Source organism: Sinohyriopsis cumingii, unplaced genomic scaffold (assembly GCF_028554795.1).
Source record: "Sinohyriopsis cumingii isolate HCF-2022 unplaced genomic scaffold, ASM2855479v2 utg001887l, whole genome shotgun sequence".
NCBI classification, from domain to species: Eukaryota; Metazoa; Mollusca; class Bivalvia; order Unionida; family Unionidae; genus Sinohyriopsis; species Sinohyriopsis cumingii.
The window spans coordinates 22,899-92,500 of NW_028316078.1; the positions used below are offsets into that span (position 1 = coordinate 22,899).

Sequence of the window (69,602 nt, forward strand, 5' to 3'; positions counted from 1 at the left end):
AGAGCACAGTATGGCCTGATGGCAGAATTTCATATGATGGTACCCATAGATTGGTCTGTATGGTTAATTACCATTTAACACATGCAATAATTCCCCAAAATGGGGTGGGGTGGGGTAGATTTTATATGTAAGCCACTTATGTCACAATCACTTATGTATCAGTACTGATCATTTAACTTTAGAGACACACTCAGCAGATCATAGCAGAGAACATTGTAAAAATAAGGACTGTGCACAAAACTGCACCTGCTGCATTGCCTCAACCTGTAAATTGAATTATTATATGTCGAGTCACATTGAATATCAATTATACCGGTCTTATTTCTTATCCTAGAATTAAACTCCTTGACACCTATTCTATGTTCAGCATGTTTCTCATATTGGTACATTACATTTTTGGGCAAACAGTATTGGAACTTTTCTGCATTCCTTTTGTTGAGGGAGCAGGGAGGGACATTTTCACTTAAAATAATAGTTTTCAACCCTTCATTCCCAATATAAGTCTGCAAAAGTCCTATCTGTATTGCATTCTTTACACAGGCAGTTTTTCTTCCCCAACCTCCCTTCATACAGTTGAAACATTCTTGATGTATAACTGCATGGTGAACATACTGCTCTCTCCCACCAAACCAGATCTCTTTATTCTTCATGTACCAAGTCCCATGATAGAAAACCTTTATACTCAGGGTGTTGCAACTTGTGGTCTCAGAACACATTATTCCAAATCTCAGCATTTGATTATTGCGTGCACTAAGTGATATGGGTTTTGTTCACCATATATGTTGTTGTGAATAAATGAAAACAAGCTTCATGTCAGAAATATGGTTTCATATTTGAAACAAAAGCTATTTATTAAACCTACATTGCTCTGTTCTTACCATCAAGTAATAGTAAGGAATCATTTAGCTGTAAATTAGAGCTTGCTATTTGGTTTGCCAAATCAAGGTGTATTACCTCCCCTTTGACTGTAATTGAGTGATTGCAATGTTTGCTTTGTTTCTCTTTTGTTCAATAATGTATGCATTTTTTCAGCTTTATATTAAAAAGTAAGTAATTTAACACTGCTTATAGTGGAAAGTAGCCACAGTAATGATTTTGAGACTTTTTCTTAACTTTTTATGAGCTTTGGGTAAATGTAGGTATATATTTATGTATTAGACAACTTCAATATGCAATTCAATTCTATTACTTAAATTTAACAAGTAGTGTATTCAGTGACAATTTTTATCAGTGTCTGCATATTGCATAGAGACATGAACTTGTCTTGGCATAGCAAAGTTTTTCACACATTTCTCCACCTCCAGCATACTTAATAGCTTGAGTCATAACAGTTTGTGCATACACTTTCTGTCTCCAACATCAATGTCAGCATTATAGGAACTTTGGATAGCTTTTTCAAATTTGTCTCTTGCTGTCCTTATGTAACATACCTCATGCTGATGTGTTATTTGGGTTGATACACATTCCCCCACCCCCCACCCCCGTTGTGGGGAACATTACCAGGTTTGAAGAAATTACTCTGTCTATTCTTTGCTTATTCACCCTTCCCCATAGTTTTATACTAAAAAGTAGCACTATGTTATTTAATTATTCAGTATAATAAAGCTTATGGAACTCTTCCTTGGCTTTTATACCTTTTTATTAACATTTGGGGGTCATGAATCACATGTGATGATAGTTTAAATAAGTTTGGAATGTCAGCATCTCTTGATGCTTCATGGGTGTGTGTATTTGTTTTAGTCACAAAAGGGCAACGGCCTCTTATCATTTTGACCTGTCATGTGGCACACTTATTTGTTTTGTTTGATTGATGTGAATAGGGATGCACTGTATCTTATTTCTGTGAGAGTCAGCAAGAAAAGAATTGCAATTTTAAAATTTAAAACATTTAAAACTTGTCTTATAGCCAGTGAGAGATGAAAATACAATGCGTCATGTAATTTGATACCCTGTGATGTCATACTTGCTGATGTCAGCATGCTTGTGTTTCTTTTGTGTAGCATGCATGCCATAGAAAGATAACATGAAGATACAAAGGCAGAAAACAATTATTTTAATAACAAGAATAAGCCATTAATAAGTACAATACAACACAGCAACATGTGATGCGGATGCAATTTAACTATAGATATTGGTATCACATAAAAAGCTATTGCACTATTATCCATGCACAAGCATGGCCAATTCTTTCTTACAATTATGCTCTAATATCAAGGAGTAAAATACAACTTTTTCAAAAAAAATTAAATCTGGTTATAGGACACACGGTACTAATTATACGGAAGAACTGTGAACCAGTCTAGAAATGGGTGAAGAAATGATAGAGCATTTACAGGTTTGGTGGTCCATAATTGGTTAATAATGAAAATTAAAATTTTAGGAAAAATATCTTTTGAGAGCTTGTCCTATATGTAATGTAAAAAAAATATTGACAAATTTCTACTGATACAATTTTGTCATTTTTACAGGCTTGACTCAGGAGTACTCAATACTGAAAGTAGCACCTGATTCATTTGGTGCAGAATCAATAACACGTGTTTCATGCACATGTATGTAAACAAATTGCCGCGGGTCATATGGTGTTCTCCACACATAAGCTTGCACCAAGGTTAGATGTGCACGAAAAATTATAGGTGTCATTATCATCACCCATAAATTTTAAGTTATTGAATTTTGAATATGACAGTGTTTCCATATGTTTACCATTGGAGTGGAATTAGTACCGTGAGTCCTATATGCGACCTATACCATAATAGGAGCTTGTTGTTTCCATGGTTACCACGTGCATCCAGGGTATCAATTTGGTGGTTTTTACACATGACAATGATAATGGAGTCTTTTTATCATGGTTTGCATGTGATTTTGGAGAAAAATTCTATACAAAAGACAGATGGGGATGGTTTTATACACTGGAGAGTGGAAGTAGATAGCTCAGGCCATAGGGAAAAGAGCACAGTATGGCCTGATGGCAGAATTTCATATGATGGTACCCATAGATTGGTCTGTATGGTTAATTACCATTTAACACATGCAATAATTCCCCAAAATGGGGTGGGGTGGGGTAGATTTTATATGTAAGCCACTTATGTCACAATCACTTATGTATCAGTACTGATCATTTAACTTTAGAGACACACTCAGCAGATCATAGCAGAGAACATTGTAAAAATAAGGACTGTGCACAAAACTGCACCTGCTGCATTGCCTCAACCTGTAAATTGAATTATTATATGTCGAGTCACATTGAATATCAATTATACCGGTCTTATTTCTTATCCTAGAATTAAACTCCTTGACACCTATTCTATGTTCAGCATGTTTCTCATATTGGTACATTACATTTTTGGGCAAACAGTATTGGAACTTTTCTGCATTCCTTTTGTTGAGGGAGCAGGGAGGGACATTTTCACTTAAAATAATAGTTTTCAACCCTTCATTCCCAATATAAGTCTGCAAAAGTCCTATCTGTATTGCATTCTTTACACAGGCAGTTTTTCTTCCCCAACCTCCCTTCATACAGTTGAAACATTCTTGATGTATAACTGCATGGTGAACATACTGCTCTCTCCCACCAAACCAGATCTCTTTATTCTTCATGTACCAAGTCCCATGATAGAAAACCTTTATACTCAGGGTGTTGCAACTTGTGGTCTCAGAACACATTATTCCAAATCTCAGCATTTGATTATTGCGTGCACTAAGTGATATGGGTTTTGTTCACCATATATGTTGTTGTGAATAAATGAAAACAAGCTTCATGTCAGAAATATGGTTTCATATTTGAAACAAAAGCTATTTATTAAACCTACATTGCTCTGTTCTTACCATCAAGTAATAGTAAGGAATCATTTAGCTGTAAATTAGAGCTTGCTATTTGGTTTGCCAAATCAAGGTGTATTACCTCCCCTTTGACTGTAATTGAGTGATTGCAATGTTTGCTTTGTTTCTCTTTTGTTCAATAATGTATGCATTTTTTCAGCTTTATATTAAAAAGTAAGTAATTTAACACTGCTTATAGTGGAAAGTAGCCACAGTAATGATTTTGAGACTTTTTCTTAACTTTTTATGAGCTTTGGGTAAATGTAGGTATATATTTATGTATTAGACAACTTCAATATGCAATTCAATTCTATTACTTAAATTTAACAAGTAGTGTATTCAGTGACAATTTTTATCAGTGTCTGCATATTGCATAGAGACATGAACTTGTCTTGGCATAGCAAAGTTTTTCACACATTTCTCCACCTCCAGCATACTTAATAGCTTGAGTCATAACAGTTTGTGCATACACTTTCTGTCTCCAACATCAATGTCAGCATTATAGGAACTTTGGATAGCTTTTTCAAATTTGTCTCTTGCTGTCCTTATGTAACATACCTCATGCTGATGTGTTATTTGGGTTGATACACATTCCCCCACCCCCCACCCCCGTTGTGGGGAACATTACCAGGTTTGAAGAAATTACTCTGTCTATTCTTTGCTTATTCACCCTTCCCCATAGTTTTATACTAAAAAGTAGCACTATGTTATTTAATTATTCAGTATAATAAAGCTTATGGAACTCTTCCTTGGCTTTTATACCTTTTTATTAACATTTGGGGGTCATGAATCACATGTGATGATAGTTTAAATAAGTTTGGAATGTCAGCATCTCTTGATGCTTCATGGGTGTGTGTATTTGTTTTAGTCACAAAAGGGCAACGGCCTCTTATCATTTTGACCTGTCATGTGGCACACTTATTTGTTTTGTTTGATTGATGTGAATAGGGATGCACTGTATCTTATTTCTGTGAGAGTCAGCAAGAAAAGAATTGCAATTTTAAAATTTAAAACATTTAAAACTTGTCTTATAGCCAGTGAGAGATGAAAATACAATGCGTCATGTAATTTGATACCCTGTGATGTCATACTTGCTGATGTCAGCATGCTTGTGTTTCTTTTGTGTAGCATGCATGCCATAGAAAGATAACATGAAGATACAAAGGCAGAAAACAATTATTTTAATAACAAGAATAAGCCATTAATAAGTACAATACAACACAGCAACATGTGATGCGGATGCAATTTAACTATAGATATTGGTATCACATAAAAAGCTATTGCACTATTATCCATGCACAAGCATGGCCAATTCTTTCTTACAATTATGCTCTAATATCAAGGAGTAAAATACAACTTTTTCAAAAAAAATTAAATCTGGTTATAGGACACACGGTACTAATTATACGGAAGAACTGTGAACCAGTCTAGAAATGGGTGAAGAAATGATAGAGCATTTACAGGTTTGGTGGTCCATAATTGGTTAATAATGAAAATTAAAATTTTAGGAAAAATATCTTTTGAGAGCTTGTCCTATATGTAATGTAAAAAAAATATTGACAAATTTCTACTGATACAATTTTGTCATTTTTACAGGCTTGACTCAGGAGTACTCAATACTGAAAGTAGCACCTGATTCATTTGGTGCAGAATCAATAACACGTGTTTCATGCACATGTATGTAAACAAATTGCCGCGGGTCATATGGTGTTCTCCACACATAAGCTTGCACCAAGGTTAGATGTGCACGAAAAATTATAGGTGTCATTATCATCACCCATAAATTTTAAGTTATTGAATTTTGAATATGACAGTGTTTCCATATGTTTACCATTGGAGTGGAATTAGTACCGTGAGTCCTATATGCGACCTATACCATAATAGGAGCTTGTTGTTTCCATGGTTACCACGTGCATCCAGGGTATCAATTTGGTGGTTTTTACACATGACAATGATAATGGAGTCTTTTTATCATGGTTTGCATGTGATTTTGGAGAAAAATTCTATACAAAAGACAGATGGGGATGGTTTTATACACTGGAGAGTGGAAGTAGATAGCTCAGGCCATAGGGAAAAGAGCACAGTATGGCCTGATGGCAGAATTTCATATGATGGTACCCATAGATTGGTCTGTATGGTTAATTACCATTTAACACATGCAATAATTCCCCAAAATGGGGTGGGGTGGGGTAGATTTTATATGTAAGCCACTTATGTCACAATCACTTATGTATCAGTACTGATCATTTAACTTTAGAGACACACTCAGCAGATCATAGCAGAGAACATTGTAAAAATAAGGACTGTGCACAAAACTGCACCTGCTGCATTGCCTCAACCTGTAAATTGAATTATTATATGTCGAGTCACATTGAATATCAATTATACCGGTCTTATTTCTTATCCTAGAATTAAACTCCTTGACACCTATTCTATGTTCAGCATGTTTCTCATATTGGTACATTACATTTTTGGGCAAACAGTATTGGAACTTTTCTGCATTCCTTTTGTTGAGGGAGCAGGGAGGGACATTTTCACTTAAAATAATAGTTTTCAACCCTTCATTCCCAATATAAGTCTGCAAAAGTCCTATCTGTATTGCATTCTTTACACAGGCAGTTTTTCTTCCCCAACCTCCCTTCATACAGTTGAAACATTCTTGATGTATAACTGCATGGTGAACATACTGCTCTCTCCCACCAAACCAGATCTCTTTATTCTTCATGTACCAAGTCCCATGATAGAAAACCTTTATACTCAGGGTGTTGCAACTTGTGGTCTCAGAACACATTATTCCAAATCTCAGCATTTGATTATTGCGTGCACTAAGTGATATGGGTTTTGTTCACCATATATGTTGTTGTGAATAAATGAAAACAAGCTTCATGTCAGAAATATGGTTTCATATTTGAAACAAAAGCTATTTATTAAACCTACATTGCTCTGTTCTTACCATCAAGTAATAGTAAGGAATCATTTAGCTGTAAATTAGAGCTTGCTATTTGGTTTGCCAAATCAAGGTGTATTACCTCCCCTTTGACTGTAATTGAGTGATTGCAATGTTTGCTTTGTTTCTCTTTTGTTCAATAATGTATGCATTTTTTCAGCTTTATATTAAAAAGTAAGTAATTTAACACTGCTTATAGTGGAAAGTAGCCACAGTAATGATTTTGAGACTTTTTCTTAACTTTTTATGAGCTTTGGGTAAATGTAGGTATATATTTATGTATTAGACAACTTCAATATGCAATTCAATTCTATTACTTAAATTTAACAAGTAGTGTATTCAGTGACAATTTTTATCAGTGTCTGCATATTGCATAGAGACATGAACTTGTCTTGGCATAGCAAAGTTTTTCACACATTTCTCCACCTCCAGCATACTTAATAGCTTGAGTCATAACAGTTTGTGCATACACTTTCTGTCTCCAACATCAATGTCAGCATTATAGGAACTTTGGATAGCTTTTTCAAATTTGTCTCTTGCTGTCCTTATGTAACATACCTCATGCTGATGTGTTATTTGGGTTGATACACATTCCCCCACCCCCCACCCCCGTTGTGGGGAACATTACCAGGTTTGAAGAAATTACTCTGTCTATTCTTTGCTTATTCACCCTTCCCCATAGTTTTATACTAAAAAGTAGCACTATGTTATTTAATTATTCAGTATAATAAAGCTTATGGAACTCTTCCTTGGCTTTTATACCTTTTTATTAACATTTGGGGGTCATGAATCACATGTGATGATAGTTTAAATAAGTTTGGAATGTCAGCATCTCTTGATGCTTCATGGGTGTGTGTATTTGTTTTAGTCACAAAAGGGCAACGGCCTCTTATCATTTTGACCTGTCATGTGGCACACTTATTTGTTTTGTTTGATTGATGTGAATAGGGATGCACTGTATCTTATTTCTGTGAGAGTCAGCAAGAAAAGAATTGCAATTTTAAAATTTAAAACATTTAAAACTTGTCTTATAGCCAGTGAGAGATGAAAATACAATGCGTCATGTAATTTGATACCCTGTGATGTCATACTTGCTGATGTCAGCATGCTTGTGTTTCTTTTGTGTAGCATGCATGCCATAGAAAGATAACATGAAGATACAAAGGCAGAAAACAATTATTTTAATAACAAGAATAAGCCATTAATAAGTACAATACAACACAGCAACATGTGATGCGGATGCAATTTAACTATAGATATTGGTATCACATAAAAAGCTATTGCACTATTATCCATGCACAAGCATGGCCAATTCTTTCTTACAATTATGCTCTAATATCAAGGAGTAAAATACAACTTTTTCAAAAAAAATTAAATCTGGTTATAGGACACACGGTACTAATTATACGGAAGAACTGTGAACCAGTCTAGAAATGGGTGAAGAAATGATAGAGCATTTACAGGTTTGGTGGTCCATAATTGGTTAATAATGAAAATTAAAATTTTAGGAAAAATATCTTTTGAGAGCTTGTCCTATATGTAATGTAAAAAAAATATTGACAAATTTCTACTGATACAATTTTGTCATTTTTACAGGCTTGACTCAGGAGTACTCAATACTGAAAGTAGCACCTGATTCATTTGGTGCAGAATCAATAACACGTGTTTCATGCACATGTATGTAAACAAATTGCCGCGGGTCATATGGTGTTCTCCACACATAAGCTTGCACCAAGGTTAGATGTGCACGAAAAATTATAGGTGTCATTATCATCACCCATAAATTTTAAGTTATTGAATTTTGAATATGACAGTGTTTCCATATGTTTACCATTGGAGTGGAATTAGTACCGTGAGTCCTATATGCGACCTATACCATAATAGGAGCTTGTTGTTTCCATGGTTACCACGTGCATCCAGGGTATCAATTTGGTGGTTTTTACACATGACAATGATAATGGAGTCTTTTTATCATGGTTTGCATGTGATTTTGGAGAAAAATTCTATACAAAAGACAGATGGGGATGGTTTTATACACTGGAGAGTGGAAGTAGATAGCTCAGGCCATAGGGAAAAGAGCACAGTATGGCCTGATGGCAGAATTTCATATGATGGTACCCATAGATTGGTCTGTATGGTTAATTACCATTTAACACATGCAATAATTCCCCAAAATGGGGTGGGGTGGGGTAGATTTTATATGTAAGCCACTTATGTCACAATCACTTATGTATCAGTACTGATCATTTAACTTTAGAGACACACTCAGCAGATCATAGCAGAGAACATTGTAAAAATAAGGACTGTGCACAAAACTGCACCTGCTGCATTGCCTCAACCTGTAAATTGAATTATTATATGTCGAGTCACATTGAATATCAATTATACCGGTCTTATTTCTTATCCTAGAATTAAACTCCTTGACACCTATTCTATGTTCAGCATGTTTCTCATATTGGTACATTACATTTTTGGGCAAACAGTATTGGAACTTTTCTGCATTCCTTTTGTTGAGGGAGCAGGGAGGGACATTTTCACTTAAAATAATAGTTTTCAACCCTTCATTCCCAATATAAGTCTGCAAAAGTCCTATCTGTATTGCATTCTTTACACAGGCAGTTTTTCTTCCCCAACCTCCCTTCATACAGTTGAAACATTCTTGATGTATAACTGCATGGTGAACATACTGCTCTCTCCCACCAAACCAGATCTCTTTATTCTTCATGTACCAAGTCCCATGATAGAAAACCTTTATACTCAGGGTGTTGCAACTTGTGGTCTCAGAACACATTATTCCAAATCTCAGCATTTGATTATTGCGTGCACTAAGTGATATGGGTTTTGTTCACCATATATGTTGTTGTGAATAAATGAAAACAAGCTTCATGTCAGAAATATGGTTTCATATTTGAAACAAAAGCTATTTATTAAACCTACATTGCTCTGTTCTTACCATCAAGTAATAGTAAGGAATCATTTAGCTGTAAATTAGAGCTTGCTATTTGGTTTGCCAAATCAAGGTGTATTACCTCCCCTTTGACTGTAATTGAGTGATTGCAATGTTTGCTTTGTTTCTCTTTTGTTCAATAATGTATGCATTTTTTCAGCTTTATATTAAAAAGTAAGTAATTTAACACTGCTTATAGTGGAAAGTAGCCACAGTAATGATTTTGAGACTTTTTCTTAACTTTTTATGAGCTTTGGGTAAATGTAGGTATATATTTATGTATTAGACAACTTCAATATGCAATTCAATTCTATTACTTAAATTTAACAAGTAGTGTATTCAGTGACAATTTTTATCAGTGTCTGCATATTGCATAGAGACATGAACTTGTCTTGGCATAGCAAAGTTTTTCACACATTTCTCCACCTCCAGCATACTTAATAGCTTGAGTCATAACAGTTTGTGCATACACTTTCTGTCTCCAACATCAATGTCAGCATTATAGGAACTTTGGATAGCTTTTTCAAATTTGTCTCTTGCTGTCCTTATGTAACATACCTCATGCTGATGTGTTATTTGGGTTGATACACATTCCCCCACCCCCCACCCCCGTTGTGGGGAACATTACCAGGTTTGAAGAAATTACTCTGTCTATTCTTTGCTTATTCACCCTTCCCCATAGTTTTATACTAAAAAGTAGCACTATGTTATTTAATTATTCAGTATAATAAAGCTTATGGAACTCTTCCTTGGCTTTTATACCTTTTTATTAACATTTGGGGGTCATGAATCACATGTGATGATAGTTTAAATAAGTTTGGAATGTCAGCATCTCTTGATGCTTCATGGGTGTGTGTATTTGTTTTAGTCACAAAAGGGCAACGGCCTCTTATCATTTTGACCTGTCATGTGGCACACTTATTTGTTTTGTTTGATTGATGTGAATAGGGATGCACTGTATCTTATTTCTGTGAGAGTCAGCAAGAAAAGAATTGCAATTTTAAAATTTAAAACATTTAAAACTTGTCTTATAGCCAGTGAGAGATGAAAATACAATGCGTCATGTAATTTGATACCCTGTGATGTCATACTTGCTGATGTCAGCATGCTTGTGTTTCTTTTGTGTAGCATGCATGCCATAGAAAGATAACATGAAGATACAAAGGCAGAAAACAATTATTTTAATAACAAGAATAAGCCATTAATAAGTACAATACAACACAGCAACATGTGATGCGGATGCAATTTAACTATAGATATTGGTATCACATAAAAAGCTATTGCACTATTATCCATGCACAAGCATGGCCAATTCTTTCTTACAATTATGCTCTAATATCAAGGAGTAAAATACAACTTTTTCAAAAAAAATTAAATCTGGTTATAGGACACACGGTACTAATTATACGGAAGAACTGTGAACCAGTCTAGAAATGGGTGAAGAAATGATAGAGCATTTACAGGTTTGGTGGTCCATAATTGGTTAATAATGAAAATTAAAATTTTAGGAAAAATATCTTTTGAGAGCTTGTCCTATATGTAATGTAAAAAAAATATTGACAAATTTCTACTGATACAATTTTGTCATTTTTACAGGCTTGACTCAGGAGTACTCAATACTGAAAGTAGCACCTGATTCATTTGGTGCAGAATCAATAACACGTGTTTCATGCACATGTATGTAAACAAATTGCCGCGGGTCATATGGTGTTCTCCACACATAAGCTTGCACCAAGGTTAGATGTGCACGAAAAATTATAGGTGTCATTATCATCACCCATAAATTTTAAGTTATTGAATTTTGAATATGACAGTGTTTCCATATGTTTACCATTGGAGTGGAATTAGTACCGTGAGTCCTAAAGCGCTCACCGTTACGGACCACTGCCATCTCACCTCTGTCAGCGTGGGTTCGAGTCTCGGATTCGGCCAATGTGGGTATGTGAGAAAGCTTGCCAGTATCTTCTCGTGGGTCAATGGTTCTTCCTGGGGTTTTCCCGGGTTTTTCCTCCACCATTAATGCTGGCCGCCATGTATAGCCTTTATTGAGCTGAAAAATGGCGTTAAATCCTACAACAACAACAACATTCTTTCTATGTGGAAAATAATTCCCAAGTTCATGCAAAAAAATTCACTAGGCACGGTCCAAGATCTTCCACAAAAATGTATAAAATTCTAACGTAAATCCGTAAGACCCTGTTTTTTTTTCTTCATAAGGTATCTTCCGTAGAACATTTGCAACTTATGTCTGTGATATAGGACGATGGAACAATTCAATTAAATAGTAAGTATGACTATTACTTTAAAACTTGAGCAACTATGTCAACCGCCAGTTCCTCTCCCTGATAAGCAACGTAACCAATCATTGATAGCCTCATTTTGATTTTTAATGAGGAACTGCAACTCTTCATACACGCATATGGGTTTGTTCTGATAATACATTGGAGTGAAAAACAAGTATTTTCGTTGCCCGTCGGTAACATTGTAGCCAAGAAAACTGAGCTGTATTTAGACCAATGCGTAGTGTAGTGGTAAGTATTGCAACCTAGCATACAAACGAACCAATTTGCATATACATTTGTTTCTTTTTTATGTTCTGTTTTGCCTCGAGTTAGGGAGGAAAATTGTGTTACTACTGATATTTTCTGTGAGGATAGACACAAAAGGCAGCAAAATAAAAACAGTAAACCTCTGAGATTATCGAGGGGACACAGGAATACATGTGCTAATTCAGTCTTCCATACATATTGCTAGTCAGTAACTTTGAGTATAGAATAAAAATATAACTTGCTTGCTTGGTCCAAGTCAATAACATATATGCTTCATCTCATGTGGGAAAAACTTAAATCCACTCGGTGAAATATATTTGCTATTCACTCGTTTCAAGAAAATATCCTCTCCATACGAAATCTTTTCAGTGGACTACTTTGCATGTTATTTTCTGTACAATACATAGGCCTGCCAAGTAATAAAGGTTTCAGATGTGAAAGCAAAAGGGAAAGTTGTGATCTGTAAAATTAGAATATTTGTGATAGTCTAGAAGAAGGTGTTATGTCATCTCTTTTTCACCGCTGGAACAATACATATATATTACTAGTATTAGACAGATTATTTGAATACAAATCATAATTTAAACTACTATATATTGTGTTTTTGTCAATCGTGACATTAGATTGTCAAAGTTTTTTGTTATTGGATTGACCCATTTATCAGCACATGATAGGCGGGTATACAGGTTGGCCTGCATATCTAGTGAAGGATGTATCCGGGAAGAACCACAGACCCACGGGAAGCTACTGGCAAGAGATCTCACATACCCACGATGACAGAGCGCTGTACTCAAACCACTCCGCTACCCGAGGCCACAATCGCCAACGTAATAGTTGTAATAACTGATTTCTTTTTGTACATTCAGGTAGGCTTTGAATTTATGAAATGTAATATTGTTTATTTCTTCTAATTGTAAATTTGTTCCATGTTGGTAGGGGCCAGGTGACAATCGAATGTCTCGCTTGACGAAGAACAATACTACCAGTAAATAATTTGTTCGACACATTGGAGGCCGAATGTCATTGATTGTTCGAACATTGTGGTTTTCGTATTATATGCCAAGTCGAAGTTGTAGGAACGTGTGTATATACAAGATCATTATAACAACGTGTATATACAACATCATTATAACAACGTGTATATACAACATCATTATAACAACGTGTATATACAACATCATTATAAGAACGACGTGCATATGCAGCATCAATATAGGAACGTGTATATACAACATCATTATAACAACGTGTATATGCAGCATCATTATAACAACGGGTATAAACAACATCATAATATAACTGTGTATATACAACATCATTATAACAACATGTATAGGCAGCATCATTATAACAACGTGTATATACAACATCAATATAGGAACGTGTATATGCAGCATCATCATAAGAACGACGTGCATATACAACATCAATATAGGAACGTGTATCTACATCATCAATATAACAACGAGTATATACAACATCAATATAGGAAGGTGTATATACAACATCATTATAACAACGGGTATATACAACATCATTATAACAACGTGTATATACAACATGATAATATAACTGTGTATATACAACATCATTATAACAATTTGTATATGCAGCATCATTATAACAACGGGTATATACAACATCATTATAACAACGTGTATATACAACATCATTATACCAACGTTTGTATACAGCATCATTATATAACTGTGTATATACAACATCATTATGACAACGTGTATATGCAGCATCATTATAACAACGTGTATATACAACATCATTATAACAACGTGTATATGCAGCATCATTATAACAACGTGTATATACAACATCAATATAGGTACGTGTATATGCAGCATCATTATAAGAACGACGTGCATATACAACATCAATATAGGAACGTGTATATACAACATCAATATAGGAACGTGTATATACAATATCATTATAACAACGTGTATATACAACATCATTATAGCAACGTGTATATGCAACATCATTATAAGAACGACGTGCATATACAACATCAATATAGGAACGTGTATATATAACATTATTATAGAAACGTGCATATAAAACATTATTATAGGAATGTGTATATACATCATTATAAGAACGTGTATGTACAACATCAATATAAGAACGTGTATATGCAACATCATTGTAAGAACTTGTACATACAACATCATTATAAAAACGTGTACATACAACATCATTATAAGAACGTGTATATACATCATTATAAGAACGTGTATATACAACATCATTGTAAGAACGTGTATATACAACATCATTATAGGAACGCGTATATACAACATCATTATAAGAACGTGTATGTACGAGATCATAATAAGAATGTTTTGTATACAAGATTAGTATAGTAACGTGTATATTCGACATCAGTATGGGAACGTGTATGTACAATATCAGCATAGGAATATGCAACATCATTATATGTGTACATACAACATCATTATAGGAATGTGTATATACAACATCATTGTAGGAACATCAACAGAGGTTTCCTTTAAATTCACAGAAGAATACACGAGGATGTTATATCTCAAGAAGTCAGTGTTTTAGATATCTAGGAAAATTACTTCCAAGATCATCACTGGTGTTGACTCGATATGTTTTTGCAATTTCACATGGACTACAATTCATCTTACTTTTTTTCAGATAAAAATGAGTATTCTCCCACCTTTGAACACGGCAATTTGGTTTACAACATATCGGAAAACGTGCCTATAGGAACATTTGTGGGTAAAGTTAATGCAACGGACAGGGACGCGGGTCAAGCAGGTAAAATTTAATCATAGTGACAATGCTTGTATGTATGTATGTATGTATGTATGTATGTATGTATGTACGTACGTACGTACGTACGTATGTATGTATGTATGTATGTATGTATGTATGTATGTATGTATATGTGTGTATGCGTGCGTGCGTGCGTGCGTTGCGTTGCGTGAATGCATGCATGTATGTATGTATGTATGTATGCATGCATTTGCTCTAGGATTTATGCATACATACGGACAGATCGATAGCTATCTGAATAGATAGAAAGACAAATTATGACGGACTTCTACACAAAAATCTTATTTTCAGTAGGATACATTTTCATTAGGATACATACGTACATACATACAATTTGATACATGTCTATATATAATGTGGATACGTTTGTTTTTGTCGTACGGATGTAATTGCGTGCAGCTTCATTTTGTCGTTTTTTTTAGCTCACTTTGAAGTCTTTCAGCCCCATGGACTTTAGTCCTTCGTGTTTAGCTCTCATGGTCTTTGAGCCCAACTCACTTCTGTCCTTCGTGTTTAGCTCACCTGGTCATTGAGCACTCTAGATTTCTGGTTTGTCCTTGTCTTTCATGTTTCACTCACTAGGTCTTTGACCTTAATGGACTTAGGATTTGACCTTGACCTTCATGATTAGCTGACATGGCTTTGAGCCACATGGACTTCTGGTTTGAGACTGTCCTTCGTGTTTAGCTTACCTGGTCTTTAAGTTATATGATCTTTTGGTATGACTATGTCCTTCGTACGGTGTGCGTACCTCAAAAATTGCTAGTTATTACATTAGAGCCTTTTATTTCTCAACAGAAACATGGTATCATCAAGACCTTGGACATGTTACATTATGAATAACTATTCTCAGGCTCTGGCCCCACGACCGCAAAAATCATTCAGCTCAAAATTCGAACGCCTGTTTAGCAAATGTCAGATCAGTGATCCGTCAGATGTCAGAACTTTGTCTGTGTCTGAATGTGAGTGTGAGAATTGTTGTAATCTGATGTCAACTTGGTTGACTTTGTTAATACCCCAACAACTATTTCTTTTGAGAAATTGATTACACTTGGTTATATGACCAAATGTCATCATAGCTTTTTAAAAGTCCGGTTTCTAGAAAAAATATATTGTCATTAATAAAGTCATTTGGCGTTTGATCACAAGAGTTTGTTGCCCAATCTAATAAGCTATATTTATGTATAGAGTTTGATTACATGATCTTTGATAACCTTATATCATAACGATACCTGCCATTTTTAGTATTATTCGTATCGGAATGAGGTGATCTAGCTTCAATGTGCAACAACCACAGGGGCTGGATTTAAGAATAAATATGCAATCGATACCAATCCTAATTGATATATGAGGGCCCCACATATTTTATCTTTGACCTTGGACGTATCCACTTACCAACGAGATGGAAATAGAGATCACTCAGTTCCCTACTCTCTTCCTTCAGTACCCTTTATAGTCCCTCTCATCTGTCCTTCAAGAACTTTCCCCTCTGCCTCGCTAGAGATCACCAAAACACCTACATATAGCGTGAGATTTTGTCTCCTTCGAATATGTTCCAATATCACATTGCATTAGGAATATTAGCCTGCTACCTCGCGAATCCAGCCATACTAAAAGACGAAAATCGGCTTGTTGTCTGAACGCTCTGGTGGCCTAGTGGTTATAGCGTCCACTTCGGATGCAGAAGTCGTTGGTTCGATCCCCGGCTGGGTCAAACCAAAGACTTACAAAAAATGGTACCAACAGCTGCCTCGCTTGCCTTGGCGTTCAGCATTAAGAGGTTAGTGTTAGGACTGGTCGGCCTGGTGTCAGGATAATGTGACTGGGTAGAACATCATGCTATATGTCTGCGGCATGATGCCCCAGTGCTAGACATCACGTTAAACCAGGGGTGGGCAAACTATAGCCCGCGGGCCGCATGTGGCCCGTCAAGGGTTTTCATGCGGCCTAGGAACAAGTCATCATTCGCACTGACTCTGTATATGTTAATCATTTTATCAAATAAATGTGCTTCTTTTGAAGTTTAAGTTTAAGTTTTCAAATATTAACAACATACTAACAACTGAAAATTAATTAGATGTTATTTAGAAAAACCGTTTGTTTTTGCTATTTCAAATATTAATTAATTTACTTAATGAACTATGCGGCCCGCGACAAGGTGTAAATTTGTGTATGCGGCACTTGCACTGGAAAGTTTGCCCACCTCTGCTATAAACTGTCACACTGCAGACATCGTAGCGATATGACTGAAAAATTGTTGAGGCTACGTTAAAATTCCAAATCACACACACACACACACACACACACACACACTTATCTTATTGTCTAGTTTTAGATAGACAAACTCTTGGCCAGTATCGTGCTATTTTGTATATTTATTCCACGTATTGTTCTTTTATTTAGTGTAAGATAAACATATATAAAAGAGATTTGGTCTGTTTCTACGGACAGAAAGATAGCATCAAATCATGTATCGCAAAAGAAGTGTCTCTTTATTCCATAAAGTACTTCCTCCATCGTCAAAAGTCTCTTTTCGCTTAAGGGTCCCCTTTGCGCCTTCATTTTGTAAGAAATTCAAGCTGTAGTACTAAATGAAGATATTTTTCTGCATAACCACAATCTCACACAAGCCACATATGCGTCTGTGGGCTGGGTGGTCAGGCATTTAATTGAAACTGCGTTTGTTGCGAAGCTAAAAAACAAAAATCAGATTGTGAAGAGTTTTGTGAAAATAGTAAATAAACAGATAAAAGAAAGCGTTGTACTAGTGTACAAAGTGAGTCAAATAGGTTTTCGCTCCCGCACATGGTGTTTAGTGGTCTATTAACTGCCTTTTCGTTACTATCTTGTCGCTTCCATCTTTAACATGGCTTTTGTTTAGAACCAATAGTTTAAATTATATTGACAAGAGCTAAAAATATCACGATGATTTTAGAAAAGTATTTTAGCGTCAAAACGTTAAATACGTTTGCTTATTTATTTGCTCAAACGTACTTCGGATTAGACCGGTGAGTTTAGTGTTCTTATTTCTGCAATTGTTTAAGCCCGGGTTGTATATCATGGAGAGGCGCTTTTAAGTCCTACTTCAGATATCGAGGAGATAAAGTCATCTTTAAGATATTAAGAAGATCAAGTGATCCAATCAAATGTACAATAATAATTACGTATTGGTATGATCAAATATCAACTAAAACTACACCTGTTATAAATACCAATTTGTGAATTTTACATTCCACCAACAATGAACATTTTGTGTAACGTTCAGTCTAGGACGGTACGCCTCATGTCGCATTCGACTGACGATTTGACATTTATAAGTTGATGTTTTTATATATAGTGAGACAAGTAAACTATTTGTAAATACAAAAATATATATTTATCCTCCATATATACTACAACATAGGTGAACATATTGAAAACACTAATTGTCATGGTTAATCACGAAAAGTTCAATGAATATTGGTTTTGGCCAATTTGAAAGCATAAGCTTTTGATACGTACACCTAAGCTATTCTTTTCATTATTCTTTAGGTGTCATAATCTTTAGCAAACCCCACTGGGATTGGCTGAACTGGTTTCAGATTGATTGCAGGACAGGTGTGATAACGACTCGAAAGACGCTAGACTCGAAAACATATTCGGTTGTGTACTTGCAAATTATGGCCTTCGACGCAGATCCAACCCCGCACTCAGCATCTGTTGTGGTTTCGGTGTTTATTACAAGTATCAAAGACAGCAGTCCTGTTTGTGATTTCAGTGTGTACGAGTACACCGTTCTGGAAAACGTAACAACAGGAACGGTGGTTGGCAACATTTCTTGCTCAGACGCAGATGGAAACAACCTTACCTACAACATGTTATCCGGGAATGAAAGAGGGCTTTTCTATTTAAATGTCCTCAGTAACGGAGTAGAAGTTATGACAGTGGGCGAATTATATAAAGATACGCAATATATTCACCAACTTTATATTCAGGTTTCCGACAATAAAAGTGACGTATATGTGAATGTCACGATCACAGTTGAGGATATCAATAACAGAGCCCCAGATATATTATCAACAGGGAGTCTTCTTGTTGATATTAGCGAAAATACAGACATAGCAGTGAAAGTTTATGAAGTAAATGCAACAGATGCAGATATATCCACTGTTATATTGTATTATTTCATCACATCTGGTAACTCTGAGAATAAATTTTGGATATCTGAAACTACAGGAATCATTCAGCTTCAAAACTATTTGGATCGAGAAAAAACATCGTCTTACAATTTAACAATAGAGGTAACAGACGGAAAGAATTTTGCTTCTTTGACAGGAACAGCTTCATTAATAGTTACAGTGAGCGATTTCAATGACAATTATCCCGTTTGCGACAAAGGAGTTTACATAGTATCTGTTGATGAAAATGCAGCCATGTCCACAATAATTGCCTCACCGTCTTGTTATGATAATGACAGCTCATCCCAAAATCTCCTGTTCGTTATATCTTTTGGTGCCAACGGTATGTTTTCAATTGACAACTCAACTGGAGAAGTAACAGTATCGAATACTCTTGACTATGAAAACACGACCAGCTACCTTTTGACTGTTAGTGTAGATGATCAAGGCTCCCCGCCATTGACATCGACGATTGAAATATCAATATGGATAAATCCAATCAACGATAATAACCCTGTTTTCTCCAGGAATTATACCGTTTATGTGGCGGAAAATGCAAGCTTAGGTAGCGATGTGATACGGGTTACTGCCACAGATGAAGACTTGGGACTCAATCACGGTACTGTCAGGTATTCCATCGCCTCAGGAGATATTCAGTCCCCATTTTTGGTAGATTCTGGTGATGGAACTATCAGGGTCGCCGGTGCGCTAGATCGAGAAGCGATAGCAACCCATATATTGATCGTTGTGGCCAGCGATTGCACATCGGGGTCACCAGATGAACGGTCCTCCAGCACAGTGGTTACTATCCATGTTACTGATATTAACGATAACTACCCGGTATTTAATCCAAGCATCTACAGCACGACACTGCTAGAAGATACAGTTATTGGTACTACCGTAATTCACCTGTCAGCAACAGACATCGACGATGGTTTATCCGGAACGCCAGGTCTTTACTACAATATTGTTGGTGGAAATAGCGAGGGGAAGTTTAATATGTCAGGTAATTACGTCATTTTGCAAAGTGATATTGACCATTCCACAACAGCACAATATCATTTGAAAATTCAAGCCAAAGACCAGGGAAGTAAGCCGATGAGTTCATTTACCTACCTCAACGTGAAAGTTACCGCTGTAAATGAATACAGCCCATTCTTTTATACAACAGTAGATACTATATTTGCCTATGAAAATGCGTCCGTTGGAACAGCAATATACACTTTCTCGGCATCTGACAATGATACCAGCAAATATGGTGAACTGAAATATGCTATTGTCGATGGGAACACGAATTCAGTGTTTTATGTAGACGAAGATAGTGGAGACTTATTAGTATCATCACAGTTAGATTTCGAAAATGATCCAAAGTTATATAATTTGACCATTGAAGTGACGGATAATGGTGGAGAATCCAATAACAACTTTACCAATAGGTTATGGATAGTTGCACAGGTGATGGACTCGAATGATAATACACCCGTGTGTATCAGCGGTGGATTACCAACTAGCAACTATACCATGTACATGGATGAAGATGTTGACTCTGGTTACATCCTAAGGACTGCGATCATGGCATCTGACCGCGATACAGGTATCAATGCAGAAGTGACATTTTCCATCGTTAATGGCAAAAGTTCTGGTTTGTTTTCTATAAATAGCTCCACGGGATTTCTAGCGACCAGTGCATCAAATTTTGATTATGAAATCACGAAAGCATTGACTCTCCTGGTGAAAGTATCTGATAAGGGTTTTCCATCTTTATCGACTGAATGCCGTGTGCAAATAATATTGAATGATGTAAATGACAACGCCCCTGTTTTCCAAGCAATAGATTTTACCATTAGTGTTTCTGAATCATCTGCAATTGGCACTACAATAACCACAGTTACTGCGAGTGATGCTGACAGCAACGTCAACAACAACAATGTGTTCAAATACTTGCTAGAGTCGTTGTATTTCATTATCAACTCTACATCTGGAGTAATAACATGTAATTATACATTGGATAGAGAGATGACGCCAAGGTATCTTTTATTTTATTTAATTTTTCAGTTGCTTACCAGTCTTATAGTAATCGCTCATGTATATATGTGTGTTCAGTACGTAACGATCCAGTTCTTAATGCATGCGAAATATAATACTAAATGCACTAAAAAATACCCCCATTTCAACTCTGGTCCATTGAAAATGCTTTTTAGTAAAGTTTCTGTATTGCAACAAAACGAAAGTTGTATATGTTTTATAATTTTGTCTATATTTATTAATGCACCACACAGGTATTCAAACACGTTTTAGAAAGCATGTTTCTGCAAGAGAGTCAAGAGCAACTAAGATATAATTATATTCCATACATTATTTTGATATATAACACTGGTAAAATGAATCAGTTCCAAATAATATGTGATTATTTCAAAGCATTTTTACAGTTCGTTATCTGCCATTTTGAGTACATCGGTCATCAACCGGACATATGAAATTATGCTCATTGAGTATTGATAACGTTATGTAGCAATTCAAAATTAAAGAATATATGCCACATATATTGTAATACAAGTTTTTGTTAAAAGAAAGATATTTATACCAGATCGCGACAAAGATCTTTCTTGTCGTTGCAGCTATATACTAAAAGTTTATGCCATTGATCAAGGAGCTCCACAGCTGACTGGAACAGCAACAATCACAGTTCAGATTGAGGATATTAATGACAATAACCCCGTCATAAGCGGAACTTACAACACAACAATCTACGAAAATATAGACGTTAATACAGAAGTTTTCAAAATATTAGCAACTGACAATGATATAGGCAAAAACAGTGCATTGACATTTGCTTTTAAGTCCGGGATAAATGATTTTTATTTCAAAATCGACCTAACAACTGGTTCTATTCGGGTGAGAAATGCATTGGACCGCGAAACCATTGATGCGTATTTGTTAGAAATTACAGTATGTGATAACGGAGATGCCCCCAGGACTGCTTCGATAAACGCTACGGTCATAATCCTGGACGTGAATGACAATCCTCCAGTTTTCAGCCAAAGTGTTTGTGAAACATCTGTCATGGAGAACGAGCCAATTGGGATTACTGTACTTCAGGTCCATGCGACAGATGAGGACCTTGGCATCGCGGGAACAGCAGGTCTGATATACAGTATTGTTGGTGGGAACAGTAATGACACTTTTATCATGGCTAGAAATAACATTGTTCTTTCCAAGGACATTGATTATATGACGTCATCCGAATACCTTCTTAAAATAAAAGCTACCGATCAGGGACGTATTCCTTTGATTTCATATGCATATGTGACTATCTCTGTCGTCGCCGTTAATGAATACAGACCAAATTTTAATGTTCGTGAAATCTCGATAGTGATATATGAAAATACTTCTGTTGGAACGACTATTTTTACATTTTCTGCCACAGATGAGGACACAGGTCAGTATGGGAAAGTGAAATTCTGGCTAATCAGCGGTAACACACATGGACAATTTACTATAGATGAAACTTCTGGTGACTTAATGGTAGATTCACCGCTGGACTACGATTCTTTGCCACGGATTTATAATCTAACTGTTGGCGTGCAGGATTTGGGAGATTATGCCAACAACACGTTCACAGACAATACATGGATTACCATTGCTCTGCTAGATGTTAATGACAATTCTCCAATATTCATGTTCAATGGTTCGCGGACAAATACTTACATTGCATCTATTAACGAAGATGCTGTGATCGGATATTTATTTTCCGTGGGAATAAATACTTCTGACATTGATTCGGGATTAAACGCCCAGGTAGTTTATTCCATGGTAGGGGGTGATGGATTATTCCACTTCAGCATAGATGCTTCCACTGGTGTATTGTCAACAACATCTACGTTTGATTATGAAACGAAAACGATATACTCAGTGGTTGTGAGGGCTACTGACAGAGGGTCTCCAGCATCTTCATCCAACAGCCTCGTGAAGATACAGATAAACGATGTCAACGATAACACTCCGTTGTTCCATATTACAGATTGCTCCATACGTATATCTGAATCCTCAGCTATAGGGACGAGCGTTACTGTTGTCATTGCGACAGATGCAGATTCAGAAGTTAATGGTAACAATGTGATAATCTACGCCTTGACTTCTTCATACTTCTCTGTAGACCCATCATCTGGAATCATCAGTACAGTTGCATTATTAGACAGGGAATCGATGGCTATGTGAGTAAAATATTTTGATATGTGCAATATTTTTATAACTGGCCAATATCCATGCCTTTTAATTCCTTACAATAGGCACTGAATTGACGCTTTACAAATTTCATTTTTAAAATAATTTAGTAGTTGAAGCATATGCGAACTATTAGGGATGCAAGGATACTCCCAAAACCTCCTGCGATATATTGCGATATAGCAAACTCATATTATAATACGTATTGCAATAAAGTAACACTTAATGATAATAATTTAAAAAATCACTTTAGCATTTTCTACCTTGCAAGACTTCAAATGGTAATCTAGTAAATTGAACATATAAAAATTAACATAAAAATGAAACAAGCCTACAAAAAACTGAAGGCAATAAAATTATCGGCAAATAAAAATCTCACTGCCGTTTTAGTCTGTATTTTAGTTTAAACTTCACAGGAGCATTATTTAAAATGTCTCAGCACATTTGAACTATCTTTCTCATTTTTTAGCAAGATACTAAATAAATCACTGCACATTTTTCATGAGGTAAATTAACATATCATCAACGTCTAAACTCAGAGCAACCTTCTGTGCGGTAACAATATCTCCTGCTGTACTAAAGACACTCTCCGATGGCACGGAAGTTGAATGAATGCATAACCTTTTCCTGGCAACTTGTGCAAGGAATGGAAACTTGTACTGCTGAAGTTAAAACCATTTCAAAGAATCATCATCCAATATTATTAGGGATTCATTCATGAACAAATCAACCTCTGCTTCTACATTCTTTTACAATCTCGTGGTAAGCGTATATCTAGCAGAAAAAGAAAATGTGGATTTTGAAATAAAATGGAAAAATTTTGAGGAATATACAGATGAAGGCAAGACCGTGAAAAAATCGCGGTACGGAAAATCGTATTGCTGTATGTATTGCCAGATCAGCAAACAGCAAAGCGCAATATACCGGTATACCGATTTATAGTTGCATCACTATGAACTATTATCTGGATATAAATAAAAGTGATGGACTGATTAGCCTAAATCTACATCAAAATACTCTAATGAACGTGCCAAAATTACAATGACCTTTCAAGACATGTGATTGCTTAATGAAAATGTATTACTACGTAACTATATGCAAAAGACCTTGAACAGTTTGAAGTTTAAGAATAGGTGATGACGTAATATAGTTAACCTCAAAATGGTATTTAGAAATATTCACAAAGTGGATTTTCCTAATTCCATGCAATATGGTGAAATAAATGTGTTTTAAAAATGACGACAGTCACTAACTTTGCCTTAACAAGGGAATTTCTCTGATAAATTTAGGTAAATGAAACATTTATTTTATGACCATGCACGGAATATACCAAAATATATGTTCCTCCTTGCTATAAATAGCAATATGGTATATTGTCTGCAGAAGATAGATTGCTTTGTCCCTTGGCTAGCCTGTACTGAGGCAGATAGTTTGGTATGTTCCTTACCTGGCCTGTAATGAGACAGATATGTTGGTCTGTTCCTTTCTTGGCCTGTAATGTCGCAGATAGTTAGGTCAGTCCCTTACCTGGCCTGTAATGGCAAAGAGTTTACTAGTAAACTAGTTTGTTCACCAAAGAAGATTGTAAACGTTCTTGCAAAAGAGATTGTAGATGTCCTTCCATAAAAAGGAGCTTCGTCATGGTAGAAATATTGAAAGAAAAGAAATCCTCAGGGAACCTCACCAAAATCATATGGTCTACGGAGACAAAAAGCTGTTAAGAAAATCGTACCTATTGTGAAAAAGAAATTCTAAATTCATGCTCCACGGGACCGAATTTGCAGTAACGTGCAGACGTGGCATAATCGTCTGGATGTCTTAGATTCAAAGCTACACAAGAGCATTATATTTACAGTTAGTAACATAAAACACCGGTTGTCTTGCTGTGGTAATGGCGCGCTGTACATGGTCTAAGAACTCGTCTGAAGTAGCAACATGTACTACTTCGGAAAGAGAGCATTCTAATTACTGACTGTCCTGGAGAAGAAGTTGTTCTTGTGGGGCTCTAAGTTTTTCTGGGTCCTTTATTGTGTGTGTGTGTGTGTGTGTGTGTTTTAATGTGTGGATGCTTGGGGGGAGAAGGGGGTCCCATTCAAATTGCAGTCATAGGTTTTGATTCTGCAAATGGGTTTGAGGCTGTAGTCAGCTAACTTAGTCAGGGTCTGGTTGTTTTCTGCCAAGAAAAATGTTATTACAATAAATTGTTTTAGAAATGAATGCTTTCATAGTTAAATTAGTTGATCAGGAGAGTTCGTTTGATTGAATAAGGCATAAAAGAAGCATCCACATTTTATTGTTATACGCAAATATACTGGGTGAAGTAAATAAATGCGGAAAATTAAAAATCTTAGGAATTACGAGAAACTTTTTCTAAAAAAAGACAGCAATGATTTCTACCAAAAAGAATTCTGAAGATTTTGTGTTGCATATTAAGCGGGGTCTGTATTTTCTAAAATTAACATAAAAATGGTCAATAACCAATAATGATATCATCAAGATAACATAAACATGTTATTTATCTATAATGTGAAAGACGGTAAATGATAATTGATTATTTTATATAAATATCATATGTGTAAATAATCATATTCTGTTTTCTGTTTATTGTTATGAAAATATAGATTGAATTAGTTACTGATATTATTTCATGCATATACCTTTCTTGTGATACGCGCAATCTCTGTTAGAATGACTTTACATCCACCCATCGATCTGTAATGACGAAAATTAAAAGCTGACATATATAAATGGAACTATACTCTCAATTCTTAAATAACTGTATAATGACCTCTCTATTTTAGACACAATCTGACAATCCTAGCCATAGATCAGGGGTCTCCACAACTTACCGGGACAGTAAATATGATCATACTGCTGGAGGACGCCAACGACAATGCCCCTGTGATAAGCGGAACTTACGATACATCCATCGCTGAAGATTTGGCAGTTGGTAATATAGTTTTAATCATTACAGCAACAGACAGCGATATTGACGAAAATGCAGAACTAGTATTCACCATATCTTCTGGAAATAATAATTCTGAGTTCAAAATAGACTCATCAAATGGCATTATCAGAACTGAAAATAATTTAGATCGTGAAACAATATCGTTGTATTTTCTTGTCATAACGGTTTCAGATTCAGGCACCACTCGGCTTAGTGTCACAGTTACAACGACGGTAACAATTTTAGATGTGAACGACAACAATCCAGTTTTCTCTCATGCAGCATACAGCGTGTCGGTACTAGAAACTGTTGGAACAGGATCAACCGTCATACAAGTAAATGCAACAGATAAAGATGAGGGTATGTCTGGTACACAGGGTCTCCAATTTAGCATTGTAAATGGAAATACAAATAGTGTTTTCACTATGGCAAACGACTTAGTTGTCCTAGCAAGTGACATCGATTATGTAGAAAAATCACAATATCTACTAAAGATTCAAGCCTCTGACCAAGGATCGCCTACCCTTGTTTCATTTTCATATCTAACCGTTAATGTTCTCCCTGTGAACGAATATTCTCCACATTTTATCAATGGTAAGCAGATTTTGGCAGTTAGTGAAGACACACTGGTAGGCTCAACTTTGTGTGTCATCAACGCGTCAGACAAAGACACCGGGCAATATGGAATTTTGAAGTACAGCATAATATCGGGCAATACAGATAATGTACTTTCAATAGACGAAGACACTGGAGCACTGACACTATCTTCACCTCTGGATTTTGACACATCGCCTCGGAGCTACAATGTAACTATCCAAGTGCAAGACTTAGGAGATGGTATCAACAACACAAATGTAAATTACACCTGGTTTGTTATGGACCTGATCGATGTAAATGATAATGCACCAGTATTTTCAAGTAATGAGTACAATTTCTCCGTTTACGAAAACGAGGCTGCTGGATACACTTTCGCAACAAGGGTTATTGCAACCGATGCGGACTCCGGACTAAACCAACAGCTAACCTATTCCGTTTTATCGACAGGTGGAACATTACCATTTGATATAGACCATTCGACCGGCGCTATATCAGTCAACATGCCAAGCTTGGATTATGAATCCAAAAGGTTATATTCCTTCAAGATTAAGGCATCAGATAACGGGACGATTCCGCTGTCTTCTACGTGTCAGATGACGATATGGATCTTAGATGTTAATGACAATCCACCATCTTTCCAATCATCAGATATAATTGGCAGTGTATCCGAAGCAGTTCTGATTGGTACAAGCGTCACACGGGTTGTTGCCACAGATGCTGACTCCAGCTTAAATAACAACAATATATTAGTATATTTTCTTGAATCAGCCTACTTCACGATGGACGCAAACACTGGTTTAATCTCAACGAGGGCAACTCTTGATAGAGAATCGAATCTCAGGTACTTGCACTATAACAGCCAATGGTCAACCTCTTGTATAACCATTAAATACTTACTCTCGGGTTGCACACATTACGAAAGCAACTATGTACTTGCTCTCTGTTGTATAACCTTACGAAAGCAAATATGTACTTGCTCTCTGTTGTATAACCTTACAAACGCAAATATGCACTTATAATCCTTTGCACGCTGCAACAGATAATTCAACTGCATATTGTTTTCATGAACTAATGCACCGAAGCCAAGCTCTGTTTACCCTATATACACGCTTTTAAGTCGGGTCCAAGTGAAACAAGCTTCATATATCCAGATATGCCGTTGCATTATGCTACAGCAGCTTGGGATCTGTTTTGTTTGCAGTTTGACCTGACTTATGAGAGAGTACATACAGTAAGACAAATTGATTGATGAAGACATTATAAAATGAATTACACTGTGTAGCTTTTTCGTGCACTGTAGTGATGGTGATGAGTTGTAGAAAAGAAATATTATTTTATCATGGAGAATTTAGATAATGCAACATGTTAAATCAATTTGTTTGTTTGATGTAAGCATAGCACGTTGTACGTTTTCACTAATATATTGAATAAGCAGCAGTGGGGACCGTCACATCGTGTTTAGCTACTATATTAAATAAGCAGCAGTGGGGACCGTCAAATCATCGTGTTTAACTAATATATTAATATAAAGCAGCAGTGGGGACCGTCACATCGTGTTTAACTACTATATTAAATAAGCAACAGTGGGGACCGTCACATCGTGTTTAACTACTATATTAAATAAGCAGCAGTTGGGGACCGTCAAATCATCGTGTTTAACTAATGTATTAACATAAAGCAGCATTGGAGACCGTCACATCATCGTGTTTAACTAATATAATGAATACACAATAGTGGGGACAGTCAAGTCATCGTGTTTAACTAATGTATTAATATAAAAGCAGCATTAGAGACCGTCACATCATCGTGTTTAACTAATATAACGAATATTCAATTATGGGGACAGTCACATCATGTATTTTAATTAATATAATAAATAAAAAATAGTGAGGACTATCAAATCATATATTTTCATTAATATATTCAGTCTACTGGTCTCACACAATGTTTGCACGGTGAAACATGTATCACTCTGGGGCCCCGAGTGGCCGAGTGGTCTAAAGCGCTCTCCGTTACGGATCACTGCCATCTCACCTCTGTCTGCGTGGGTTCGAGTCCAGGATTCGGCCAATGTGGGTATGTGAGTAAACTTGCCAGTAGCTTCTCGTGGGTCGGTGGTTCTTCCCGGGGGTTTCCCGGGTTCTTCCTCCACCATTAATACTGGCCGCCATACATAGCCTATCGTGTGCTGAAAAGTGGCGTTAAACCCCACAACAACAACAACAACAACAACAACAACATGTATCACTCTTCCAGCAGCGGTGTTAACAATCGTACAAGCTTTGCATTAACTTTTTATGATAAAAATTTACAAGTTAGATGCAGGAAGAGGTCATCACGAACTTCTGCATAACACTTGTATTGATATTCCAGTCACAAACTGACGGTGATGGCGATAGATCAGGGTTCTCCACACCTCACGGGTACAGCAACTGTTACAGTCCTTGTCAACGACGAGAATGACAATGACCCTGTCATCGTGGGAAACTATCATGCATATGTTCGTGAAGATTCAGTAATCAATACTGAAATAATTACCATTAATGCTACTGACTTGGATGCAGGTACAAATGGACATGTGATATACAGCATTTCTTCTGGAAACTTGAATGATTGTTTTAAAATCGACTCAACAACTGGCTTGATACAAATTAAACGTGGCTTGGACAGAGAAACTGTCGATGAATACTTGTTGGTAGTTCAAGTTGAAGACGGAGGATTACCTGTTAGAAGTTCGACTCTTACAGCGACTATTACTGTTCTTGATGTGAACGATAATATTCCATCATTTAGTTCTACATCATTGTTCTTTAGTGTCCTTGAGAATGTACCTGTTCATTCCACTGTTAACAGGGTACTAGTGACGGACAGCGATCTTGGTACCAATGGTACTTTCTCTATTTCTATTGTAACCTTTTGGAGTGGAAACCCGTCGAATTTCATCATAGATTCGTTATCAGGTGTTGTTACAACGTCAGGTGCAATAGATCGTGAGGCTATGTCTTCATATAATATTCTTCTCAGAGCGGTTGACAAAGGAATTCCAGCATTGTCAGCGTATGCGAATATGACCATATCAATTGCAGATATGAACGACCATGCTCCAGTCTTTGCTTCCAATTCCTACTCGGTATCGGCTTTAGATAACCTTGATATCGGTACAAGCGTGTTGTCAGTTCTTGTAACAGATGCTGACAGTGAGGTCAACTCACAGATTACATTGATGATCAATAACTTAACCACCATGGGCCTTCTGGCATACCAGTACTTCGGTGTGAATTCATCCACGTCCACCATCTTTTTGAAACAGCTCATTCAGACGGATGTTATCACGAGCGTTACGTTTAGCCTTATAGCCACTGATGCGGGAACACCTCCATTGTCTTCATCAGCCACTGTTACTATCAACATCTCTGATGTGAATAACAACCATCCAATCTTTGTTTCCACCAAAATCGTGTCCGAGATCGCATACAGCGACGATTGCCAGTTAACGGTAGCAACAGTCTCTGCTACGGATGCTGACTCCGGAGTGAATGCAGGTGTCGAATATTATTTTGTACAGAATAACTACCCCGATTTATTCAACTTGGATTCAATCACAGGTAATTTCGAGATAAAACGTGTTCAGATCAGAAACACAGTAAAGTGTTAATTTCGTAGTCCAATTATTTTGATAGAAGTTTATGAGGACCTCCATCTTATCTCTTTTATCCTTCTATGACCTTTATACGTGCTTTTCCTATTCTCTGAACCATTTTGAAAGTTTACATGATCTACGCTGTACTATGTTATATTTTTTATGTTTGCAATCTAAGCTAGGTTTAGTCTTTTGGTAGTCTAACGTATGAATCGTCAAGATTGGGTTTGCAGAAAATATTAAGTACTATTTTAGTAGCAAACATCTATGTTATGTTTATATGTATAACAGAAAAGTCCTCTTTGCAAGAACACTACGATCAGAATTGTGCTTGGCTTGATATCTGGTGTCTATGTCATTAAGTTCTCCTTTACAGCTTTTAAATTTGCGTTTTATTTTATGAAAGTGATCTTCCCTATACATAATGGAAGAATCGTACAGAAATAATTTATCTTTTACTTCTGTCATATATCCTACATGAAAAATGAAGCAAAACAGAGTACGTGTGCACATGTTAGATACATGTACCTACTGGATTCTAATATGATCTTTTGTATATTATGTTCATAGTAATTTACTTTTTCTCTATGAGCAAGATTCAAACATATAGCAGAAATAATTTATGTGTGTGCCGATATATTGCAGGGGAAATCAAGATGACAGATATCCCCAAAATTGGGAACGTGTACATTTTCGTTGTGGGCGCACGGGATAGAGGCATACCGTCTTTACACGCGATCATCCCTGTATCTGTCGAACTGGAAACGTTTGATCCTAACATCGCAGTCATTTCGTTCTACATGGGGATCAGTAAGGCATACTTTGAAAGTAAAGTATCTCAGTTCCTTTCACAACTGACGATAGTTTTTCAAACAAAATATCCGACAACAGTCGCCAGGAAGTGGTGTGTCCAGGAACTCTCCATGAAGTAAGCCACATTTCACCGTGTAATTATGTTTCAGAGTGTGTATAATATTAATAGCATACAGCAAAAAACGTGTGTTATTACGGAAATTAATATATTTGTATTATTTGCAAATCATCATTCTTGCAACTTTTAACAATATCATCAAAGTTCTCTTATTCATAACGGCCACAATCATCTATGTATTTTCGTCAGCTTCATCCGTATTTTATTGTCCTTAATTTCTTTGTTTAACTGCTGGACCGTCACGTTTGTTAGTCATTCATCTCTCTACCGAAACAGTTTCAACTTTCAAGATTTCAGCAGTTATGTTCACATTGGTCTCATTACTTTGTTAAAGAATGTAAGCAACGAAAAAAGCAAATACTTCCAGATCTCATACTGTGAAATAAATTTTAGAACTAGAAACCGGATAACGCTTTTCCATTGTTTTTGAGTTGTTTGCGTATTTCTCAAATGATTGTATTAATCCAAATGCAGTTGATATCATCTCAAATGATAGTATTAATCCAGATGAAATTGATATCATTTCAAATGATAGTATTAATCCAGATGAAATTGATATAATTTCAAATGAGAGTAATAATCCAGATGCAGTTGATATCATTTCAAATGATAGTATTAATCCAGATGAAATTGATATCATTCCAAATGATAGTATTAATCCAGATGAAATTGATATAATTTCAAATGAGAGTAATAATCCAGATGCAGTTGATATCATTTCAAATGATAGTATTAATCCAGATGAAATTGATATCATCTCAAATGATAGTATCAATCCAGAAGAAATTGATATCTCAAAAATATTCTAAATATCTGTGTTAACGACCTCATTTTATTCTCATATTAGAATAAATAATGTCTTCATTTCAGTTCCTGTGTTGCACATATATACGCCGTTACCATAGACAACACAACTACCAACACCAGTTCAACCAAGGTCACTGGTGGCAGTTCTGGCATCATGTCTGGAGCAAAGACAGTAAAGGTTCTGTTGACGGCTCAAGAACTTCTTCCTTTGCTTGCAGATTCGCATGGAAATCTGACACTGGAAATTTTAGGTACGTCAACGTTATCAAATATTTGAGACATTAAACTCCTCCATATTATTATAAGAACACAAATGTTATCTCAGCACTGAGGAGTTATTGGTTCTTGTCAAAGTAAAACAGTATCTATTCCAAGCTGTGAGAGAAATGTATATTTTCGTTCTTTATACTTATATATCTCTTTTCTGCTTAATTAACAAGAATTTCTTAATTAACAAGAAACGTATTGCCCTTAAACGTTAAGGTCTGTTTCGATATCTTTATAGGCCCTAATTATGAGAAATTACCTTAACTTTTTAGTCTAGCAAGAATTTGGCTTCGTACAAAGTGTTACATTCTGGAGTAAACATTATGACCTAGACTCAATATTTGCTGGTAAAATCAAGTCGGCACCATTATTATTTGTCAATATGTTTTTGAGTAGGTGTGTTCTTTTCAACTCAGGCTCAGGTTGGAACATTTTCAACATCATGAGCGTGGCGCAATATGTAGATACCGCAAATGGATCTGGTATTAATGTGTCGGAAGATCAAGGGAAGACCGAGAAATCAGACAGTTCTAAATGGATAGAGACAAATAGTGGAGTAGTGACTGTGGTGGTGGGGAGTGTTGTCGGTGTTGTCATCGTGGTATCTGTTGGAGTTACCATTCGTCGTGTCAGAGCTGTCAGATTTAAGAGAAGGTTGTAGTAATTTCAAATTACATACAAAACAAATGGGTTTTCTTAATGCATTTTGAAGCTACCTCATGAATTTATTCAACGCATCCTGATTCTTTCCATACATCTTGGTACTGTCTGTTTTGCACAGACAATTTGTCAACACAGTCAGTCAAATCTTGTAAGGTGTTATTGCGAAGTCTTAATAAATTTTGAAGAAAAATACTAGATTGAAAATTAATATTAAAGGGTCATATTTCAAGATTATAGATCATTTATTTGTACCCATAATTTACAAACAAGTACCTCCATCGACAATGCGCTAGGTTTTGCATGTATGTGGTAGAGTATATATATGAATGATAAATTATGTATTAAATAAGTGATACATTAGAATTAAGTGGTGCATTATGAATTAAGAACATGATACACAATGAATTAAATGCGTTTTACATTATAACTAAGTAAATTATACATTATGAATTATGAATCAAATAAGTGATGCATTTTGTTTTAAATGTTTCTTAGCATAACTTCTAGACTGGATGAATACAACTATCAAATTGTATCATAGTTGGGAAAGAAGGTACAGATTGTAAAAAGTCATATAATGTTCGTTTCATTTCGAATTATGTGTTAACTGTTTCCAATTCCATTCAGTTTTACACCAAGTGCATCGAATCCTGCCTCGAAATCAAAGACTCGCGTTACCGTGAAGCCGCAGACTGAAATCTCCGGCGTGCCCGGTAAGCAGCATAACCATTCAGTCATTAATAAAAAAATCGGTATGTTATCCGCTTAATGTATATTCAATATTTGTATGTTAACCATTTCATGTATATTCCATATTTGTATGTTAGCCATTTCATGTATATTCCATATTTGCTTGTTAGCTGCTTCATGTATATTCTATATTTGTATATTAGCCGCTTCATGTACATTCCATATTTGTATGTTAGCTTCTTCATGTTTATTCCATATTTCTTCTAAGCTCAATCGGAACTAATGACAACAAAGAAGGTGGTATTAATTGGAATATCAGGAAATACAACAATTTTGTTCATTAAAAATAATTATCTGTGTTTGTTTTTGAAAGTATCTATCACTAATGTAATAATCTTACTATTTCTTAGCTGAAGACAAAGCAGTATTTAATTTAAAATTACGCTGATTTTATAGCATTATATGGTTACCTTCATACACACAAACACACACACACACATGTATCCTAGATTTCTTCTTTTGCATAGTGTTCCTTGTACCGTTGTCGCTATGTTCATATATATATATATATATATATATATATATATATATATATATATATATATATATATATATATATATATATATATATATATATATATAGTGCATTGCCTACTTTGTAATTTGACTGCTTTAATTAACAGAGGTAAAAGAGTTTGACAAGTCACACAGACCCTCAGCAGTTGACTCTCTACCGTTACCATCGGTAAGGTCTACAACAATACTTTATTGTGTTGTTTTTTAAGCACTGTATTTTCCCATCGGTATATGAATTCATTCGTTTTCATTTAATTTACTACCGTTTTTATTTTTTAATATTTCATTTTCGTATATACCCGAAACATTGATTATAACTTTGTGCTACATCATGCGTAGTGTGTGTTATCATCTTGCTTTTAGAGAACACGCAATTTGGGTTGGAAATTCTTTCACAGCTGTTTCTGAGTATTAAACTAACGGATCGGTCTGAACTAGGTTTTTCAGCTGTTTCTGAGTAAAAAGCTGAATGGATCGGTCTGAACTAGGTTTTTCAGCTGTTTCTGAGCAAAAAGCTGAATGGATCGGTCTGAACTAGGTTTTTCAGCTGTTTCTGAGTAAAAAGCTGAATGGATCGGTCTGGACTAGGTTTTTCAGCTGTTTCTGAGTAAAAAGCTGAATGGATCGGTCTGGACTAGGTTTTTCAGCTGTTTCTGAGTAAAAAGCTGAATGGATCGGTCTGAACTAAGTTTAACAGAATATCATGCGCATACAAGAAGTCAATCTGTTTTGTTTTTAAAAAAATCAAACAGCTCTAATTTATATTACCAATTTATATTACCAGGCCCTGGATTTTCCCTCCTGTAAAAGTTAACTTTTCTTTCTTGTCGTTAATCCTACATTTTTTCTTAAACTCATCTTATAATAGTATAATGTGATGCAAATATATTTGGTTATATCTCTATTATTATCATGTTATAATATGACGCATTTGGTTGTATCTCTATTTTTATCATTATATAATGTGACGCATTTGGTTGTATCTCTATTATTATCAAAAATGAATTAAAATACCAAGACAATAATCATCACTTTTCATCCACATGATGTAATATATTTGAAACTAGCTATTTTAAATTTACAACAAAGTCTGGCCTAGTGCACTGCACTGTGTTCACATTTAAAATATTTTCCAAAAGGATATACACAAAAATTAAGAATTTGGAACGAAATCACACTTTTTCTGCCTGTTAGGTACAAGCCACCCCTCCAGTATGGCGTATGGATCAATCTGCCTCATTGTGGGATAAGTATGTAAAATCGGATTTAAGATCCAACGAGAGAAGTCCTAAATACAGCGGGAGAACGACATTCCCAGATGTAGAGACGCCTCGACTCCCATTTCAAACTAATAACTTTTGGAAACGTCGTTTCAAACAGACAGTCTGATGAGTGAATCATCCACGCATGTAAGTATTATCAAAATGTGTCATATCTGTCGTCTGTCGTTTTAGATGAGAAAGATAACTCAAATGAAAGTGTAGTAGGGTGGTGACTTGATTTTTTTAAATTGTATGCTTTCTTAGGCCTATTCGGTACTGCATAATAGCGTCTGTTGCAAACAAGGTGAAGTTTCGTGTAAACAATAATCTGTCAAAATAAATCTGGCAAATTCTATCCCTTAGCAAAGTTGGTGTGGAATATAACACTGGGTTCCATCAGACCCTCCTTCACATTTTCATTTCCGGGGAATACCTCCAAAATTATATTAAACTAATAATGTATATGTGCATTTTGCTATTCAGAATTGTTCACTTTCAACAGTTTTGTCCCTTTGGCTGTTCATTCGTCAATCTGTCATTTCCTCTTTTCGTTTTCGGATCATAACTACAAAAAAATGTTGACATGCGCCTTTTGCTATTAATTTTTTTTCAGTTTCAGCATTTTCCTGTATTTATACAGTTGAGTGTTCATCCATCCATCCATCATCCACACCTTTGTTTCCTTGGAAAAACCAAAAATATCCTTCAAAATATCTCTATGAAATTTTATAAACTTAATATATTAGTACTCTAGATGTACCTTTTACTATGTTTGAATTTTTACATTATTTGGCCAAGCAACCCAAACACCAAAATACCCTTCCCCCCCAGCCCAAAAAAGAATCCTGCTGACAGAAATGCACTCAATAATTTATATTTGAGTCCCTTAAGCTTGAATGCAATTTATTTTACTTTAATGAAGATTAATTCATAGAGAAAAAGAGACGGTTATGGGCACCAAAGTTATTCCAACTTGTACAATGCTAATCTTGAGGTACTTGGGAGAGACATTATTTGACGAATTTTGGGATCTATTGATCAATGAATTTTAGATGACTGCTTCACAATACGGAATAAATATATGTCTCCAGAACATCCACTGATAAAATTACCCAAGCAGTGAGTGTGAAATAAGTATCCCTTTACTGGACGTAGTCGTCAATTATCTCGTACCCATATTTAACTGATATTTACAGTGAAATAAATCGTACTCTTAAATGTCTCCATATTTAATCTTGTCATGTAAAACATATAACAGTGGATATTCATTTTAATCTTGCATCAAAAATTATAACAGATGTTAAGGACAAACGTACACAAGAACAGACAAACTCAGAATTATAATTAAAACTACTCAAAGCGAAAACGAAATGGATCAAGGGAGATAACCATCGCCATATTAACCAATTGACAAATTTAATTCCCTTAATTACAGCTTATAACCCATGGAACACTATCTTCAAGATGGTGCGAGCAAGTGAGCAATTACCTCAACATAGTGATAAAATGAGAATTTTTTGGGAAAGAATGAAAATTGTTATTAGTAGGAGACAACCGAAAGTTTCAAATTCTTACCATCTCCTAAATTTAACTTAATTGAAAGAAAGGACTGGGTAACCAAATGTGGTACGAGTAGATGCAAAACATTTCCTAATATGAAAGAACGAACTCAGTTAAATGTAAAAATGGTAAGATATATAAACAGGACCTTGATTGCAATGCAAAGAATAATGTATGCACTGTTATGTGTGACGTGTGAAACCTTTTATATAGGTCTGATAAAAATGAAGTAAATAAAGATAATGACAGTACATAGACAGTAAACGATAATAGAAGACTTCAGAATTTTTACTGTTAATAATATCGACATAGCCGTTCAGGTGGAACCTTCATATTAATAACATCTACATAGTCATTCATGTAGAATCTTCAAAGTTAATAACATCTACATAATCATTCATGTGGAATCTTAAAAGTTAATAGCATCTACATAATCATTCCGGTGGAAACTTCAAAGTTAATAGCATCTACATAGTCATTCATGTGGAATCTTCAAAGTTAATAGCATCTACATAGCCATTCATGTGGAATCTTCAAAGTTAATAACATCTACATAATCATTCATGTGGAATATTCAAAGTTAATAACATCTACATAATCATTCCGGTGGAAACTTCAAAGTTAATAGCATCTACATAGCCATTCATGTGGAATCTTCAAAGTTAATAACATCGACATAACCGTTCAGGTGGAACCTTCATATTAATAACATCTACATAACCATTCATGTGCAATCTTCAAAGTTAATAACATATACATAACCATTCAGGTGCAATCTTCAAAGTTAACAACGTCTACATAACTGTTCAGGTGGAATCTTCAAAGTTAATGAACTCTACATAACCATTTTGGTGGAATCTTCAAAGTTAATGACATCTGCATAACCGTTCAGGTGCAATCTTCAAAGGTATTACTTATATAGATTATTAACTGATAATAAACATTTAAGAGAAGAAAATAAACTTTATTTCAAACACCGTCTACAACCAGACCTAAACAGTTCTAACTGGTTATTCAGGATTTATGAAAAAGAAAAAAAAGAAATTTCTTGAAAACTGTGTCAATACACTGACACATTTTCATAACATGACTTCTATTAGTTGTTTTAATTTGTATGGATCACTTTATGCATTGTATCAATACATTGATACACTTTCATAACATAATGTGCATTGCATATATGTACGTTTATGGCCGATTTGTTTTGGATGTGTTTTTGTACACAAATGTTATAGATAGAGTTCAAGACGTTTCTTATATCTCGCCCTATCACACAATTATGTAACTGGCATAGGAATGACGTCACATCACTTATCTACAAAAATACTTTTAAATTAAGTATGATATGACTACTTGAAGGACGTCCATGCGATTATTGGAAAGCGCTTGAAGGAATAAAGAATGAACTGAACTGATATCCTGTTGAATTTACATGCATATCTCTGCGTATGTGTCTGTGCCTTTTTCGTATTGAAAAAGCGTCTCCTTCAACGTGTTTTGCGTCTGATTGTCAATTCATCCATCCATCACTATTGTTTCTGGAGCAACAATCGAAACTGTTCAATCGTTCTGTTTATATTAGCTTGTACCCCAGGTTCTTGGTCAATTTGTCCATTTATTACATACTCATTTAATCTTACATGACTGATCCGGCGTTCGATATAGATGTTCGGTCTGCAATTCCGTATCGCACACCTAAAATAAACAGCCTGGAAATACTTTTGCAACTTAAAATATGAAATAATAGAGCACTTATAAAATATCATAAATTATTTGTTGCTATATATTATTAATTATTCAAAAATGTCAACATATGTTTGTAATTTGAAGAAAATGCAGCCTTAATTTTGAAAATGGCACTTTTTGTCGCTAAAGGTCATGAAAGTGCACGATATGCAGCAATGAGCAGTTTATGCACATTTCACCGTATCTAGGTCGAAATATTAGAGTTTGTTGTGGTGGACAACAGTATCAACAATATCTTGGACAGAAGGTTTGATAATGAGTTCTAAGATGAAGGTATTGTGCAAAGTAACATCAAATAGGAGAGAGAGACAGGCAGACAGACAGAGACACAGACACAGACAGAGCAAGTACTTCGCGGCTAAAATCATATATTGAATTATTTTTTAATCCTTACAAAGGAAGAAAGACTAAGCGGGTCCAGTCAAGATTGATGGCATGGTCAGAAATGTCGGAGAAAACTTCTACTCATGTTTAAATGCCAAGAAACATTCAGCAAGGTGAATCATCTCAAATACCAAACACAGCTAAATTTCATTTCATAGTCAGAATTTCAAAAACTGGTCTGCGCAATTATAGCTTTTTAAGGAGCAACTTTAGGTTAAGGGACTTACAGTTTGTCTATTAAAACAACCGGTGAAGCGAATTAGCTTTGTAAATCTAAGGATAAAAATGATGAAAAAATGCAACATAAAGGTGGACATAACACAGAGCAGCAACCATTTTGATGTTGACCCAAATTACAAGTACATCCAGTTAAGATGTTCTCGAGATTACTGGCACACAGATGGAAATACATGTTTGCATTTTAAATTCTTGAGACTGTTAAAGTAGAAAATAAAAGAATGCAATGCAGATCAATACTGCAAAATTGTTCAGAATTATCTTGTTAAAATATATCCAAATGAATATTAAAAAGTTTGCTAGCTTCTTAGAAAGGCACAATATTTTTTTCTTTTCTTAATTCTTTGCTTAAAATATCACGTTAAGTTCAATACATCGATAATTTCTTGTATTAATTGAAATCATAAAAACAGAAAGTTTGAATGTAATGTAAATGAAGGAGGTTCCAGTGCAATCGGGAATGTATTTAATGACCGTTTGTCTGTAAAATTTGTCCTGAACGTTGCTTCGAAGTAGAGTGTATATTCAGCAAGCATAGTCTAAGAAAAAAGAACACTTACTGGACCAAAACCTATGTTTCATTTGAGAAGTAACGCAGCAGGGAGGGCGAACAGACCAATGGGAGGTGTCCATTTACAAAATAAAAGATTTTTCCAATTTTCCATCCAAATAAACGTTAAAGGCTAAACCAAAGCTTCTAACATTCTGAGAATTTTTTCTAATTGGGTTAGCTTATTGTTACTTTTTTTGAAGTTTTTTGTGTACATTTTTTTGGGTGCTTTTTCATTGTTCATTCAATCACTTTTCTAGGTCGTCGTAATCCCTACTGCTGTTTCTTAACCAAAAATTGTATCGAAACCTATACGATATCGCGACTGAGGATCATGTAAATTTATCGTGATAAATCCGTGTGGGGTACCTTGTGCGTAATTAAATTATTAATAACGTGTAATTGTATGCCATCAATGGAATCTTACACGGCTATATTAGATCGAGAGCGACTAGAGGCAATTAAGAAATATCTTCCGGTCAGTGATTCTATCAAGCGACAACTGCATGCGCTTCAGGAGTCTCGGGTGGAATTTGCAGAAGGCGCAGAACAATTATTTAAACCTGTTACAAAGGCTACCAAAGATATTCTTCCCCCGTTGGAGCAAACCGCTAAAGCAACTGGAAAAATAGCAGAAAGAACTATAAAATAATTTAAAAAAAGATTCTACAAGAACTTCCAGCTGAAATAGCTGCAGCTCTACCTCAATTACAAAAGAAATAAAACAAGTAATTGAGGGTATTAACAAAATTTATGAGGAGGTTGGCGATTTGAAGGATGTTGTTGCATCAAAACCAAAACCAATACCACCAGCCCAGTTTACCGAGGAAGGCCGTAGACTACTTAGAGAGAGAACTATAGAGGTTGCCGCTTCAGGATATCCAGATCGTGATCAATTATTAGATCCAAACACCGCCAGTGTTCTAGAAAGAAATTGGGTTCCTTTTGTATTTCGAAAATCCCGTGGTATGTCGATAATCACTGATAAATATAAAGATGAATTTGCAAATTTTGAGAAACAAGTCAAAGAGGTTAAAAGATATATTACCGCCAGGACAATCGCCATTCAGACCACCTCGTAATGAGGAAGAAAAAACAAACGGGAGTGGTTTTGGTACAGGTACCAGTGAAGTGGTCTTATTACTCCATGTCCCAGTAACGTCCTTACCGACGTAGAACAACTAGAAATCTTCACTGGTGGAAGACGAGCCGGTAATAATTCCCCAGAAATTATTAATGAAACAGCTGATATTTGTCAACGATTATTTACAGATGGTGTCATGGACATTATTATTTATCGGTCTCTTATCGATGAAATCGTTGATTATTATCATATTGATTGAGGGTATGCAATTAGATACAACGACTAAAATAAGATGATTATACATAATGATCAACGTGGACAGATCATGGTCAGGGTGATAAATTCGCGATTACCAACATACAAAGCAATCTACGGTGGACTCGGTGATGTTGTTCAGGGTCTATTCAGAACGATAGCCCCAAATGCAATACCGATTGCAAAACAATTATCTATGAATACTACTTCGTGATAAAGGTATTGGTACTGTTGGTCATGTTGCTAGTAAAGCATTCTCGGCAATCAAGGACAGACTAGCACGATTAATACAACGAAAACCGCAGCCAGTAAAAATTGGCCAGCACTGAAGTTATGCCTGCACATATTAGTAACATAATAAATCAAGCTGCAAATCAAAAACTAGCAGAGTGGGCTGGTGTACCCATTTCGGAAGAAGAAAAAAATAGAACTGCTAGTCTGAGAGCACGAGGTGGTCTTCGTGTTAGACGATAACAAATATAAATAATGTTTTAACGTATCCCGCATTTGACTATTATTGATGATTATCAACATTATTCTTATGACTCACGTGTACCTAACGCACGAAGAAGAATTGAGTTGCAAGTTCAGGACACAAGTAGATATTTATTACCCGCTGAGGCATTCACTGAGATCGACGGTAGACTTTCTAAGGCAGATGATACAGCATGCGAACTTTTAGATCGACCTGGTTTTGTTAACAATGGTGTTATGGCGTTATTTAACAGTGCCACAAACATGATTGACGGAAAAACTATTGAATCGTGTCTCGAAAATGTTGATGTTGCCACGACGATACTGGGTCTGGCAATATATTCCGATGATTACTCGAGGTCAGCTGGTCTGTCACTGATACTTGCAAAGGATACCACTGATCAGCCTGAGAGTAATAAGTTGACAATGAATGCAGCTGGAAATGAAGTTGCATGAATAAAAATTACAACTTGTGATTTGCAGGACGCAGATCAATGTTATATGGAGAAGAAAAATTTTCATGTCTGATTCTACAATCACATATATTTGGATTATGTAGAAATGTTAGAAAAGTTATGTTTGGCGCTAAACACACCGTGGTACTTGTCAGAAAAGTTACTGACTATGGTGCAATCTGGCGACCCAATGCAATTGGTGCTGGTAAAATAATACTAACAAAACTTTCACTGTGGATGCCAGTAATGACTCCATCGATCTACAAATAACAACGGTTACTTTCTTTTCTGAGTCATGGTGGTAAATCAATAGTATCATGGTTGACAATGACCACAGACAGTATTCAAAGTAATGCTGCTGGGTTATTCACATGTCAGTTAGCATTACAGCAGGGAGTGTCAGCACCAAAACATTTATTCATCGTAGTTCAGGAAAAGAAACTAAAATTTCCCCTAATGGTAAAACAATAAAAGAAGATATTTTGTACGAATCGAAATATAAATCGAAAGGAGCTCCGATAAATATTATTGATCACAGATGTAATATCAAGCTGTGTCAAATACAGACACGGTGGATTGTGGAATACCAAATATGATTATAAGGATGTTATCTCGGTTGATATGCAGCGTGTTATCCATGAAGTTTTCTTGAAATGGGAGAGTGTTCGCAATATTATAACCGATTTGGACATCTAATACACGATATGACCAGAGTATCGATAAATGGACCTTTGCCAGATTTCGATATAACCGGATTCGCAAGAATTAAGTTTACCAAGGATCTCCGCATGATTTATTATGTCTGGTTTGGTAAACACTTTTCAGAAAAAAAATGTGGGCACCAGTAGTAGTATTACGAGATATGTTTGACGTAAAAATACTAATATCACTAACAGTGAGTGAAGCAATAATATCGTGTCAATCACAGAAATAAATTTGCTACCGGAAGAGAAAAAACGATTTTTGGATTTTGAGGATGAAGATAACATCGATTACGAAAATAAACTCGCTAAAGATCTCGGTAGAAAAATAATCGGTAAGTTCACAAAAGGAGAATCACGCGATCATAAATGATGTTGTCGATTAGTTATCGACAATGCTGAACTATATTTTATGATTGGATATACAGTGAATAAAAAATACCTATAATAACCGAGAAACAGCTTAGATGTCAGATGGAACTAAATTAGGTACAATTGTGAGTTATATTGATGGTGAATCACCGCAGTTTATTCATTTAAGGTCTTTAATGCTCGCGTACGTTTCGATAAATCTATTATCGATGATGAACAGATTTCCTAAACTCGCTGTCAGAGTAGCAAAGGATTCATTTTATATCGACAAGAAACATATAAACCAATTGAAACAACTGAATATTGACACTAAATCGTAATGGGGTGGATGGAGAATAAAACCAGAACAATTACACGGCTATAAAGAAACAGCCGATGTCGAGTGTAAAAATACTTAACTCGAAAATAATCAGATGTCAGCGTCATCGGCACCATTGATAACGAAACATACAACAGTTAATTTAAACGGACCGGAAGGATCAGGAAAGACAACACATACGATTAAATTATTTTGTCGGAATTCTTTAAACTCTGTTGATATGATTGTGTTAACACCTACACATAGACTCGCCAGAGAAATGAACGAACGAGGAGTTGAATCTCATACATATCACATCTTGTTCCGATGGAATGGAGATACATGGACAAATGGGCGAGAAATATATTCCAAAGATTATTATCTGAGATGAAATATACACAGTGTCGCTGGAGACATTAAAAATAATTCTTGATGGGCTGTTGAAGAAACATACTACTGTGATAGTGTGTGGCGATCATGGTCAACCACCACCCCTTGTTGGATTTTCTCCGCATAAATGGCTAAAAACATGTGTGGATTATTTTGAGGAGATAGCTGATGATTATAGAGCGCTTGATCCAAAATTAAGAGAGCTTAAAAATTTCATCAGAATACAACCAGATAAGATTAAATATGAAGTAATACGCATTGTAATTCCAGAAACTACTATAAATGATTTTCTGCAAGTGTGAAGACCTACTGATTTGATAGCTGCAAGTAGAAAGATTGTTCCTTATACACTTCAACAACAATTATTTATGTTACATAAAGAAAATCTTTCAAATCTACCTGTACCAGTTGTTATCGCCCAGCAGATACGCGACGACAGAATATTGATGTTGAAATTCCAGGTTCCTTGACAGAAACAAGGGGGAAAAATATTGTATTAAATGATATTGGTTTAGTTCCTGTGAGTGTTGTTTAAAACACGTGAACGATGGACAAAACTCCATGGACGTTAGGATATGCTATAACGATTCATTCGTCACAAGGATTAACTATTTCTGATACAAATATTTGGATTGTTGATGATCGCATCAAATGGTTCAACTTAGCTTATATCGCAGTGTCTTGAGTCAGAAGAATATCTCAGCTGCGGAGGGTTATCATTTTCACAGAAAATAATAATCAAACTCAGGAAACCATCGCTGGCAATAGCGATGATAGAGTAAGAATTTTTTTTTATCTAGTTATAAACAATATGAAAAATAATAAGCGCGACTTGGATCTCGACGCTGAATAATAATCATTGTGTAAACTGTAACATAGTAATGTTGTGGCAATATGCAAATAATAATCCAAAACATTTTACCGTAGATAGGATTAATAGTAGTCTTGGTCACACACGCGAAAATGTGATGCTGACCTGTCTTGAATGTACAGTAATCGACGTCAAGGCGCTAGCTCACAAAAGTGAACGCAGTGGTAATTGTGTGTCTTCACGAATTACTTGTAATTGTTCACGTACAAATAAACGTTGAGGAGCAGTTGAATCTAATCTGTAAATGCAAGTATACCTGTGTATCTTACCTCGCTGGAAATGTATGTGTCGTCACACTCCAAATAGGATCAGTCGCTCGTTTTTTATATATACCATTTTCAAGTTCATCAGGTTCATATAAATATCTTATGGTCACATTACCTGGTATTGGTTGTTTTGAAAAATTATGTCGTTGTAATGGTATTTGGGATTTTTTGTGATCGCATTGATGGGTTTCATAAACATTGCGTGTGCAGTTTCATTATTTAACGCAGCTATTACACTTGGAAGTCTTGCAACCTATTCACGATATCTCTTGTCTTTTTTTAATTATTTCTTGTGCATAGTGATATCCAAATAATCGCTCAGCAAGTGTTCGATTAAATCATTCAACGATTGCCTGATCATGATGAATTTCAGTATGTCCTCGTCTGATTTTGACGTTATGTTCTTTCATCAGAGATGATACTGCACCTAAAACTTCTTTGCCAGGATCAACCTGTAGTAGTTGTGGCCATCGTAGATCACCGCGTTGATAAATTCGTTCAAGCAGATGCAACTTCAGCTGTTGTTTTAGTTGATAGTGTTTCTTCTTCTTTATATCAACTTGCAACGTCAACGACAGTCCATGCATATTTGTATGTGCTAGACTGACCTCGATGTGATCAAAATGTACTATGTGGTAAAAACAAAATATCTGCTTTATGAACCTCATTGGGAGTAATGGCATCAAAATGTGAGCACTGAATTTTTTTAGGTGTTGGTAGAAACTTTTCCATATTGCCTGTCGTGCTAACCAATTTGCAGCAACAGAACGTGTCACATTTTCTGCACCAGCAAGTGTACTAATCGCTGCTATACCTTTCCAAAATCCTCTCGGGCTATAATAAACCGATATAATAATAATAATAATAATAATAATAATAGTCGGGTGATTAATTACCGACCCCTAATACTAGTTTACCTTTCATCGCGGATTTTACTAGGCAGCTATCAAGTTTTTCTCTGAGAGATTTATTTTTTATGTAATTTAACGAGTGAATCAACTTCACATCTGCAATATGTCGTTGTTGTAGGTTTTGATTCCTATACGCAACATCATGAACGTGACATGCTTGATCAATCGCATTTATTGGATGCTCTCCCGGTCTTGGTTGATCTCGCTCGTCAAGTCGGATACTAAGTCGGGTTCCAAGACCACAAGTCCGTGGACAACCTCGATGGATTTATTAATAATCTCGTAGTATACGATGATATGATGATGGATAAACAACCAAATCCAGCTCTGATATTTTCTCGAGGCAGGCACACACAAAAAAAAGACGGATGTGATTTATATTACACAGCGATATACACAAATACCCAAAGTGATCAGAGATAACTGTAATATTTTAGTTGTTTTTAATGGAATCGATACACATACTTTGCCAAATATTCATCAGACTTGGTGTTTAGGGGATCTGGATATGATTAAATTTAAATATTTCTTTTCACGTGCGCAAGCTACCCCACAAGGATTTATCACAAATGATGTACATGATCCTCGGTCGCGATATCGTATAGGGCTTGATAAAAGTTGTGGTTAAGAAACAACAGCAGGGTGGGCGACGACCTCGAAAAGTGATTTAAAAATAAAACGCATAGAAAATTTACAGAAAAATTGTCAAAAAAGGAACAATAAGCTAACCCAATTAGAGAAAAATCTCAGGATGTTAGAGGCTTTGGTTTAGCATTTAACGTGTATTTTGGATGGAAAATTATTTAAAAAATCTTTTATTTCGTAAATGAACAGCTCCCACAATGTGTCTCTTCGCCCTTTCTGCTGTTAGTAAGAAAAACATTCACTTAACTATAATGCAGATTAAATCCAATCATACGTCCCATACAATATTTTGAAAAATTAAAAGCTCAACAGTAAATCCATATTTGAAATAGACAGACCGATGACGCAACTGCACAATTTATATAGGTTTAGCCATGGTTAAATACATGTACATGTATAGGGTTGTAAACTATATTTCATAAATGGCAAAATGCCTAATTCATTTTTTTAAGTTTATCGTAAAATATATTTAAAAGAACGTGTGAATAAAAAGTGGATACGTAATAAATACAAAACCGCATACCGGTAAGTGTTTCGTTTCGTGTCCAGGGAAAGAACTCATTTGACACGGCGTAGGAACATAATCTTGTCCTGATAGCCTCGATATTCCTACGCCGTATCAAACTTATTTCCACCCGCTCGAAATGAAACGCATGTAGTTTTGTCTATTTCTAACTAATCCTTAGAAAAATTAACAAAACTAAAATGATATTTCACTGTCACAACTGTTATGACCAAATATATAGATATATTATTTACGCCTAGTTCATGTTTCAAATGATCCACCTAAATACATGCAATCTATAAATATTATAAAAATATTGATCCTTCCACGTATCACCAGACGCTAATATAGCAAGAATGTCATGACCCTTATTAAACAAGTGCACACACATAATGCCCATCACTTCCATGTACACTTTGTAAATAGGAACTTCCTATATATGAAATCTTCGACAAATCCATTTGTCTCCTAAAATACATTTGGACGGGGAATTGACATATGACTGATGTGTTCTTGTCATATATGAACCAGTCTAACTTCTATATATGTAACCATACTAGTATTATGGTATATACAGTGGTGAAGCAAGCACTGTCCAAGCAACTTCCGCAATTACGGGGTTGGGGTTCACGGGCCCAGTGGAGGCCAGAAATTCCCATCAACACTTTTTTATATTATTAAATATACATTGTCTTTCCATGTAATAATTCTAGTGACTCATTTTGGGGAATTTCATAATCTGATTCAGATTAGTAGCATTGCAATTCCCTCATACCGAGCATCCATATTCAATCAAGGATATATATATATATATATATATATATATATATATATATATATATATATATATATATATATATATATATAGAGAGAGAGAGAGAGAGAGAGAGAGAGAGAGAGAGAGAGAGACAGACAGACAGACAGAGACTCAGAGAGAAGATAGATAGATAGATTATGAAATTTTTAGCGAGGAGCCTGGCTTATAGTTCACTACAGATGTAGCATTCACTATGTTCAATAAAGTTCTTGCAGACGATAATGTAAAACACTCGCCCGACAAGCGAGAAAAACGAGACAAATAGTCTTTCTTGATACGTAATTCCATATCCTTACAGTTCTTCTTTCGTCTACAGGGACTGGAAATGTAATGCAGCATCATATCACACGAATGAGGGAAAAGGGATGACATCTCCGAATGGAAAAATGATTTCATTTTAGATAAAGGATCTTGGTATTGACCAGTTTACGTTTGTAACATTATCTTTGTATACAGAATAACTTTTGCAATAGACTCTATATGCTTTCTTCCCGAGTCATAAATGACCTTTGTTTAGCTTTTGAATTTCATAATATATAATCTTATACACTGTATCAATATTCTGTCCTAGATTTACCAGGTAATGCATTGTAATTACTTTTCCCAATGATAATGAAACAGTTTTGTGATATCTTTGATTTGCTTTTTAACTGTTATTTTTTTAGTGGTACTAACAAGGATTTATATCTCGCATGATCGATATACACGGAGCGATAAATAAATATGGAACAAACTGCAGACAGAAGGAGAGAATAAACTAACAAATGACGGTTTTCTTTAAATCACTGTATGTGTTTTGATATGAGTATATATATATATATATAACTTAACTTTGTTATTTTTATTTTCTTTCTAACTAAAAAAGCTTTCAAAATTATGTTCTCCATTTTTCATTTTAAAATATTTTTGAAGAATCCTGCACATATACCTTGTTATTAAATATCAGCCTAAATGGGGGGCGGGGGGCAGACTAACTGCACCCTTTGTCGCAAATAGAACTTATGCCTTTCATATGCTTTGAAAGATAGTATACTCTGTCGTGCAAGATTAGGTTGTACTATGCATAATGTTTTGCACTAAAAATGTACTCTCATCATTTTCCAAGGACGCAAATAATCATACCTAGGACCTGTACGATAAATAATGGCCCGTCTTGTAAAACAAAACATTTGTTTTGAAAGGATAAGCAAAATATAATCTGTACAAGTACTGGTTTTGAAGACATGGAACAGAGCTTAAAGACATGCATTAACATTTACCAGTGCTGAATTAATATCCATCAACAGTCTGCACGTGAAGTTACAAATTCAGGAGCATATAAAATTGTGTTATCAACACCAGATACATACCACAAATTTTCGGTTCAGTTCCATATTTTGAATCAAACCATCACTAATATGAATTGAAATGAAGCGGGGGGGGTGGGGGGAGTATTGTTGTTTTCCACGACTGACAAGACTATTATCAATGCTTAATAACAAACAATAATTCTATTCTGTAAAATGCTAGATCGTAACTACTCCAACATAAGGACAGTTCAATGACTCGGTTACATTTCACATCAAACCCGTAAACGATGGTCACGTGGGTTTCACAAGGTAATCAAGAATTAGGTTAGGTCTCACTGGACAGTTTATCTGGTGAATTTTCACCCGACAATGACCAATGACAGAAAAATGAGAATAATTTTACACTGAAGATACAAATAAAAACAAACTAATGACTTTTGTAGAAAGCATACATGTGAGATTTTGACTGCAGTAATCAGGTTAATTCCTGATGCAACTGGTGGTTTTTATACTGAACCAACACTGCCACCAACCCCTAAATGTTACATTCATTTTTGACAAGAAATAGCTATTTTGAATATTTTTCGGTGACAAGGCAGCTAAAAGAATCAGTATGTGCCTTATGCATGAATAAAGTTCACTAGTACTATAACAAATTAGCATACTTTTCATCACCCCTCTACCATCTAGATTTTTACCTCTGTAGCAGACACACATAAATACGTAAGCCAAGTCGGCAGCTCATTTGCAGCCCAAGTTACGCATTTGATCCCCAATGCTCATCTAACTGTGACAGGCAGTCACCAACAAGCCAACCTATTTCCAAGCCTAACTCAAAGTAAATCTAAACCACATTATAGATTTAGCTTATGTGTGAATTTATTAATGCTAGGCTTGTGATAATTAGGTCCATGCCTTCTACCTTAAAAATTAGGGTGTCAAAATACGAAACTATCCAGTGAGACCTTAGTCAAGCCTTTTTAGAAAACTCTTGTCCTCTATTCACATCACATGATGCTTACTTGAAATATAGTATATATCAACATTGTAACTTATTAATGGATATAGATATACTTAATAATACAATTTTATGATATAAAAAGCTGACCCGAGTAGTCTGATATAAGCGTTACAGCTTCTAGAAAATATGGTTGACACATAATGATTTTCGTTAAGAGCACTCGCAATGAGATCACTTCTGCATTGCACGAAAATTTGAAGATGTAATAGTTGCCTCCCTTACACTACTAAGGTTTGCGATATTGCCTACCGTGTGTACTCAAGTATAAGCCCGAGTTCAACTACAAAGAACATAGAGCCTGATCTGCCGTGGCATAATGCACCGGCATATCTGAGTCTTTCTTTCTTTTTTCTTTTATTTTTTGTATTACTGATTACTTCTAACAGAACTGCACAGATCCAGATCCGCTGTCGCATTATATGACAGCAGATATGGAACTGTGCATTGTGCCGTTGGACTCCAGGTGTAAGCGAGTAATGACAGTACAATCTAGGGAATAAGTTTTTTTTCATGTACTTCCGCAGCTTTTCGTGAAATTTAAAATTATAAAGGCAGCAGATAGCTTTAGTGTTGACTACACTATATATAAGGCAGAAAATAGGTCCATAATGATCTACATTGCCTTCCCATGCTTAACTTTGCCTTAACGTCTTATCTTTACACAATTGTGTAGAAGGGGAAGAGGATCACAGACCCACCCCCTAAATTTTAAACTGTAGGTTCCTAATAAATATTTACCGATCTAACCTGCAGTACAATGTCGAAGATTGTCATTTATCGACTTCTTCCTCCCAACGTTAAAAACTGAAACCAGTGCACATGGAGGGGCCCCGAGTGGCCGAGTGGTCTAAAGCGCTCTCCGTTACGGATCACTGCCATCTCACCTTTGTCTGCGTGTGTTCAGTCTCGGGTTCGGCCAATGTGGGTATGTGAGAAAGCTTGCTAGTACCTTCTCGAGGGTCGGTGGTTCTTTCTGGGATTTTCCCGGGTTCTTCCTCCACCATTCATACTGACCGCCATGTATAGCCTATCGTGTGCTGAAAAATGGCGTTAAACTCTACAACAACAACAACGGTGCACATGGTGTACACAACTTCGCAGGGCATGGATATCAACTTGCCCCGATGCTTCATCCATTTGACTTGCTGTTTATGCATAAGCCTTTCCGGTGCTGTACAATAATATACAAGCATGAAAATATCTCCTAAATGAATTCATATTTTACCAACATTTCATGTGAAATAAATGATCACCGTTCTTCTGTTGAATAGACTCTTCCCTAAAAGAAAATAAGTTCAGTACAGTATAAAGTCTGTGCATCTTTAGACACGTGGACATTGTTTACAAATACAATGTAATGATCATGTCAGTGTTGGTTCAACTTCGGAATGATAGGGGCAGTGGTACTCTGTGGAATTCAGTTGAGGTCTCGACGTAATTATGAATTTCATCCAAAATACTCAGCGCTCCTTGACTAACAGGCCAATAAATATGTGACTTTGATAACATTTTTCCTTTTTTGATGTACGCATTAGTGGGCAATGTTTATTTTTTGCAAGATGTTACGACTCTCGGTCTACAAGATGTATCAGAAAGAAAGTGAAACCAGCAATTTAGGTAAAATCAACAAGCAATTTATTTCCCTACCTTACAAAATGAAAATTTAAAAGACGCTTACAATATTGTGAATTTTATTCCAAGTAATCTTAAATGTCCAAAAATATAGAATGTTCTGAATTAATTTCAATAATCTTAAATGTCCTGATATAACACAGTGATCAGTCCAGAATGTATTTGAATGAGTCCACGGAATTCCAAAGTACTGTATTAATCCAAAAGTAAATGATAGTTGCAATGACTATTTAAATAAATAATTCCTCTTGAATTCTATCTGATGTTAAGAACACAACTATAAACTCTTATCACAAATAGATTCACACAGACTAATCGAAAAAGGAATCAATTATTTATTTATCAAATCCTTATTTATTCCCATTTTCACCTGACCTATGTCGTAAACAAATGTGAAGCAATCCAACAGAAAACCTAATCTGATTGTAAATAGGACTGGTCTTGAACTCAAACGAACATAATATTTACGACTTACAGTCATGGACAAAAGGTAAGCGCACAATATAAATTAAATATATATAACAATGAAACATATATATATATATATATATATATATATATATATATATATATATATATATATATATATATATATATATATATATATATATATATATATAAACTATAGCACATATACTTTTACAAAATATAGGACAGGATAATAAGATATATAAGAAACCTGAGAAACAATTAGCCCTTTATGGCCGTTGGGTTTTTATGATACTTCCTAAATACTTCATACTTCCTTTCTGGACGAACTTGAATTTTCAAACAGAAATTTGTGGTCAGCACTGAGATGGAGGAAAGGTGGATGAAATATAGACGGGTTTACATTCAGCGTTTCACAATAGTCTAAACATTCGGCATTACAAAATTCCATGCCGATTTAACACTTCAAATTCTGCTAAAAGCATGTCAGTCTGTTTTGTTATAGTTGTTGTTTTGAGGCGAATGAATAAGTTAATTATAAATAGCAAGTGTTACCGGAATCAAACGTAGTTACTCTGGCTAGTGATATTATCTAGCTCTGTTTTTGCTAAAGTATTCAAATACGCCCCACGGCTAAACGTAAGAGTCATTATCAGCCAATAACAGGTAATAGGCTCAGGGCTGTCCCTATCACTGGAAGCCCGAGGGGCCGAATTTTAGGTTTATCTGGACCAACCGATTTTCATAGCCCGAGGGGCCAAATTATGGGTTTATCTGCACCAACCGATTTTCATAGCCCGAGGGGCCGAATTATAGGTTTATTTGTACCAACCGATTTTCATAGCCCGAGGGGCCGAATTATAGGTTTATTTGTACCAACCGATTTTCATAGCCCGAGGAGCCGAATTATGGGCTTATTTGTACCAACCGATTTTCATAGCCCGAGGGGCCGAATTATAGGTTTATTTGTACCAACCGATTTTCATAGCCCGAGGAGCCGAATTATGGGCTTATTTGTACCAACCGATTTTCATAGCCCGAGGGGCCAAATTATGAGTTTATCTGCACCAATCGATATTCATAATATAAAATTACCGTAACGCATCGTACATAACATGGTTCATACATTATTAAGCTGCAGGTTGTTTTATTCTCTACACTGGCATAGCATCTCCAGTTGAAACTAGGATATATGATTCACGTCACGATATGTACCTTAAAGAAACGCCTAACACAAAGTGCACTTCTTGTGTACTACGTTTAAAACTATAAGTGCACTTCAACATCTACACGAACTGGACATGATAATGCACATTTGTTAACAATGCAGTGCATTATACTGGAGCAGATCACGCAATATCGATAGAGGGCGGGGCCTAAACAAGTAGGCAAGATGTCTGTCGGATGGAACTCATAGAAGTTCACACATTATAAAAGTGTTTACAGGGCATACTTTGAATGGCATAACTGTACAGAAAACTTACTCTAGAAAACGTTCCAGTTATTACGCGCTCATTTGTTTAAGGTTGGGGTTGAGAGAGAGTCCCCGCCCCATTTCTGCCCCTTCCTCGGTGATCATGGTCGTGCACTAAAGTGAACAAGATAGTGCAATGTGGTAATCAAGGTTGAGTACAATAGTGAACAAGGTAGCGCACAATGTTAAAAAAAATATATGCATGAGGATGAAATTGATTCTACACTGGAAATGTCTCTAATATCTCTGAAAACATCTGTCGAAAGTTAGCATGCCCTTGTTATTTACAATATGAATGAATGCATGACTGGTAGTGAATTTCATAAATAATAATAACAAATTTAATTATAAACTTCCAAATTTAATTCAGTTTGAAATGTTACTTTATCAGCTCAAACGGGATATAAGCACACAGGTGTAGGTGTAAACAATGGATTCTTTTTCCAAACTTTAAATGATGACTATGAGTCGCTAAGTCGTCCTACCTACGTGAAATCATAAACTTGTCCCAAATACTCCTCTACGGCTGGATACAGTTTAGTCTCTTGAGCATCCGTTATGATAAGAGACCAGTTGTAAGATTAGGAATGCCAGGGCACCTTTCTGCCTTGATGGAGGAAACACTTTCTACCTGGTTGGTGAAAGCAATCCTTTCTGTAAAAGGTATTCATGATTCTCTGGTGATAGCATATATATATATATATATATATATATATATATATATATATATATATATATATATATATATATATATATATACATCCGCATAATAATTATAATAATAATAATAAGTTTTATTTAGGTACACTCATAAAACATATCTAATTAAGTCAAGTAAGACTGATACAGTATGTACGTCAATTCGGTTATAATACAGTCAAACATAAAACCACATAGTCCACCAAGGATGACCCATAAAAGTTAATAAAAATTTGTTTTCGATGAGGTTGGGCAGGGTTTATTTTTCAAATAGGAATCCTATATTCAATTAAATTAAGAAATTAGTAGTAAGTATTAGCACTTGACAACTGATTTCAGAATTAAAAATATCGCTAATTACCAATTCAAACTTTTCTTTCTTTTAAAAATATTGAATGAACCCCGTACACAGATAGCTGTGGGTCAGGGTACCATCCCACAGATTACCTTACAAAGATTTTGATACAGATGCATTTAAATAATAACTTAAAAGTATACTTGGATTATTAATATGAATTTAAAGTTGTTTCTATGAAGAAAATAAAACCATAATAGTATAAAAAGAAATAAATTTATACGAGAGAGAGAGAGAATGTATGTTATACGTTCAACCCAATATTGTTGTCTTCGATATCACTGTTAAAAAGGTATTCCCGTATCAATGTAAAGTATATTAGTCCTTGAAAATTGTCGGCTTAAACTGAACATGCTCTCTCATATATCTTGTATGATATTACATGCATTATTCTTTGCACATTAAAGTATGCAAATGATTACTAACAAAAATGATACATCATTTACACCTTCTTATGCTTCCCATCTATGACTGAATTCTCCCAACCACGGTTGTTGTGAGCATTGTTGTTGCTGTTGACGTTGTTGTTTCCCGGTTTACGCCATTTCTCAGCGCAGGATAGCGCTATATATGGCGGCAATATAACTGGTGGAGAAAGAACTCTGGAAAAGCCCGGTAAGAACCACCGACCCACGGGAAGCTACTGTCAGCATTCTCACATACCCACATTAACCGAGCCCGAGACGTGAACCACGCGAACAGAGGTGTAAGATGACACTTTTGTGTGGGCTTTAAAAACAAACTGGATACGATGACCTATTTTGAATACAGCTTTATAGAAAAAGCTTCTTAATTCCAACATGCAAAAAGATCATAGATATTTTTGTTTTCGGATTGAATTTCCTAAACCGATTCCTACAGGTCTGTGGAACGATTTCTGGAAGGATGTTTCATTCAGTTGGTTTAAATTTCACGAAACAAACAAGCTTGAACAATGGTAATAGTTTCTAGCTGAACCAGTGTCATTCATTGATATTATTAAAGTCGGAGATCACGGTATTGTTCATAAATATCTGTACAGTTGCAGAACAAATATAATCAGGAATTTCACATGCAGCAATCCGTTTATTAGTTTTAATTCTTTATTTGAAAGCAATGTATCCATGTGTAATAAACATGAAATAAGGGATTAGTACAGGTGCTATCAAAGAACATTGGAGAGTACATGAATAGAAGTATCAGAAGTAGACAGACCAACAATGTCATTCAACAAAAGAAAGGTTGTATCTATTTTTATCAAAACACAATTTATATCTAAAGGCAGATTATAAATGGATATGTAATTGTAACTTAGTTGTGTATTTTGACTAGACAAAAACCAAGTGTTTATTGGTATATAGGTATAAAAAAGATAGTTGTAAATGGTTTCAGAATTCTACCTACAAATGTTCTTTTACCTCCAAAAATTAGAATTAGGCAAGCCAATTTATGTTCTTTTTCTACAGAAACAGTATAATCGCCTGATCATTTATTATATGATTTTGTTATAGTTGCATCTTTTTGTAAACATTGTTCAGACAGGTTGCTGAAAAATAAATGCATACACCTAGCACGTTGTAATTATACAGCAGTATATACAATATTAGGTATTACTAAGCACGACCAATGTGCTGAAAGTTTAATTTTGATTTTAGCTTTAGGAAAGAACTACACATTCGGATTACATATTCAAATCCACTCACATTACCTTTACATCCATATAATTATTTTCATTAGTAGCTATAATACACTAGTAGCCTATAAGCTACGCGTCTCCTAATTAAAATAAATGAACAATCGATTAGATTTCACTTTTATAATGCTGACGTCAGGCTAAAAATGATATTAACATTTTTATTCTCAGCTGTATCGTTTGTATCAGTTCAGAAGATTTGTTTCTTTTTGGGGAGGGGGCAATATTAAATGTTTACAATATTGTCCACTCAATACTGTCCCCTACCATTACTTTAATACTGCATCAAATCAACTGTTCAGGATTTTCTTTACCAACACGGAATCTGAATTTTATAATCATAAATTGATTATCCAAATAAAGAATAATCTTCAGTCATTAGATAAAATGGAATTTTATATAATTCATTGTTTTTAATTAAACATTTAAAAAAAACCTTGTTTGTCAAGAATTACAAATATTCCATGGTGCATACATTTCCCTTCAAGATTAATTTACTACTGTCTGATCAAAGTCTAAAGTCAATAATTAATACAAAGGCATCTTTTGGTTCTACTGTCTCGTTTTCTACGATCACAAATATTGACAAAACTACATAAAAAATAGTATACACAATTATTGTTTGGAGAGAGAGGCAACGATAGAGTTTAATATCTGAGATTTTTTTTAAAGATACAATACGAAAGCTACGGATTTATATTCCTGTGTAACAAAGAGGCATCGATCTTTAAAATAGAATAGTTCATTGGCAACAAGATCTTCACAAGATTTTACAACCATGTCCGATGAAAAATTACCGACGCGATTCTTAAGTGTTACAGGTCATATGTCGTAAAAATCGAACCAATCAGTCGTATAAACCGGATTGATGGTATTTTTATTTGCGCAGACTTGATGATCGCCTTGGGGCGTTAACATTTAGATGGACTTCTACACTTCGTCCCAAAGCTTGTCAATAATTGCTGACCCTTCTGGGATACAATAGTATTGGGAAAAGAGATTACCATCCTTGCCTTCTCCAGAACATTCCTCGTCTTGAAGCAAAGTGACACCTGTTGTCCAAAATAGGTAAAATCTCTTACTATGTTGCCCGAGGACACACTAGAAAGGATACGTGATCTTTCTAACACCATGCCAGAAACTAAACATTGACACAGTATAGAGAAATAACATAGAACATTCGATTTAAGTTCTGCATACAGCAAGTTCGTTTGCACTTCAGCCATTACATGCAGTTGGAGTGTAGTGACCATAAATTGGTGTCTAGTAGCTATTCCGAACTCATCAAGGAGAGGTCGTTGATTGCTTATATAATATATACTGGGTAATTAACCTTACATTTTGCTTGACTCCAATTCTACATACAAAAAATAAACCGCCCTAAATTTCCTATGGGACAAATAGGTAAACGTTGATGAAGCATGAGAATATTAATTTATCGAGTTTTCTGGGACATCAATTACAAATGAAGGTCAAATGTTCAGTGGGTATATGGATAAAATCAGAGTAGACCAACTATTTTCACTTAACGGTTGCATGAAGAGCAAGCAAGTACCATAAGAGCAACCAGGAAATGAAAAGCAAAATAACAACTATATTTCATTTCATGCAAATAATATCCAACAGAAAAATGTTAAGTAGATTTTAGGTCCTCTTACAGCTTTGTGAGATATATCGTTTTCAATCATTTATTTTCAAAACAGTGTGTACATACATACATACATACATACATACATACATACATACATACATACATACATACATACATACATGGAGTGTACATAAATTATAACATACATAGAGTGTACACAAATCATATATACAAAACTGTTTTTATATGGGAAAATTATGTCCCCCACCGTTCGCCCATTCACCAAACCTAGTATTTGATAGGTGGAAGTTTGAGATTTTTATTACTTATCTGGTTAGAGCCTTCTAATTCTCCCGATTTTACTTCCGCGGGAAAAATGTAAACAGCGCGTACGATAGCCCTGAACGCTGAAACACGAATCCAGTCCGCAAATTGCCCTTCCCGAGAGCGCCATTGAGACTGGTATACGAGAGGCCCAATTGATTAGCTGTTGATTTCCCAGAACAGCATCTCGAGCTTGAAACGTGTTGTGGCAGACGGATTATTCTCAAATAAATTTGTTCTCCTTGGAGATAATTCTCGGAGCATGGCAGAACTATTTTTAAGATTAAGGCCCACAACATTAAATTGACCACTGCTAATATGAACACATCTGAAGTTATTGTAGGTGTACATGCTAGTAGTTGAAACAGAAATTAGCATACGAGATATGAGCTACGATAATGATTGATAAAATGTGTGAGACCAAGTATGCGATCTTTAATACTGATAATAAAGACACGCACATTATAATCGTCAGAACGAGCAAATTACATTAAAAGTTATTGCACTACAAAAAAAAAAAAGGCAATGGATGAAAAGTTTTAATAGGTTCGTTCCATATTGGCGAAATAGAGAAGAATGCGTCATGCATTTTTTTCTCCAGCACTGTTAAGCTTATGTCTGATTTCTTTTCTTTTATGTACAAATATTAGGTCGTAGCCTAATCTGTGAGAATATTACCCTGTTTATCAAAATATTCCTGATTCTAATCTCGCTGGCAAAAGTGTAATCGAGGAAACGGTCGAGCCTTGGTTGAGTTGCCATGATGTGTGAAATTCAAATCTGACGATGAACTATCAGCGTGATTAAAACTATGAAGCATTCATAATCACTTGAGACGTAGTTTAGTTTGAAACAACCTCTGAGGGTTTTTTAGGCACTTTGATGTTCATTCTGGTTTCCAAATTGAAATTATCGTAGTCAACACTGATTTGTAAAATAAGTTTTGGATTGTAAAAAATATGTGCAACAACTTAAGATAGCAGCATGTCTATAAATTTCAAAGAAATGCTAGTATATTAAATAATTTCCGCAACATTATATAATGATGCCGAAAGCATCACCGTTTCCTACATTCAGTGTTGTGGAAAATGTATGGGTGTAGCTGATACGGGTATTACTCACGCAGTGGTATCTTTATAACGTCACAGAAAAGATAAAATTGCTGTTTAGCCTAAATGAATCATATCGGCGTGTTAAAGAGGCCACAAAAATGCTCTTTGACCTTTCAAACATGTATCTGGAGCGCAATGAAAACTTAATCAGTTAGAAACGTGAAAAGCCATTGTATGAATTTGTGGGAAAATATTTCAAATCGTTGACGTTGACTGCGTTAAACAGGGAAGAAACAGAAATACCTATTGATGACTTAATATAACGAAATACCAAACGATTGCACAGACAGCGAAATACCGATAACAAAGAAAGCGAAGATCACCACTGGAAAATCAATAGAAAAATGTCTTGGTAAATAATATACCAATGGCATATACACTAACCAACCTTCAGAGGCAATACGAACTGATGCACAGAACGGACGAGCGCAATGTAATATATTCTTTGAAGCAGTTTCCAAGTCTAACTTAGTTTAATCTTTAGACAATATATACTAGCACACCAGAGCGTTTGACCAGCCTCGAAAATACAAACAGTAAATTGATAAACTCAAGTACCAACAATGAATTCCCTGAATAACCAACGTTTGTTTTCCAGAGGCGGGCTAGGCACCGCTATGTGTGGATAAAAACTCTTCCCCGAATGGTTTACCTACATAGCAAGCATCATGGTAGAAAGTTTCCTGTCGTAGTTGCATGCATGTTTTACTGCCGGTAAGTCAGCGAGAAACTACATCGTACGATCATGCCAGAACCCGACAAGAACATTTTGAAATTCAATTTGGTACAACGGAAGTTAAAGGTCTAGGAGGTGAACTGTGCAAACTTTGAATATCTGAACGTTCCCCATTTAAGCTTCGCTTCCTGAAGACGTCCTCACGTTGCAGGCGAATCCAATGTGGGATTTCCGAAGCAACTCACCGATACCCTAAAGGCAATAATCTGCTCGTAGATGGATAAGTCCTCGCTGTCTAAAATAGTTACATTGTGTACATGGACGTCAGCATCTTGTATGAATGGGCGGTAATGCATACAAAGCACGTTGGCTAGTTTCAGTGGATCGATTCTGCGAATGTAGACATTCACACAAATAAAAACACAAATACGACAGCAAAAGCAAACGTTTGCCCCAGCAAGACACCAAGCAGTGGATGTTCCCTAATGAAAGCACTACTTACGCGTATGGACACCGCTCGATTGCGATTTCAGAATAAACACAACATCTGCCTGTTAAACTTTGCTGTCGTCACACCCTCCAAAGAAATTATTCCTTGGCGAGGGCAGGTCAATATGCCACAACGCTTGTTTGCACAACCTTGTTGTAACGACCTCGGGGATAAATGTTAAACAGCTGCTTAACCCTTTCAGTAGCCTTGGTGACAATAGTGTAGATTGGCCAGTTTTTATCTGTGCTTGGTTTCCATAGTACAGTTTTATCTACAAAGAGTGGCCTTTATGCACCAATTAGAAGTTTGATCTTCATGCCTCATTTAATAATCCATCTGACCATTCTAAGTGTATTATTAGTTGCATTTCAGTCACGGATATCAATTGATACTTTGTACATCTTGCAAGGAATATTTGCATCCGGGGAGATTTTTTTTCACCGGGATATTTATTCCATAGTGCCCCCAATAGCTTTAACAAAGTAACAGTAATATCACCGATGAGTTGACTTTTAAACGTTGACGCTCAGTAACAGGAAGTTCTCACAAATGTAAACTTCTTTGCTCCACACCGGACACAAGTTTCGTCGATCGATTTTCTTTACGAATTGTAATGCGACATTGCACACAATATGAAGTTATGAGATACAACAAGTGATATTCGTTATGGCTTCACGGGAAACAACATCCGATTTTACCATAATTGAAATCCATACAATTTAAGCACTGTGGCAAATTTTCAAACATGGTTCGCGCTTCTATTATTGTCTCGGCTGAATCTTGGAAAAGATAGGTGTCGTTGAATCTGATCATGCGATGGTTCGTATTGGATCGATTGCATGTGATTGCACCACTTGCTAACGATCAGCTATGATATGATGTATTCACGGACTTTACGGAAGCGCTTTCTTTGTAGCCGGGAAACAAAGCTTCCATCATTGATTGCTTTTCCGTAAGCGATAAAGTCCCAAGCCTTGACGACCTTGACCCAGTAATGTTGCATACGACGATGTGATGCTTGATCATCAAGACATCATGAATATTTTCTAGAGGCCGACACACAAACACTGACAAAGATATTCGAACGTGCCTTAAGTGATCCTGAACAATTGCAATATGCTGACGCGTATGGTCTCGCAAATATTCATTGGACTCGGTGTGCTACTGACCACTCGTTGGGTGAGTTTGTTTGCGGAGGTCACCAGGGACCCGTATAGTATTCTCACTATTGACTTGATTATTGGACCGCGTGGTGGTCTGACCGCCGGGTAAAGAAACGCGTGGGTCTGGACACAAAACAAAAGGAGCAATTTAACAACTATGAGAAACATAAACAATGACGATTGCTATATCAGAAACTGCTGATCGACGTCGCAAAGATGGGCACGATCAACTAGAATTTCTTCGCGAGTACAAAGGAGCCCTCAAACGTGTGAAAGATGTTACGGTTGCGATGATCCCCCCACCCAACACTTAAACCTGGCAACCTGCTTTAAACAAACGTTTGTACCACTAATCGAACCAACCAAAGAGATCCTTGCCAAGACTGCGGAAATAGCAGAATAAGCGAAGTAAGTCGCAGAAACTACCACAGCGATGATTAGAACAGAAAGTCAACTTGGTCCGATTACCGGTAGGTCAGCACAATAAGCACAAATTCAAAAAAGGTTAGAAGACATACAAGAGGATAACAAACATTTATGCAGCCATCGATTGGATTATCAGTCATCCACAAAGATAATTTCGACAACATAACTTTGCCAACAGCGATACCACCAGCACGCCAGATTGCATCATTGATCTTGTCCTTTCGAAATAATGCGACATTTCGCTTGACTTTACAAAGATTTGCACGTGCAAATCACAAGATTTTGTCATTCATGGGCGGAGACCAAATTGTTGACACAGGTGTCGTCGCGAAAAACATGTCCACAAGCACAGAGAACCAGGAAATTAGGGACCGTAATGTGTCAGTAGTTTTTATTAAAAAAAAACTGTTCATGATGATGATGCTACAACGAAACAATATGTGGATGTAGACGTCACACTTTGTGTTATCAGCTCTACCTTCGCCGATACGTACAGTAAATATTAATGGGTTAATATACAGTGGAATATTAACCAACTCAGAAAAGGAAAAGGGAAAGAACATAGCAAATTGTCGACTTGCTGTCACTGGTGATGGATTTGATAAGCCAAACTTTTATATCTAAATGGTACGCAAGTCTGACTCGTATTTGTTCATAGTCACGTGACCCTTACGGAATTGTTACTACCCTCCTCCCCCCCCCCCCCCCGGAGAAGGACGGACAATTAAAAGATTAAATAGCTCAGAGCTTCCAGTCAGCAAGGCCGAAGGTCTGGGTGCATACCATATAATAATAATACGAGGGTTGTTATGTTGGGGTAAGGTGCTCCCAGTGCTGTATTTAAACTATTACAGAAGTCTCACACAGGCTCGATTTTGGTTGGAATTTAAATTAGTGAAAAATAGATGTAAAGCTCCGAGTCCCCAGTCATCATTGCCGACGGTTAGATGGTTAAATATACAAAAAGGTTGAAGTTAAATGAATAACAATTTAACAACAATTCAATAATCAAATGATTCAAATTCCCAATTACACTCCTTCCGCATGATCCTTTAATAGCCGATTGCATCACTTGATTAGCAGTGTGAGATCGATTTCCACTGTCCTTGTATTCTACTCATCCGTGGTATTCTTCTCTCTCTTATTTCTCGCAATTCCTTCTCCTCTTCCTCTCCGACTTTCTCCGAATTCCTTCATCTCCTTCTCTATACTCCTTTTCCTCCTCCTCCACATTCTCCCCCCGACTCATTTTCCTCCTGCACCACCTTCTCTCCTTCGACTAGAATTCCGTCGACTTCGACTGTTTCAGCTAGTCTTAATTCTGTCTCCAACTCTTGAAGACTCAAAACTCATACGAACCCTAAGTTATGTGTCCCCTAAAAAGGTTCCTATGGAAACATAAGGACTTTACAATATTTTCCCTTAGCCCTCTCATCTCACACTACACACAACCTATGATGACGTATTAAATTTCTTCGGTCACGCATTCATTCAAATCGAGATACCCATAAGTTATTGTATGGTAAAAAAAAAAAAATGTCATATTACAGCACGGTATAAATTGCTTCTTATACATACATCAATAAATTGCGTCACATCAATACATATTCATAATCCCGTTATACTAAACAATATGACAATAATCAGATGCATTTCTTTACCTTACAACTCATATACAAAGTACCCAATCATTCAAATATCCATGCTCTGATATATGCATACATCTATAGTACCTAATCTTACATACTTCACCCACTTTTCAAATTCACAATTCAAGCAGGTGTAAATTCAACCATAACGCATTAATAAATGTACTGGTTTACCACGAAGTAACCTAACAGCGATTTACAAAATTAATTCTGACCACAAACTAACAATCTACATAATTCTGCCTCGCATCTAATCTCTACATAGGCTCAAGCCCATTTCTCTCGCATGTAAATGAAACCCTACATAGGTAATTCTGCATACCAAACGATGCTAGTAATTTAGTAAACATACTTCAAATAATTATAATTATGATGCCGTAATAATTCGGGAAAAAATCCAGCAAATAACTTACCGACCTTTTCGAAGCTTTTCTTTCCTTAGGTTTTGCCACCAAATTACGAGTGGTTCTCTAGAAGTAACCCTATGGCTCAGCAATCTGTCTAGGATAAACTAATTTTTCATTTACAAGTTCGGAAAGCTATTATTTGGATCGGAATTGTAATCACACCCTCTATCTCAATTCCGATTAGATATCTCTGTGAACCGATCCAATCAAACTTAGCGGACAACGTCCTTCTCATTGTCTGTCAACGTAGATACGGATAAGATCACGCCTCGGTCATCCCCCGTGGGCTTCCCTCTGATCATAGGACTAAGCTGTAACACACAGATTTGATACGGAAAGCCTTTGTCAAATAATGTGAGCCGTCGCCATCGCCATCTCAAGTTTCCTGTCTCTCGCGGAGGTATGCGGAGAACTCGCCCCATGGAGAACTCGCCCCCATGTAGCTGGAGATGTCGCTCCAGAGTGGATGGAGAAGTCGCCCCAATTGGTTGGAGAAGTCATCCCAAAACTTGTCACCCAAATAACCTTTTAATAACAGAATTAAGTCGTCTTTTACGTGATTCATATTTATATTTTTATATATACGCGATCACAAAAGAGATATTAACTGGTAATCATAAAAAGCAATATCATAGTAATATTTCTAAGGACGAAATTAAGTCTGTATATAATCCAGTGAATGACGACAGTATAGTGATTAAAAGGATGATAAGGCAAACACTATTATTATTGTGAATCAAGATGAGTATGTTAAAGTTGAGCGTCAATTAGAAATTAAATTTAAAAAAATTCAACATGCATTAATGAGATCGCTAAAAATAATAATTCCGTATCTGAGGAATTTGATACTTTCCCTCTTAACATACATACACCTCAAAAATAATAATTCCGTATATGAGGAATTTGATACTTCCCCTCTTAACATACGTACATCTCAGTTCTACATATTACCCAAAACTCATACAAATCCTGCCCATAATTTACCTTTAAATTTTCCAGAACGACCCATTATATCAGGTTGTAATTCATATACTGAAAACCTATCCAAATGTATTGATAGTGTTTTATAACCTTTAATGAAATCACTTCCTTCATACATTAAAGGTACAAGTACTTTAATTAAAAAGTTGAAGTCTATTCCACATCTATCTGATAATTTCAATCCTGGTATCATTAGATGTAACATCACTATATAATAACATTCCGCATGCAGATGTTATTGAAGCGTGCAAACATTTTCTTGATAACAATCCTAATAATAGCACACTATCTAGCGAAGATATTTGTAAAATAATAAAAACTTATCTTGGAAAATAATTATTTTTAATTTAATAATACGAATTACATACAGATAATGGGTATTAATATGGCTCCTATATACTCTTCCCTTTCAAGGGTGAATTAGAAAAGGATTTTATTCAAAACGAAAAGTTTAATCCATCTCTTTGGTTCAGATTTTTTGATGACATATTTATGATCTGGAAGCATTCAACTGAAGAACTGAAGAAAAAAATTATTGATCGTCTAAATCATTTTCACCCGACGATTAAATTTACATGTACTTATACTGCATCTAGTACGCATGTTTCATCTTTAGATGTAATAAAAAAATATTGATAACACTATCTCTACAAATATTATCAAAATGCATCTAATGATTTGAAGAGCAGAGCAAAAGTGACATATGACACTTATTTTTCGTTAAGTACAAAAGCGGAGTTGATCAAATGGAAAAGTTCAAAAAATTGCACGTTTTATAGATTTAATAGGTTATTAAGTTGAAGAAAAACAACAGTAAATGAAGCCATAACAACCATGTGGCGACATCTCAAAATTACTATATATGATCCTTGGGGCGACTCCTCCAGGCGAAGTTGTGCGACTTCTCCGACCACCATGGGGCAACTTCTCCTGACACCTGGGATGAGTTCTCCCAGGGCGAGTTCTAAATGGGGCGAGTTCTCCGCTATTCTCTGGCGGGTCACGGTAACATTGCGTACGAATTTAACACTAGGCTGCGGAAATATTTAGACATCAAACAAATGGCCGCAGTAATATATCCAAGACAGTAGATTATAGCTTATACATGACTTAATAGCTGTAACTTACCAAACGTGACAAATAATAAGGTGAAACGTATAAGAATTGAATAAACTATATCACGGTATTCAACAATTACAGGATAATATCTTAATGCAATTGCTTCCAATCAATACAAGACCTATTCAAATTGCCAGTTATTTCATGACGCGAAATTAAAGGTGATAGTTTTTTTTCACGTGTCCCTTCAATGTTACTCATCTGCAGCTTCCACCTTGTCGGTACTTCCGGTACCTTTGTTTCCGTTCTCCACCCTGCGCCTTCCCACAACTGTCTATTCTCCCGGCCCTCCTCCTTCGCACAATTGCTTATTCTCCCGGCCATTCATCTTCGCACTACTGCCTATTCTCACGTGCTCTGCACGTCTTCTTCTCTCTCTAATCTTCAGAAGCTTTGTTCCAAATATCGTCCGAAATTAATAGAATTCCCTTTCCCTCTATTGTACGAGTGCCCAATTTGCTCTCGGAGTGCTCTCGGAGTTCGTGATGTTTCTTTAATCACTTCCAGAGCTGCATTGATTCTTTCAAAATGAATGTAACAGAATAATGTCTGGATACTTGAGAAACCCGCCCAAAAATTAGACTATCTTAGTTCTGATTGGATACCAGTGATCTCTTTGAAACCTGTTTTGGGGAGCAGCACTGATATGTTATAATGTAGGGTTTTCCGGTCTCCAAGCCTAAGCCGACCAGTGACATCAATATCTGATTGCAAAACAAACAGTTTCTCACCACCGCGGCAAGGTTCTCTTTCAATTAATCGCGAACTTGACTATGAGGCAATGACTAAGGTACGGACAGGTAGTGTCTTTGTTTCAGAATCGGTCTAAAGTTGTAATATTATATAACACAAATTGACATTACCTAAAGTACTTTGAATTACGAATTCTATCAGAAGACATGTATAAACATGAAGTAGGTATTATTAGCAAATGTTCTCACACAACGTGACATTCATGCTAGATTCAGTGGATGGTGGGGTGCAATAACAATACTAATACATAATTATTAGCGTGGTAGACCGAGTGTCCGAGTGGTCTAAAGCGCTCTCTGTTACGGATCACTGCCATCTCACCTCTGTCTGCGCCGGTTCGAGTCTCGGATTCAGCCAATGTGTTATGTGGGAAAACTTGCCATCATGACATTAAAACGCGAAAACACTCTGTCGCAAAGTACGCCACCGATTGTGAAAGTACGCAGAGATGGTTTCCACAAAAAAAGAAGTGGAATTTGCCGACAAATCCAAGCTGGTTGCATTCCCAATAAGTTACACTAATTCGAATAAGAAGTGAAATACCTCGACTGATCTTCAAGAAGGACGTCCTTGTCCGTGTAACAATTTGTGGGCGAAAGCGAGAACCATCGTTTTTGACACTATTTAATGGTAAAATCGATATAGTTCTAAGTAAGCGTGGGGCCAGGCCACCAGAACGCACAATGGTTGAAGACTTAATATTCACCACAGGAATTAAGCTGCTAGAATTTCGTGTGCTTGTTGCGCCTAAAGAAGGCAAGCTTGCTGAGCAATTGTATTTGGCAATCCCCTTATTAATAGAAAAACTACGATAGACACTCTGTTACCGACGCGAGAAAATAATCTACTCAGAACTTCTTGCGGTAACAAAAAGAAACCTTAGTACAATTATCAAGTTGGAAAAAGACTAGTTCCAAGCACAGATACGGAACCGAGGCGCTAGTGAGCCAAAATATATAACTGATTTACATGGAGTGAAAATCCAGAAAATAATTACATGTTCATACTGATCTATCCTGCCACCTCACAGTAGTGTATTGATAGTGGCTGCACTGGGGCGACTATTGGGAACTTCGTTTATGAGTCTCGAACGGGATACATTCGTGTGCATAAATCCCGAGTAAAAACAAAATGTCATGTGGGTATTAAAAAGGATTTCGTGATTTTAAGGTCCAAAATCTCTAGAATGCTACTACTTCTGTTAGTGAGTCAGACTTATTTATATTGTCTTAGAAAGAAAAATGTTAGGAATTGTGACTCTTTCATATTTAAGCAACCATTTCTGTTTAAAATTATGGTTCCTGAATATTGTTGGAGTGCTTAATTAAGTATTGCAAAATGCATAAAAATTTTCTGATCATGATTGATGATTGTGTTTGACACGAGTTTGATCATGACTGATGAGTGTATCCGACACGAGTTTGATCATGATTGATGAGTGTGTCCGACACGAGTTTGATCACGATTGATGAGCGTGTCCGACACGAGTTTGATCCTGACTGATGATTGTATCCGACACGAGTTTGATCATGACTGATGAGTGTGTCCGACACGAGGTTGATCATGATTGATGAGTGTGTCCGACACGGGTTTGATCATGATTGATGATTGTGTCCGACACGAGTTTGATCCTGACTGATGATTGTATCCGAAACGAGTTAAGCCTAAATTTAATATTCCATGCATTCCTCATATGAAGAAATACAAGCTCCTAAAGTTCAAAATCCTCGTTTTTATATATAAAAAACATTCAAAATGACAAGTAAATTAATAGCGAATGGTTTTATTATTTTAAAACAATTTTTTTTTCTTCTCGAAAATATGTGCACACATTAAAATTAGGATATAAGTCTTGATATCACTAGTGGGGATTTTCCAAGGACCTGAATTTACACTAATAAATCTAATTTCGAAACGAATATGATTTCGTGAATTTGGATCCCATATAGCGATAAGAAGAAAGATAGTGTTTCGAG

General features: G+C 35.8%; 1 protein-coding gene across 1 annotated transcript; it reads left to right on the forward strand.

Annotated features, from left to right (window-relative positions):
* Nucleotides 1-14,941: 14,941 nt before the first annotated feature.
* Nucleotides 14,942-49,144, forward strand: LOC149771379 (protocadherin Fat 4-like; the record flags this gene model as incomplete). The annotated part of the gene is made up of 12 exons (XM_089948520.1): nt 14,942-15,064; nt 18,614-21,266; nt 21,858-23,453; nt 26,265-27,848; nt 29,381-30,612; nt 31,293-31,575; nt 32,449-32,636; nt 33,069-33,306; nt 33,943-34,028; nt 34,689-34,750; nt 35,776-35,990; nt 48,681-49,144. Coding segments are annotated over 11 exons (8,240 nt in total), but the record flags the coding sequence as incomplete, so codon positions are not given.
* Nucleotides 49,145-69,602: the final 20,458 nt, after the last annotated feature.